This window comes from Rana temporaria, chromosome 3 (genome assembly GCF_905171775.1).
Source record: "Rana temporaria chromosome 3, aRanTem1.1, whole genome shotgun sequence".
NCBI lineage: Eukaryota > Metazoa > Chordata > Amphibia > Anura > Ranidae > Rana > Rana temporaria.
In genome coordinates, this window is record NC_053491.1 from 457,126,538 (window position 1) to 457,191,176 (window position 64,639).

Below are 64,639 nucleotides of genomic sequence, written 5' to 3' on the forward strand. Positions count from 1 at the left end.
CCCACAGCGTACTAAGAATGCTTTCATTATTATTCATATTTGAAATCGTACATACCCTGTTGATAGATAAATTGGGTATATGAACTGGTTTTGTGATAGTCCATTTGGATGCTTCCATTATACATAAAGTTTCACACGCATTTTTTTTTTTTTTAAGAATTTTTACAAACATATTACATATTAAAAAGAAAAGAAGGAGAAGTCCATCAGCTGACAACCGCTTCTCCCCCTCTCCCTCCCTCGGCTGTCAGCTGCTATACAGGGGGAACGATGCTTGTAACTCCCCCCCACCACCGCACTGATTGTCCTCCTCTGGCTTCAGGTGTCCTGCTCCCTCTTTCCTCCCTCTCTCCGTGTCCTCCTCTGGGTCCCCCTCTGTGCTCCGCGGGTCCTCCTTCGGCCACCGTCCTCCTCTGGGTCCCCCTCTGTGCTCTGTGGGTCCTCCTTCGGCCCCCGTCCTCCTCTAGGTCCCCCTCTGTGCTCTGCGGGTCCTCCTCTGGTCCCCGTCCTCCTCTGGGTCCCCCTCTGTGCTCCATGGGTCCTCCTCTGGGTCCCCCTCTATGCTACGTTGGTCATCCTTTGGTCCCGTCCTCCTCTGGGTCCCCCTCTGTGCTCCATGGGTCCTCCTCCTGGTCCCCCTCTGTGCTACGTTGGTCATCCTTTGGTCCCCGTCCTCCTCTGGGTCCCCCTCTGTGCTCCATGGGTCCTCCTCCGGGTCCCCCTCTATGCTACGTTGGTCATCCTTTGGTCCCCGTCCTCCTCTGGGTCCCCCTCTGTGCTCCATGGGTCCTCCTCCTGGTCCCCCTCTGTGCTACGTTGGTCATCCTTTGGTCCCCGTCCTCCTCTGGGTCCCCCTCTGTGCTCCATGGGTCCTCCTCCGGGTCCCCCTCTATGCTACGTTGGTCATCCTTTGGTCCCCGTCCTCCTCTGGGTCCCCCTCTGTGCTCCATGGGTCCTCCTCCTGGTCCCCCTCTGTGCTACGTTGGTCATCCTTTGGTCCCGTCCTCCTCTGGGTCCCCCTCTGTGCTCCATGGGTCCTCCTCCGGGTCCCCCTCTATGCTACGTTGGTCATCCTTTGGTCCCCGTCCTCCTCTGGGTCCCCCTCTGTGCTCCATGGGTCCTCCTCCGGGTCCCCCTCTATGCTACATTGGTCATCCTTTGGTCCCCGTCCTCCTCCAGGTCCCCCTCTATGCTACGTTGGTCCCCGTCCTCCTCCAGGTCCCCCTCTATGCTCAGTCAGTCCTCCTCTGGTCCCTATCCTCCTCTGGGTCCCCTTCTGTGCTCCGCGGATCCTCCTCCAGCCCCCCCCCCCTCTTCCAGGTCTGTTAGGATGGAGAAAGGAGTCGGTAAATATGCTCACCAGAGCACTCCACATGGGATGGTGGGCTTCAACCATTGACAGCTCCCAGGTTGCCGCCCTTAGTAACACTGGACGTGGCAACAGCTGAAAGCAGGCAGAAGCCAAGCATGGTAATAAATCAGTAGGCATGGTCATGGTCAAAATGGGAAAAGGTCAAGGTGGGAGGATAACAAAGATCCTTAGTAAATAGACAGAGGATATTACTGGAAAGCAGCACTGGGATGGAACAGATACTTGAGGTTTGATTTACTAAAGGCAAGTAGACTGTTCATTTTTCAAAGTGCAGTTGCTCCAAAGCTTAGTAAATGAGGTAAACCCAATCACGTGCAAGGAAAAAAAACTGCATGTATGCTTGCACATGATTAGATGAGCTTTTGCTAATTTACTAAGCCTAGGTTCCCATTGCTGCGGGTCAGAAATTTAGTTCAGCTGAACTCGCACAATTTCAACCCAGCAATGCAGTCCAACTTCGGGGCGATTTGACAGACATCTGTTCATGTTCCTGCACAGATGTCTACTGAAATCGCACCTAAAGTCGCTAAAAGTAGTGCAGGAGCTACGTTTGGGAATCAGTGCAGGGCTACAAAGTCGGCATGGCACACCCATTCGGACAGTGCCATTGCCAGCAAAAGCCACCGATTAGGCATGCAATTCGACATGTTAAATTGCATGCCAAATCGTACCAATGTGAACCTAGGCTAAGCTCTGGAGCAACTAAGCAAGTGCACAGTCTAGGTGCAGGTGCAGCACTGCAAAGCCGGCGTGGCACACCAATTCGGACAGTTCCATTGCCAGTAAAAGCCGCTGCCAATTTTGCATGCGATTTGACATGTTAAATTGCATGCCAAATCATAACGAAAATAATTTGTTCCGCTTTGACTTCAATGGCATGCAATACTGCATGCGGCCAGAGGCGGGGGCGCCGGAGAGCCTCATAAACACTCGGAAAGGGCTGAGAATACCTCGGCTGAACTCGGAAAGGCTCGGGAACTGAGTATTTCCGCGATTTTCTGAGCATTTCTGGCACTGTCCAACCGGCGCCAATCGGCTCCGATCGCCGTTCGGCTCTGTTCGACTACGGCACCTCCCCACCTCACCGCTTTGGCTTGAATCCTGCTTGTTTTGCGAGACAACACTCGCAAACCGAGTCAGGTTTTTTTTTTCAAATACAGTGCTCGTATTGCGAAACGCTCGTTAAAGCAGGATTCCACCCGCAATTTTTTTTTTTAAAAAAAGTCAGCAGCTACTAACAGTGTAGCTGCTGACTTTTAATAAGGACACTTACCTGTCCTACTTGCCCACGCTGATGCCCCCCCCCCCCAATGCCGATCCCACGATCGATGCAGGTCCCGCGCCGCCATTCACACTAGGGGAAACAGGCAGTAAAGCCTTATGGCTTCACTGCCCATTTCCTACTGCGCATGCGCCAGTCTTGTGCCGACTTGTGAATGCGCGGCTGCTCTCTGAGAACACACACAGTTCCCAGAAAGCAGCGCGCCCCATTCACTAGGAGAAGAGGAAGAAGAAGACGGACCGCGGCTACGGAAGAGGCAGATTACGAACTTCCGCATAGCAAAAGGTATTTCGGGTGAGTATAATTTATTTATTTTTCCACGTTTTTTTTCAATTTTTTTATGATTTTTGGGCAAATGTTTTTTTCCTGGGTGGAACTCCACTTTAACCGGGTTACTCGCAATCCGAGGTTACACTGTAATCACAATATTCTGATCACATCTTAATCCTCCACATGTGTTACTGATCAGCCCTATGAGAGGTGCCCAGACACCAAAAGATGCGCTGTACCTAAAGCTTTATATGTCCCTTATGGTGCAGTTCCATATTTTGGCCTGTAGATGGCAGCATATGACCAGAATAAAAGATGGGTTCAAGTAATACTGTAGTCTGCTTTATGATTCACCATCACTTAGTAGTAAAGTTTTCCTGTCTGTCATAATCACAATGCCTACTTCTATGAACTAAACTCTAACAATCAACATGAACTATTTGTAATCCTTATGCTGCTAGCATTACTAAATAGGTACAGTACATTCTATTTATATTGTAAAAGATATAATACATTAAATGTAAGCGTTTGGAAATTTTTATTTTACATAATCTATATGCAACGCTGGTTTACATATAGCCTGTGTGTAGAAGCCAAATAAAGTCATTCAAATCAGGAAAATAAAAAAACACGAATGCCTAAAAAAGTGCAATTTTTAGGCATCTGAGTGCAAGAGCCCTAAAGGCGGCATGCTTTACAAATACAATGTAAATCTGGAAATTCTCAACTAAAACATGAGTTTAAAAAAAAAAGGGTTTCATAGCACTTTAACCACCCGGACCAAAATGCAGGTAAAGGACCCGGCCAGTTTTTACGATTCGGCACTGCGTCACTTTAACTGACAATTGCGTGATCGTGCGATGTGGCTCCCAAACAAAATTGATGTCCTTTTTCCCACAAATAAAGCTTTCTTTTGGTGGTATTTGATCACCTCTGCGGTTTTTATTTTTTGCGCTATAAACAAAAATAGAGCAACAATTTTGAAAAAAATTCTATATTTTTTCCTTTTTGCTATAATAAATATCCCCCAAAAATATATAAAAAAAAACGTTTTTTTTTTCCTCAGTTTCGGCCGATACGTATTCTTCTACCTATTTTTGGTAAAAAAAAATCGCAATAAGCGTTTATCGATTGGTTTGCATAAAATTTATAGGCCTGGATTCACAAAGGATTTACGACAGCGTATCTCCAGATTTGCCGTCGTAAGTCCGAATGTGAGGCGTCGTATCTCGGCGCCTGATTCAAAGAATCAGATACGCCAGAATTTGTCTAAGATACGACTGACGTAAGTCTCTTACTCCGTCGTATCTTAGGTGCATATTTACGCTGGCCGCTAGGGGCGCTTCCGTATATTTACGTGTCAAATATGTAAATTAGCTAGATACGCCGATTCACGAACGTACTTGCGCCCGGCGTATTAAAATACGCTGTTTTCGTAAGGCGTTCGACCGGCGTAACTTTACCCCTCATAAAGCAGGGGTAAGTTATGTTAGGTATGGACGTCGGAACAGCGTCGTATTTTACGTCGTTTGCGTAAGTCGTCTGTGAATGGGGATGGGTGTAGGTTACGTTCACGTCGACTAAACATTGAGCCGGCGTAACTTAAGGAGAAAATTTGACGTGATACTGAGCATGCGCGCGCATGCGCCGTTCGTTAGGTGTGTCATTTACGTGGGGTCACGATTCATTACCATACAACACGCCCCTACCAGCCTAGTTTGAATTAGGCGGGCTTACGCCGGCCCATTTACGCTACGCCGCCGTAACTTAGGGCGCAAGTTCTTTGTGAATGCGGTACTCGCCTCTCTAAGTTACGGCGGTGTAGCGTATATGAGATACGCTACGCCCGCATATAGTTACGCCATTCTATATGAATCCAGCCCATAGTGTTTACAAAATAGGAGATAGATTTATTGCATTTTTATAAAAAAAAAATGTTTTTACTACTAATGGCGGTGATCAGCGATTTTTTTTCTTGACCGCGACATTATGGCGGACACATCGGACAATTTTGACACATTTTTGGGACAATTGTTATTTTCACAGCAATTTTTTTTCTATAAAAATGCATTGTTTACTGTGAAAATGACAATTGCAGTTTGGGGGTTAACCACTAGGGGGCGCTGAAGGGGTTAAGTGTGACCTCATATGTGTTTCTAACTGTAGGGGGGCAGGGCTGGACGTGTGACATCATTGATCATGTTTCCCTATATTAGGGAACACACGATCGATGACGGCGCCACAGTGAAGAACGGGGAAGGTGTGTTTACACACAGCTCTCCTCATTCTTCAGCTCCGGGGACCGATCGCGGGACTCCAGCGGCGATCGGGTCCGCGGGTCCCTCGGTCACGGAGCTTCGGACCGGGTCGCGGGCACGCGCCCGCGACCCACGACTAGGCACTTAAAGAGGACGTACAGGTACGTGCTTGTGCCCACCCGTGCCATTCTGCCGACGTATATGTGCAGGAGGCGGTCATTAAGTGGTTAAAGTTGTACAGTGCCTTGAAAAAGTATTCATACCCCTTGAAATTTCCCACATGTCATGTTACAACCAAAAACGTAAATATATTTTATTGGGATTTTATGTGATAGACCAACACAAAGTGGCACATAATTGTGAAATGGATGGAAAATGATAAATGGTTTTAATTTTTCTTTACAAATATGTGAAAAGTGTGTTGTGCATTCGTATGGCGCCCCCCCCCTGAGTCAATAATTTATAGAACCTTCTTTCTCTGCAATTACAGCTGCAATTCTTTTTGGGGATGTCTCTACCAGCTTTGCACATCTAGAGAGAGGGACATTTTTGCCCATTCTTCTTTGCAAAATATCTCAAGCTCTGTCAGTTTGGATGGAGAGCGTCTGTGAACACCAATGTTCAAGTCTTGGAAAGGGATTTCTCTGTATAGACAGAAAAAAACACTGCGCTATCGTGTAAATAAATTAACAGTGAAAAAATTAATTTCAGTGAAAAGCTGCCAGTATTAATTACTAAAATACCATAGTAAACAAAGAAACAAAAAACAAGATAATACGGCGCTATTGTTTAGACCTGTGAAAAATATATGTGCGAAATATATCTCAAAAAGCTGAATACAACACTTATAAAAATAAATGTGAAATAAATAACAAAAAGAATGATCAAAGAATTGGATAAATGAATTGACAATATGGTATTCAATGTGACAAATCCAACCATAAAAATAAGTGAAGTGAAAAAGAAATAGTCCATAAAAAATCAATGCAATTAAGTCCAATTAAGGTGAGCATCTGTGATTAATCAGGAAAGGGATCCTCCACCAAAAAGGTCACCCAATGTGTGGGAAATGAAATCTCCTTACCAGAGAAAAAGACCGGGCTTTCAACGGTCTAATTCAGCATAAGGATGTTTAAAGTCTTCCTTGAAAAGACTATTCCGGACACTGCTATGAATCACCAGTATTGATAACTCCAAAAGATAGAATCCCATTCAAATCCGCTCCAGTTAAACATTGGTGTTCCAGCACTACACAGCCCAGACACGAACCGTGCCCGCGTTCCCCTGACCTTCCTAAAATGTCTACCGTAATCCGACCTCCCCAAGATGACGTGATCACGTCATCTTGGGGAGGTCGGATTACGGTAGACATTTTAGGAAGGTCAGGGGAACGCGGGCACGGTTCGTGTCTGGGCTGTGTAGTGCTGGAACACCAATGTTTAACTGGAGCGGATTTGAATGGGATTCTATCTTTTGGAGTTATCAATACTGGTGATTCATAGCAGTGTCCGGAATAGTCTTTTCAAGGAAGACTTTAAACATCCTTATGCTGAATTAGACCGTTGAAAGCCCGGTCTTTTTCTCTGGTAAGGAGATTTCATTTCCCACACATTGGGTGACCTTTTTGGTGGAGGATCCCTTTCCTGATTAATCACAGATGCTCACCTTAATTGGACTTAATTGCATTGATTTTTTATGGACTATTTCTTTTTCACTTCACTTATTTTTATGGTTGGATTTGTCACATTGAATACCATATTGTCAATTCATTTATCCAATTCTTTGATCATTCTTTTTGTTATTTATTTCACATTTATTTTTATAAGTGTTGTATTCAGCTTTTTGAGATATATTTCGCACATATATTTTTCACAGGTCTAAACAATAGCGCCGTATTATCTTGTTTAATGTTCAAGTCTTGCCACAGATTCTCAACTGGATTTAGGTCTGGACTCTGACTGGGCCATTCTAACTCATGAATATGCTTTGATCTAAACCATTCCATTGTAGCTCTGGCTGTATGTTTAGGGTCGTTGTCCTGCTGGAAGGTGAACCTCTGCCCCAGCTTGGGGTATTTTTTTATAACCTAACCCTTATACCACTTCTCCAGTGCTATACCATCCATCCGTACATATTTTAACACACAGACCAGATTGGGTTCTCCAAGGCTCTGATGAAGAGGAAAACCCTTGAAATGTGTCACTTCATATCATTCTATCAAGTGATAACATTGTTATTTATTTATTTATATTTACGAATACATAATATTTATCTTTGTATATACCAATTTGTTTATAATCTTTCCTATAACGATCCATGCTTTAGGCTAGACGCCTTCCTTTTTATTGAATACATCTTAAAAAGACTCTGCCTGACCCAAGATGGCTGCCAAAGTTACCTGAAGTGCCACCATCAAATCAGAAAAAATGCCTCCCTGTGACCGAAGAAACAATAGAGGAACTAGGTTTCTCTTGACTTCCTCCTCTACCTGCATTGCCATTGCAGATGAGCGCCACCTGCAGTGAAGAAAATAGACTGCACCTGCCTACATGCATTTGACTGCTTCCGTCAACACCGGCCCTAAAAACTTCTCTCTAAGTTGAAGGTACCCATTAATGTTTTTTCTATGGGGCCTTGAGTTTTTCAGTTATAACTATACTCCAAAGCTACGTAACAAAAATTGCCCTAAAGATCCTCCACCACCCACTCATGCCATCGCTGGTGACTTGTGATTGGTCTCTCCAGCATTTAAAATTGCATCTTAGGAGAAGGCAAACAAACTAACTTATAGACATGTGCACACTGAAATATTTTGTTTTGGAATTTCGTTTTCGTCCGAATTTTTTTTTATTTAGTTACTCCCGAAATTCGTTTTTGTTTATTTTGTTTTGTTAAAAAATGCATTCGTCCGAAAATACGAATTAATTAAGGTTGAATCTGTCATTGAAGGCTTATGGTGTCTTTCGAATGTTCTAAGAAGATTCGACGGAGAAGCTAAACTGTACAACGCCACAATCGTACATTTCCAGTCGAATGTTCCACCTACAAGCTATAGTGTCATACAGACACTAGTAATAATTATATTTATAAATTATTATTACTAGTCAACCAACATTCAAATTCTTCTATAGCCTATGGGCGGAGCATTTAACCGGAAATGTACGATTGCGGCGTCGTACAGTTTAGCTGCTCCGTTAAATCTTCTTAGAACTTTCGACAGACACCATAAGCCTTCAATGACAGATTCGACATTTGTATGTTTTTCGCTGCTTCGTCGAATCTTCGTTGATCATGTCGAATGGTCTACCCCAACACTGTCTCTATAATGTTGAATCTTTCCTCTCTATGTCGAATCTTTCCACTCTATGTTGAATCTTTCCGCTCTATGTCGAATCTTTCCTCTCTATGTAGAATAATCTTGGACTAAGCTACGGAGTCTGCCAGCTCAGCGGGAGATCTGTCTGCTGATCTCCACTGAGCCGGCGGATGACAAGCCTCTCTCTGGGGGCTGTCTTCTATGGAGCGATCTGATGAAAACAGACAGCATGTCCATTTTCATCAGATCTTATCCGATATGCCATGGACGGATGGGGACTTTTCGCCATACGTCTGATTTTGGCGGTTTCGGATCGGGTCGGATGTCAGCGGACATCTCTCCGCTGACATCCGACCCTCCATAGGACTGTATGGATCGGCCGTTCAGGTCCGCCGTCAAAACTGACAGGCGGACATGAACGGTTTGATCGTGTGAAAGGGGCCTAATAGAGTTAAGGTTAGGCACATTCGACCACAGGTTCGATAGACACAGATTGCTATTGTCAGCGTCATGTCAAATCTCCTATCTATATCGAACTGTTGTAGCAACGAAAAAAAAAAACCTTTTTTTTATGTCGGATCTTTCGGATTTCGTATTCTGTGCGTTCGTTTTCGTTTGTTAAAAAGATAACGAAAATACCTGAAATTGGAACCAAAATGCAGTCGGAAGAAAATGAATGCACATGTCTACTAACTTACAACCCCTCAGATGGTACATTCACAAGGGTCAGGTAACCACATCTATCCACCTACTGTATGTGATGTCAGAATGTATTTTGTGACCTAAGCGGAAGAAACTGTTTCCTTGAAAACAGAAAAATTCTTATCTTGGGAAAATTTTAATAAAACTTTTAAAGAAAATGTATACGTGTAACAAAGGACTTAATCAGTTGACATCATATGTTATCTTGCATCGCTAGAGGTAATAATTACTGAATTTTATGGTTGCTTTACTGAAGGAAATATTTATGTTGGATTACACATACTCACCAGATAAACAGAGAGACTATCACACAAAATAAGTCTGGAGTCACTAGGTTATTGAACCAAAATAAATGGGACTAGAATAGAACAAAAAGCTCAAAAATGTTCACACAACTTTATATATAAGAAGGGAAGCATATACTTTATTTCTCAAGTCAAACAATTAAATACAAATTTAAAACCCCTTAAAAAAAAAAACTCTTGTCTTCATTTATAAGATAGGTATAATGTCTAAATCTACAAATCCCATGGGGCAGATCCACAGAGATCTGCACCGGCGCAGCGTATGGGAGATAGTAGTAGTAGTCTATCTCTCGCGGCGTAAGGGCGCCTAATTCAAATCGGCGAGTAGGGGGCGTATTTTATCTAAATGAAGCGCGTCCCCGCGCCGAATGAACTGCGCATGCGCCGTCCCTAAATTTCCCGCCGTGCATTGCGCTAAATGACGTCGCAAGGACGTCATATTTTTTAACATAGACGTGAATTACGTCCATCCCGATTCACGGACGACTTACACAAAAAAAATTTAAAATTAAAAATAACCTTGGGAACGACGGCCAAACTTAACATGGCAGGTCTAACTATATGCAACGAAATACCAGCTTTAACTATACGCCGGAAAAAGCCGACTAGAGACGCCGTAAAAAAAAAAAGACGGCCGCTCGTATGTTCGTGGATCGTCGGAAATAGCTAATTTGCATACCCGACGCGGAAAACGATGTGAACGACACCCAGCGGACGCCGAAGAATTGCATTTTAGATCCGAAGGCGTACGAAGACGTACACCTGTCGGATCTAACCCAGATGCCGTCGTATCTTCTTTTGAGGATTCAAAAGAACGATACGACGCGGGTAATTTGAAAGTATGCTGGCGTATCAGTAGATACGCCGGCGTACTCGCTCTGTGAATCTGCCCCCGTGTATGCTTAAAAGACCCACTCACACATCAATAAAGATGGACAAAGAGTACATTTGAGGTGCTCAGTATATGAGCTGGGATTTTTTAGGTGTCAATAACTGGAATCATACTTGTGTACTAAATTGAAATATTTTATTAATATATTTCATGTTAAAAAATATAGAAAAACAAAATACAAATATATTTAAAAACATGGAGATAATTCCTGTTTATTATCCACATAGTGAATTCATTACAGCTTCTTGTAATGGTGTAGCAATCCCGACATGTTTCAATATGTGGTAGGCTTTCTCAGGGGATGTGTGCTCCCACACCTGGACAAATAAATCAAATACATAGGTAGGTACATATAAATTCAATTGTATGATAATGCATAAAAAAACAGTATTTACAGTATGTAATGGCTTTACAATCATGACTCAATTAGATAGTCAAATCAGCAAAGATTAATATTGATGAACAATACGAACAAGCAATTTCCAAATATAAACATAAAGGTTAGTGAAGGGCATCTTAGATTGAGATTGGGCTATGAGTAAGCCTGATCTGCTACTGTCCTGTGATGTTTGTCTTGCACTTTTATTGGAAGATGCATTTCGGTGTGCATGTATCTTTATGACAGGTGAGCCGAAGTATGCACCCGTAAGATGAGTCCTCATCATTGAATTTATTTTCATCTGGATCCCCTCACCTGGAGCAGCGTATCTCCTGCTTTTGTCACCTCAAATGCCCTGTTTGCATATTCTTGGGATGCAGTGCCCTGTTCTATAAAGATGAATGTAGTGCAGGGGTCTCCAAACTTTCAAAACATGGGGCCAGTTTACTGCCCTTAAAACTTTAGGGGGGCGGTCTGTGGCCAAGTAGAAACTGCCCTGTTATCGGTGGGAGTAAACAATGCCATAGGCTTGGTGGTCAGTGGGATAATTAAAATTACACCAAAGGTGTCAGTGTGAGAAATAGTGCCCCATCATTAATGTCAGTGGAAGCATTAGTTCCCCACTTTGGTGTCAATGGAAGGAATAGTACCTTGTATCAATGAAAAGAATAGTTAGGGTTGCCACTTCATCCCTTTTAAACCAAACATATACAGTAGGTGACCGCAATGTTGTGTCAATCTCGCTCCCTTTGTCGGCGAGATTGACCACCTACGAGCCCCATCGCGGGAGCTCGTAGGATCCGACTTGGATTCCTGCCAATTCTCGCTGCAGCGTTTGGTATGAATCCTGAGGGGGAACTCCCACGCTAAATTTCAAATAAAAAACCGGCATGGGTTCCCCCCCCAGGGGCATACCAGGCCCCTAGGTCTGGTATGAATTGTAAGGAGACCCCCCCTACGCCGAAAAACCGGCGTGGGGGTCCCCCCACAATCAATACCAGACCCGTATCCAAAGCACGCTGCCCGGCCGGACAGGAAAGGAGTAGAGACGAGCGAGCGCCCCCCCCTCCTAAGCCGTACCAGGCCGCATGCCCTCAACATGGGGGGTTGGGTGCTCTGGGGCAGGGGGGCGCCCTGCGGCCCCCCCACCCCAGAACACCCTGTCCCCATGTTGATAAGGACAGGGCCTCTTCCCGACAACCCTGGCCATTGGTTGTCGGGGTCTGTGAGCGGGGGGGCTTATCGGAATCTGGAAGCCCCCTTTAAAAGGGGGCCCCCAGATACCAGCCCCCCACCCTAGGTGAATGAATATGGGGTACATTCGAAAATCTGCCGGAACTAGGAACTAGGTTCCCTTTAAAATCCATACCAGACCCAAATGGCCAGGTATGCATGGGGGGACCCCTCGTTGTTGTTTTTTTTTTTTTATTGCCGGCATCCTTTTTTTTACATTCAGCTGTCAGTGGGGAAACTCACCAACAGATGATGACTCATCGGTTGTTAAGGATGGGACAGGCTGATCTTGCCTTTTCCCTGCATGCTGTACCCTGCTGCCTTCTTTCTGTCTGTGTTCCCCATTTTTGTAGATACTGTATATAGTTAGTTCGTAGTTAGGCTTCCTGTTACTTAGGCATTTTAGTTTTATGTAGTTCACTTGTATCTTCATGTTTTCTTGCTTCCCGTTTGCCGGTGTGTAGATATCTTTTCTTTTACTATTAATAGATTTACTTTGTTATATATAGTCTGGTCTCAGTTTCTAATGCCGCGTACACACCATCGTTTTCTGCGATGGAAAAATGCGACGCTTTATGTGCTTTAAAAAAACGTCATTTTTCAAACTTCAATTTGAACAACGACGTAGCATACACACCATCGCTTTTTCACAACGCTCTAGCACAGCGCAGTTCCGTCAATCACGCACGACGTCACTATAAAGGGTCGTTTCCATGCGGAAGACGGCCTCTTTTGCTGATATCGTGTTGCTGCGTGTTAGTAAAAGTTTGGTGAGATACGATTCGTGATTTTCAGTGACTGTGCTTTAAATTTCGTTTTCTTGTCTATAAGCTGAAAAACACCTTAACGAATGTGCTGATTCCATTCTGAACAGTCGTTTTGCATGAATGAGCGCTGCCGTCTCCTAACTTGCTTCTGAGCATGCGCGGGCTTAAATCGACGTTTTTACGTACACACGGTCAATGTTTAGAACACAGAAAACGACGTCGGCCAAAAACGACACATAAAATTGAAGCATGCTTCAATTTTTTTCTGTCGTTTTTTAGAAGACATAAAACGACGTTTTTGCCCACACACGGTCAATTAAATTGACGTTTTTGAAAATGACGTTTTTTTCCATCGCAGAAAACGATGGTGTGTACGCGGCATTAGTGTTGCCAGGCTAATCTGACCATCTCTGCTGCTGATTCCTGACAGGTCCATCAGGTGTGAGATATACCTATTTACATTGTGCCAAGCTGGACCAATTTAAATATGCAATAAAGATAACTCCTGGAGTTCAGCTTTAAGTGTCAGCTGAGAACACAGTGCCTCTGCTGCACTGTAATCCCAAGCAGTGTTGTCAGTCTTGTTCAGTTTATTTCTGTGAGGAGAAGGTACAAAGCATCAATTGATCACGTCAAAAGTCCATATAACCTTTATTCTTGACAATAAAGTCACAACCAGTAGAAAAACAGTAACCAAAGCATTTCAGGGGGTCAAAGAAAAAATGTGTTGGCTACTGTTTTTCTACTAGTTGTGACTTTGTTGTTAATAGATAAGGGAGAGGAAAGGGGACACTAGGTTGTGACCCACAGGTAGGACTTTAGAGGCACAATGAACAGTGAAAATTTTTTACCAAAATCTTACAGTATTTATTTTAAATTTATACATGGTACATATAAAACATTTAGGAGAATTAAAAACACATATGGAGAATATATGATAAAGAGTGAGCCCCTGTGGATCAACACATTTTTTGCCGCTAGGCTTCTTCAGGACACATTCAAGGATTGTTGGAAAGGGAACAGGTCTCACTATCTTATGGGAAAAGATTAATCATATCCATAAAGTTGTGAAAAATCGTATCCAATGGTATAAAAAAAAGTTTGAATCATTCACAGGAGCCAATCGCTCATATATTCCACACAGCAAACACTGTCGCTGAATTTGCTCCAAAAAGGAGAGTATCAGATGAAAGGGGGGAGAAAGGAAAATGTATTTCAGCAAATAACTAATATAAAAGTCATCGTATCCGTTGGATTTAGAGGTCAGAATGATGTATAAGACCACTCGAAAAAACAGAGGCACATCTCATATATATAGGCAAACGATCATGGAGTCTAGGGATGTCCCGATACCGATACTAGTATCGGTACCGATACCGAGCATTTCCCCGAGTACTTGTACTCGGGGGAAATGCTCCGATGCCTCACCCGATACCTGGGCAGGCAGGGGAGTTGCAAGTCTTTCCCCCTGCTCCGTGCCCATCTTTCCCCCATGCTCGTCTTCTCTCCCCCCGCTCCGTAACCGGCTTCATTCCCCCCGCTCCGTGACCGTCTTCTCTCCCCCGCTCCGTGACCGTCTTTTCTCCCCCAGCTCCGTGACCGGCTTCTCCCCCCCTCGCGACCCCGCTCCGTGAGCGGCTTCTCTCCCCCCGCTCCGTGAGTAGCTTCTCTCCCCCTGCTCCGTGACCGGCTTCTCTCCCCCAGCTCCGTGATCGGCTTCTTCTCTCCCCCCGCTCCATGACCGGCTTCTATCCCCCCGCTCCGTGCCGCTCTCCCCCCTCAATCTGTCAGGATGAAGAGCGGAGGTAGGACCCACTAAACCCGGCTCCTACCTTTTCAGAATGAACAGAGTCAGTGATCACGGACTCTGTCCATTCATATAACTGAGCATCGTAACCTGTGTTTACGATGCTTCAGTTTATGAATGGAGGAGAGCTTCCCTCCATTCATTTCAGCTGAGGCTGCAGAGAAAGGGACTGGGGAATCTGTGTCCTTAGTCCCTTTCTCTGTCTTAAAGGGGAGATGTCAGAGGTCTGTTAAGACCCCTGATATCTCTCCAAAGACCCCCAACAGGGCTGATTAAAAAAAAAATTGCAATAAATATTTTTAAAAAAAAATAAAATGTAAAAAAAAACACACACTGACAATCCCCCCCAAAAAAAAGTCACTTTAAAAAAAAAAAAATACTGCCACTGTCACATGACATAAAAAAAAAAAGGATCGGTAATCGGTATCGGCGAGTACTTGAAAAAAAGTATCGGTACTTGTACTCGGTCTCAAAAAAGTGGTATCGGGACAACCCTAATGGAGTCCAAAGCGATCTAACTCCTTAAAGCCATTAACCACTTGCTTACTGGGCACTTAAACCACCTTCGTTCCCGGAGCAATTTTCAGCTTTCAGCACTCTCACACTTTGAATGTTAATTACTCAGTCATACAACATTGTATCCAAATGAATTTTTTGTCCTTTTTTTCATACAAACAGAGCTTTCTTTTGGTGGTATTTGATCACCTCTGGACTTTTTATTTTTTGCGCTATAAATGAAAAAAGGCGGAAAATTTTGAAAAAAAATGAATTTTTCTTAGTTTATGCGATAAAATTTAGCAAAATATAAATTTTTCTTCATAAATTTTGGCCACAATGTATACTGCTACATGTCTTTGGTAAAAATAACCCAAATTAGTGGATATTATTTGCTCTTTGTGAAAGTTAGAGAGTCTACAAGCTATGGTGCAAATCATAAAAAAATTATCACACCTGTTGTACCGGTGCCTATCTCATTTCTTGGGGCCCTGAACACGCCAGGAAAGTACAAATACCCCCATTTTTTCCCACAATTCTTTGCAAAATGAATATTTTTTTAATTTTTTTTTTCCCCCTCACAAAATTGTCATTGTAATAGGTTATTTCTCTCACATGGCATGTGTATACCACAAATGACACCCAAAAATACATTCTGCTACTCCTCCTGAGTATGGCGATACCACATGTGTGGGACTTTTTCACAGCCTGACCACATACAGAGCCCCAATATGCAGGGAGCACCATCAGGTGTTCTAGGAGCATAAATTACACATCTAACATGTTGACTACCTATTACACTTTTGAAGGCCCTGGAGCACCTGGACAATGGAAATGCCCACAAAGTGACCCCATTTTGGAAAGCTAACACCCCAACGTATAATCTATGAGGCATAATGAGTCTTTTGAACGATTCATTTTTTTCCAAACGTTTTTGGAAAATGTGGAAAAAAAATGAAAACGCAATTTTTTTATGCAAAGTTGTCCATTTATAAGATATTGCCAACACATAGCCTGTACATAGCAAAAATTACACCCAAAAATACATTCTGCTACTCCTCCTGAGTATGGCGATACCACATGTGTGGGACTTTTTCACAGCCTGACCACATACAGAGGCCCAACATGCAAGGAACACCAACAGGTGTTCTAGGGACACATAGCATACACATGACAAGAATTACACCCCAAAATACATTATGCTAAGCAAAGGGTAAACAAAAAATGTACCTGTGGTTTTAGTAGCGCAGTTGTCCACGGGACGATAGCACTGGTCCAGGCAGCAGGCAGGGACTTGGTTAGCAAAAGAAAATGCAATTGTCCAGGCAACAGGCATGATGGCATAGGTCCTACAGGCAGCAGGCAGAAGTAGGGCCTCGTTCAGGACAGAATGGGGACAGGGGTAGAGGCTTCTCCCACCCAAATCTCTTTGAAGCCTCCGGGCAACCAGACCCTAATCTAGAATGAGAAAACAAAAACAATAGTTTTCTTCATCCAGAAAAACAATTCTGGAGCCCCTCACTTGTGAGACCCCTGTGCTATGAATCCCACTAGTCCACTGGCAGGGTAAAAGATCAGTCCAAGAGGCAGGCAAAAAGAATGGTCAAACGGTCCAGGGTCAGTTCCAGATCAGGCAGAGGTATAAAACAGAATCAGTAGGCATAAGCGTGGTCAAATAACAGTCCAGGGTCAGTTCCATATCAGGCAGAGGTATAAACAGAATCGGTAGGCATAAGCGTGGTCAAATAACAGTCCAGGGTCAGTTCCATATCAGGCAGAGGTATAAACAAAATCGGTAGGCAGAATCGTGGTCAAATAACAAGCCAGGGTCAAATACAGAGCAAGCAGAGGCATAAGGGGTGTAAAGGTAAATGGCAGGAAGTGACTAATAATTTAGTAAGGAATGATAACGGCGGAAACAGCCAACTACGCAGAGGCCTGGTTGGGAAGGGCATTGGGCACAATAATAACGGGTGTCTCTTCTCACTCCATCTTTGGAGCACACCCGGCATTTTTTTGGGGAATTTCGGCCTGTTGGTCCGGGAGGGATTTTATCTGGGAAGTGGCGCTCGTAGAGTCGGCTTACCACATCGGATCGAATGTTTGCTGGTGGGTTGCTGGGGTATAAAAGGTCAGTGGTGATTTCCTCCTGGTAATAAAGGTAGGATTTGGGTCTTGGAGTGGATTTTCGATATAATACGTAGGTGTTGTATATGGCCAAATTGAATAAGTAAATGGAAACTTTTTTATACCACTGGTATGATCGTCTTGTGGAAAGGTAGGGCTCGATCATTTGATCATTGAAATCGACACCCCCATGAACTTATTGTATTCGTGGATACATTTAGGTTTCTGGATTTGCCCATTCCTCCTTCTGATGGTAACGCATGTATTGTTGTGGATGGTAGAAAGCACGTACACATCCCTTTTGTCCCTCCATTTCACGGCCAGAACTTCCTCATTCCGTAAACTCGCCATCTCCCCTTTTCTTAGCTTCTTGGTGACGAGGCTTTGAGGAAAGCCCTTCCGGTTCGACCGTACGGTGCCGCATGCGGGTGTCTTCTTTCTATACAGGTTTCGGAAAAGGGGCAAACTTGTATAGAAATTGTCCACATACAAGTGGTAGCCTTTCTCCATGAGCGGGTTTAGGAGTTGCCAAACGATTTCCCGCTGGTTCCTACATAGTCTGGGCAATTAGGGGGGTGTAGCTGGCTGTCCTTTCCTTCATATACGTTGAAGGCATACGTATATCCGGTGGCTCGGTCGCACAATTTATAGAGCTTCACTCCATAGCGGGCCCTTTTGGAGGGAATAAATTGCTTTATGCCGAGCCTGCCAGAAAATTTTACAAGGGACTCGTCAACACAGATGTTTTGGTGCGGGGTAAACAACTGGGGGAAAATTTGGGAAAAATAATCTAGTAGTGGCCGAATTTTATAAAGTTTGTCAAAATTTGGGTCATCTCGGGGAGGGCACTGGGTATTGTCACTATAGTGTAGGAATCGCATGATCATTTGATATCTGGACCTGGGCATTTTTGAGGAAAAGACGGGCATGTGGTAGATGGGGCGTTTTGACCAATATGAACGTATTTCGTTTTTGTGGTTTAGTCCCATACAAAATATGAGGCCCAAAAAAATTTTAAACTCTTCCACTGTTAGGGGTCTGCATTGGAAGGGACGGGCATAATAGGATGTGGGGGTGACTGGAAATAAATTGTTGGGCATAGAGATTGGACTGGGAAACAATTGAGGCAAGCATGTCCTCAGTAAAAATTAAATTGAAAAAATCTATTGGGGCAAAATTTTCTGTGTCCACTTGGACTCCTGGCTGGGCAGTGAAAGGAGGAATGTTGGCTTCTCCTGAATTAGGAGGAAGCCACAAGGGGTACTCAAGGAAATAGGGAAGGCTGGCATGGGGCCTACTGGTACGTGACCTTGCTTGACGAGGTGTTGCGGTTCTGGTGGATGGCACAGCGGTTCTGGTGGATGGCACAGCAGTGCTGGTGGATGGCACTGCCTCCTTAGCAATACGCCTTCGTCTGGCGGGCGGACCCTCTTCCTCCTCTTCCTCCTCTTCCTCCTCTTCTTCCTCTTCTTCTTCCTCTTCCTCCTCTTCTTCCTCTTCTTCCTCTTCCTCCTCTTCCTCCTCTTCCTCTTTCTCCTCTTCCTCTTTCTCCTCTTCCTCTTCACTGCTAACTACCGGCTCATAGTCAACATCAGATCCGGCGTCTGACCTTGCAGAGGAATCCGAATCGCAGAGCTCCCCGTTGCTCTCTCAATAATTTCGTACACCTCCTTAAGTGAAAAAGATCTTTTAGCCATCGTTGGCAATGACAAAAGATGGCACGTGGCACTGATGACACTGACAGGTGGCACTGACGGCAAATGGGACTGGCAGATGGCACGGGCAGATGGCACTGATGGCAGGTAGCACTGATGGCAGGTAGCACTGATGGCAGGTAGCACTGATGGCAGGTGGCACTGATGGCAGGTGGCACTGATGGCACTGATGGCACTGATGGCTGATGGCACTGATGGCACGGGCAGATGGCACGGGCAGATGGCACGGGCAGATGGCACGGGCAGGTGGCACTGGCAGGTGGCACTGATGGCAGATTGCACTGGCAGGTGGCACTGATGGCAGATTGCACTTATGGCAGATTGCACTGATGGCAGATGGCACGAGCAGGCGGCACTGGCAGGTGGCACTGATTGCAGGGGCAGGTGGCTCTGATGGCAGGGGCAGGTGGCTCTGATGGCAGGGGCAGGTGGCTCTGATGAGAATGCACTGGCTGGTGGCAATGGCTGATGGCACTGGAAGGTGACACTGGAAGGTGGCACTGGCAGGGACTGTGGGTAGTGTTTGTGTCACTCACTATTTTTTTTTTCCACTGTAACGATCACTGTAATCTTTCTCTCCTCACACGCGGTCTGTGTGTGAGGAGAGAAAGCCGGTGATGAGAGATGATCTCATTTGTTTACATTTGAGATCATCTCTCATTGGACGGCTAGATCGAATGCTGAATGGCCGCTGTGATTGGCCATTCAGCACGATCTGTGATTGGCTGTGTCCGAGGGACACGGCCAACACAGTTTTCTGCAGAAGCGCGCTCGCGGGGACGCGCTTTCAGCAGAGAAACGGCAGGCCGTTTAAACACGGCCACTTGGCACTTCAGGTCCGCGCTGCAGACGTATTTTTACTATAGCGCGGATCTGAAGTAGTTAAGGCTGGTGAACATCAAAGTGTATCCCCCCTTGGAGATGGGACGAGCACTCATCAAAAGCCATATGAGTGCTTTCTTTCAATTTGTTGTCAATAATAAATGTTACGCTGACTTTTGAACTGATCATTGTTCTTTGTTCCTTCTCATCACATAAACTTCTCAAGTTAGGTGTGTAGCACACCTATGGGACTATTCTCCCGCTTTGTGTTTTTTAGAGCGGCCTAGATTGATTTAACAAGAAACACGACCAACCTGTATTTGAAGAAAGCCAAGTACAGTGGAACCTCGATTCACGAGTAACTCAGTTAATGAGCTTTTTGAATGACGAGCAACTTTTTAAAAATAATTCTGATTCGGTTTGCGAGTGTTGTCTCACAAAACCAGAAGAATTCAAGCCAATGGGGCCTGCAGTACTGCATTTGGCCTGAGGTGGTGGGGGGGCGCCGAAGCAGAGCACAGCCGAAGGCCCGAGGCAAAGTCTTTCCGATATTTGCCAAGGTCAGAAGAAGTTTCCTTGGGCCTTTTCGCCCGTTTCCGAGGCTCTCCGGTGCCCCCCGCCTCTGGCTGCATGCGGTATTACATGCCATTGAAGTCAATGCGGAACAAATTATTTTAGTTTCCATTGACTTCAATGGGGAAACTCGCTTTGATATGCAAGTACTTTGGATTACGAGCATTCTCCTGGAACGGATTATGCTCGTAATCAGAGGTTCCACTGTCTAGGATTCTGCTCCTCTAGTTTATTCCATTTTACAATGTATTTATTTTGGTTACATAACACCACCACTTACATTATGGAGGAGAAGAGAGCACTGTCATCCTAGGTAAGTAAGAGTCATGATAACAGGATCATCAAGTGAAAGCAAAGGAAAAATTAGGCAGAAAAAAAGAAAAGAAAAATACAACTGCCTGATCTATGGATAGGAAAACTGCAATATTTACCATGTATAGTTCTTGGATTTAGATACACTTTAACTTAGAAACATGGAAGTGAAACTGACTTTTATTGACTTACATATCTATATTTTTCTAATTATGTACCTTAGATTAGCTTCCTGTTATTGGACATTGTACTACTAATATTTAACTTCATCACAATTAAGGGGGTTTATTTTCTAGAGGCTAATTCTTGTTCGATTTTTTTATTGGGGTTTTTTATTGAAATATACAGAGTAACAGTACAATAATGGTTCTAACCTGAGGACAAACAGAACTCGTCAGAAGGGACCTATTAACAAATCATAGGTGAAGTGCAACAAATGATTACAGTACAACAGTAAGAGATGATCTTCGAAAAGGTTGACAATTGGCCCGGAGCCAGAGTATTAGGGTATACCTGATTCTTAAGATGACTGGAGGGGCCCATGTCCGGCAGACTCCAGGTTTCACGTACAGGTCACCCCAAAGGAATCACACTGTGGCCTTTACAATCTGCCCCGTCCAGTCCCCTGGAACCGAACCCCCCCCCCCCATCTATCTCCATTATCTATTGAAGTTTTGCCCCGGGTGTTGTTGGTGGTGGATGGTATGTTAGGCCCAGTCACGTTTACTAGTGATCCGTGTCTGAATGGATTGACAGAGCTGCGGCTCGGATCGGGGGCCTCCATAGCAAGCAGCTTGCTATGGGGGGGGGGGGGACCTGAGCCGAGCCAAAGCTCTGTATACTGCACTCAACACTGCCCTACTGGCACTGTTCACTGCCCCATACCCCCCCTCACTCCCACCCCCTTTCCCAGAACCACTGTGAAACCAAATATTTAAAAAAACGATAAAAAAATGATAGATATAATTATAATAAAAACAAAAAACTGCTGACATCGTCCACTGCCCTACTGACACTCTCCACCACCCCCGACCCCAATCATTGGCAATTGAAAAAATAATATTAAATAAATTGTAAAATATAATTGAAAGAATACAATTGTAAAAAATAACAGCAATAAAAAAAATCCTGACCCTGTCTGATGCTCTACTGACACAGTCCACTGCCCTACTGACACCATCCGCTGGCCCCCAAAAAGCATTTTGAAAAAATGAAAAAATAAATAATAAAAATAAGGAACTACTAACACCGTCCACTGCCCTACTGACACCATCCTGCACATACCACCCACTACTGTGCACTCCACACTCCGCACCTGCACATTATACCCATCTACATACACTCCACACTCCTCTTCTGCACTTACTACCCACCACCGTACACTCCACACTCCTCTCCTGCACATACTACCCACCACCCTACACTCCACACTCCTCTCCTGCACATACTACCCACCGCCGTACACTCCACACTCCTCTCCTACACATACTACCCACCACCCTACACTCCACACTCCTCTCCTGCACATACTACCCACCACCCTACACTCCACACTCCTCTCCTGCACATACTACCCACCACCGTACACTCCACACTCCTCTCCTGCACATACTACCCACCGCTGTACACTCCGCACTGTAAATTCCCTACTTAATATTATTGCATTCTGCACTATGTAAGTCATCTCAGACTCTATTAAACCACACCCATTTAAGCCATGCCCAATATTTAGTGCAATTCAAGCCATGCCCACATTTTGCCATGATGCGCTACACGCAACACTTTCTTTTTAGCAATCCCTAGGGCCCACTTTTTATCTTGCACACGGGCCCACTCATTTCATGTTACGCCACTGTTTCAAGGGTGCCTCCATGTTGAAAAGGGTCAGAAAGGCTGGTCTAGTCAAAGTGGCATCTCCAGCTTTCATATTTAGGAGACAGGGACAAAAGTAGGGGGGGGCCAACAGAGGCCCCACCCAGGCTGGAAATGGAGAGAAGAAAACCACTGTATGCCATCCACCTGGCTGTGCTTTCCAGCAAGGCTGTGTAAACCTCAGGACTGAATGGAAGAAATACAAATCAGCTGATAGTTAAATCAGGATGTAACAATTTGTAATTCGTATGTGTTTGGGGTTCAGCGTTAGTTTAAGGTGAATTCCTGACCACCAACTTTTTATGGCAGCTTGAACATTTTTACTGACTTCCTCCTAAAAAATCCAGAAGTTTGAACTTTAAGCCTTTCCTTTGTTACCTGAGCAAGAAAACAAATTATTGGTCCTTTGAGCTCATATTTGCATATATTGTATTACATTTATAACCCATGTAAATCATATTTATTACTGACTTTGTGGATTATCTTTGGAGAACACATTCTGGGTGACTGAAAACTACAGAAGATTCCTGCGTGAGCGGAGCAAGTGATGGGAAAATGGTGCTCAACACTGCTATCCTCTATCTACTTATTCTAGCAGCAGGTAAGTGGCCAGTTAGCCAAAATGGGGTCAGTTCATAGAGTTATGACATTGCATTTCTAAATATCATTTTAATCATATGTGTAATATTACATTGGCTAATTCAGGAATGATCCAAATAAGTACCTTTTGTGGCCTCTCAACTAAAAATGCTTTAGCCCAGACAAATGTTGGTAAATGGAGCTAAAGCATTCCTACCACAGATATAGGAAACGCAATATTTGCAGGAAAACTAAAATGAACTTATGTGCATAACTAAGTTAATGCAAAGAGCATTAGTTAATGCTGAGCATTGTGGGGAAACTAGAGTGGTTTGGTATCTGTTTTTTTTTTTTCTTCTTTTTTTTTGTAATAAGATTTTATTAAATATTAACAGAAGAAAGGAGAATAACAAGTGTATTGATTTGTAAACCTTTTTATATGCAGTATATGTATATTTTTTGTATATTATGTAATTTTGTAAGATGATGTCACTCCGAGTAAATAGATACCCAACATTTCATGCTTTAAAATTGGGCACGCTCGTGGATTGGCACCAAACTACAGTACTTAAAATCTCCATAGGCAACGTTTTAAAAATGTCCACAAGTTACCAGTTTAGAGTTACAGAGAAGGTCTAGTGCTAGAGGAAGATTGATCTTGCTCCAACGTTTGTGACAATACCTCACATGTGTGGTGCAAACACTGTTTACATATGTGGGCATGACCTATGTATGCCTTTGCCACTGCGTGCAAACAGGGGGGCTGGGCTCTTTATGTAAACATCTCTTTCGATAACAATACAGCATGAAGGGTCCTCTTTGTGAAGACATTTGGGGTTCATATGACCCCACATTTCTCCTCTACAATGGAAAGCTTTAGATCAAAATTATTGATCTAATGCTTTGCTATAAAAATTATTAATTGTTTACATCGGACTGGAACTGGAAGTGATGTCATGACGTTGCTTGTGTCCTTTTAAACCATAGAGTTTAGCTAAGGCCACCTGTCCTCAGCCAATCTCTGTGGTCAGCCGTTGCAACTGTAGGATCAGTTCCACTACCGATCATCCAGGTAAGCCTGAGAATCACAGGAAAGTGGCGGGAGGGGTGGGGGGGGGGAACCAAAAAAGTGATCAAGCAGCTAATCAGCCACTGGGATCACTTTTAGCCAGCTGAAAAAAAAACAATATCGGGGTTATGGCATATTGGTGCAGCCATAACCCCGGTATTCCACTTCCAACACAGGACGTCATTTTACTATGGCGCTAAATGCTAAATGACCATATTTGACATTACATCCTCATTTCTAATCGTGATTGGTTAGTGTCAGTATTTACTGCATATTGTATAATTAATCATATCTATTTTCTCTTCCAGCATCTGCAGGGGGAGCAGGCACTTCATGTGGTACAATGCAAGTAAATTCCTCTTCACCAGATTGCAAAGCCCAGATGGCATTCCTAACAGCCACAGAAATCACCACTACATCTATTATACCCACACTTTCAACTACAGAACTTTCCACCACCACAAAACTTACAACACCTCCAACTACTAGTACCACTTTCACCACCACTACACCCCCTACCACCACAATGTTCCCAACCACAGCACCATCTACTACCACCACAATGTTCACAAACACTACACCAACTGCCACCATAATGTTCACAACCACTACACCAACTGCCACCACAATGTTCACAACCACTACACCAACTGCCACCACAATGTTTACAACCACAGCACCTCCTACTACTATCACAATGTTCACAACCACTGCACCCACTACCAACGTAATGTTCACACCCACTACCACCTCAATGTTCACAACAACTGCACCCACTACCAACGCAATGTTCACAACCAATGCACCCACTACCACTGCAAAGTTCACAACCACTGCACCCACTACCAACACAATGTTCACAACCACTGCACCCACTACCACTGCAATGTTCACAACCACTGCACCCACTACCACTGCAATGTTCACAACCACTGCACCCATTACTACCACAATGTTCACAACCACTGCACCCACTACTACCCCAATGTTCACAACCACTGCACCCATTACTACCACAATGTTCACAACCACTGCACCCATTACTACCACAATGTTCACAACCACTGCACCCCCTACTACCCCAATGTTCACAACCAGGGCACCCACTACTACCACAATGTTCACAACCACTACACCCACTACTACCGCAATGTTCACAACCACTGCACCCACGATCACCACAATGTTCACAAGCACTACACCCACGACCAACACAATGTTCACAACCACTACACCCAGGACCAACACAATGTTTACAACCACTACACTCAGGACCAACACAATGTTAACAGCCACTACACCAACTACCATTACAATGGTCACAACCACTACACCAACTACCAACACAATGGTCACAACCACTACACCCTCTGCTACCACAATGTTCACAACCACTACACCCACTACTACCCCAATGTTCACAACCACTACACCCTCTGCTACCACAATGTTCACAACCACTGCACCCACTACTACCCCAATGTTCACAACCACTACACCCACTACCACGGCCAGAATAGATACAACTACAGTAATAACTACTTCCACCACCACAAGTACAACTTGGAATCCAGAACCAGGTAAGGGGTTCTTTCACATATGAAGAGTTTTTTCACTCAATTTTTTTTTACATGTTTAGGAACACGATGGAGAGGTATCATCCATATGGCTTCTTGTGTTTCTCAGGCATCCTTTTCTCCCTTCTCTGCCTGAACATTTGTAATAACAATTACAATGGAGTCACACTTTCCTTTTGTATTTTTTATCACGGATAAGTCAACATGAGCAGTGAGATTAGTTAAAGATTGGTGATATTGCTCAAAACTTAGTGGGCAGAAGGAGAGCAAGGAACTAGGGTGGGGAGGGCATCCTAGAGGTACAAGAAGCCAAAAGTGTTTAGGCCCACCAGATTACACCTATACAGAAAAAAACAATTTTTGGAAGCCTGTTCTTTTAAATATGTTTTAAAGCGGAGTTCCGGCCACAATTTCACTTTTTAAATATAAATACCCCTGTAATACACAAGCTTAATGTATTCTAGTAAAGTTAGTCTGTAAACTAAGGTCCGTTTTGTTAGGTTGTTACAGCATTTAGACACTTTATAAAATAGAAATTGACTGGGGCCATCTTAAGTGTGGGCATCATGAAGCCAGACTGTATGACTTCCTGGATTTCAGCCTTGGAGATCTCACACATGCTCAGTGCTGCACAAGCAGTTTAATAGGTTTCAGATCAGGTTTCAGCACCTGTACTGTCCAAGTCTCATGATTCTTCGATAATGGGGAGTGCACAGACTCCTGGAAAGTTACACCCACTACATTCCCAGGAGTCTGTGCGATGTAGGTTAGGAAGCTTAAGCACCTAGGTGCAGGAAGAGGGAAGATTAACTATTCTGCCTAGCAACAACACTTTGAAGGCATCTAAAAAAAAAAAAAAATTCTTAAAGGACTAATGATTTTTTTTTAAAACTACTGATGTAATGTTATATTTATGGGTGGAACTCCACTTTAAGAGAAACTAAAATGTGTTAAAATTTAACAGCCAGTTATGTAATATACCGTATACCGCATATAACACGCACCCCAAGCTTAGAAGGGAAGTTTAAGGAAAAAAATGTTTAGGAGGGAAGTTTAAGGAAAAATACTTACATTTTAAATGCCAATCAACGCAACCTTATCAGTGTCCATCTGCTGTCTTGCCCAGCATTCATCAGCAGCCTTGCAGAGAGTCCATCCAGCCTTATAAGTGTCCATCTGCACCTTGCCCAAAATTGCAGCATTATGTATTTTTAAATTTAGCGCCTCAGCCGAGCTATACAGAGCTGGATTTCCTGTGTATTCGGCTCCTCTCGCAGTCCTGCCCAGTCCCGCCCCTTGGCCCGGCTCGTATGACGGACACCACAGCAGTCCAATGGCGGGACATAAAAGCTAGGAGGCGGGACAGGGCGTGACTGCGAGCGGAGTGTAGCCGAGCCTAGCCGAGTACACAGTACACTTGGCTCAGCTCGGTCTATGTCGGCGGCGCTCAGAGACAGAGGGAATCGGCGTATAACAAGCACCCACAATTTTCCCCTGATTTTAAAGGGAAAAAAGTGCGTGTTATACGCCGATAAATACGGTAAGCTAAAAAATATCCTGGTCAGCTGCAAAGATGGGTATCAAAATTTTTTGCAATTTCGATGATACATGTAACTTTTAGGCTTGACATAATATAATATATTCAAAAGTCTATTTTTAACATATTTTACAAAAACAGATAAGATTATGTGCACTAAAATTAACTTTATTGTATTTTAACTGAAATTATAGGTTTGAAAAACATTTTTCTCATATACAGTATGACAGAAGGATTATAGCCACCATCTTTCTAGCTTACAGGCCCAATGCTTTCAAATATTTATACTGTATACTATTTACAGGGTTTTAAGTAATTTGCAAAAAGGTCTGGCAACAAATAGCTATACTCATGGTTTAGCATTAAAGGCCCGGTTCACAGAGCAAGTACGCCGGCGTATCTACTGATGCGCCGGCGTACTTTCAAATTTCCCGCGTCATATCTTTAGTTTTAATCCTCAAACCAAGATACAACGGCATTTGGGTAAGATCCGACAGGCGTACGGCTTTGTACGCCTTCGGATCTTAGATGCAATACTTCGGCGCCCGCTGGGTGGAGTTTGCGTCGTTTTCCGCGTCGGATATGCAAATTAGCGATTTACGACGATCCACGAACGTACGCGCGGCCGTCGCATTTTCTAACGTCGTCTGTAGTCTGCTTTTTCCTGCGTATAGTTAAAGCTGGTATTTTGCGGCGTATAGATAGACTTGCCATGTTAAGTATGGCCGTCGTTCCCGCATCGAAATTTGATTTTTTTTTTTTTTGCGTAAGTCGTCCGTGAATAGGGATGAATATAACTCACGTCTAAGTTAAAAAAATGACGTTGTTGCGACGTCATTTCGCGCAAAGCATGGCGGGAAATTTCTGGACGACGCATGCGCAGTTCATTCGGCGCGGTGACGCGCTTCATTTAAATGAAACCCGCCCCCTGGTCGCCGATTTGAATTCCGCCGCCAGAAATACACTACGCCGCCGTAACTTACGGCGCAAAATCGTTGAGGATTCGAAATTCCGCCAGGTAGGGTACGGCGGCGTAGCGTATCCAATTCTCTCTGGATCTGGCCCAAAGTTTATAAGTGATGATCTGTATCTGATTATTTCCCATGTTTATTTAATGCTAACCTTCCACATCCTTACCACTCTAATGCCCTGTACACACGATCGGCTCATCCGATGAAAACGGTCTGATGCATTTTTTCATCAGATATCCGATGAAGCTGACTTTCATCAGTCTTGCCTGCACACCATCAGTTAAAAAAACGATCGTGTCAGAACGCGGTGACGTAAAACACTATGACGTGCTGAAAAAAATTAAGTTCAATGCTTCCGAGTGTGCGTCGACTTGATTCTGAGCATGCGTGGATTTTTAACCGATGGACGTGCCCACAGACGATCGTTTTTTTCTATCATTTTTTTAACCATCAGATAATTTTTAAACGAGTTCCTAGTTTTTTCACCGATGGATAAATAACCGATCGTGTGTACGCGGAATTACAGTAAAGAACCCTCTACGCAGTTTAAGGCTAAACCGCTTTTCTTCTAATTTTAGAGAATGGATGCGTGTTTTATTAAATTTCCTTTTGCAAAAAAGCTTTATCCCTATTGTGGGGTCACCAGTAAGATATTTGTACATTAAAATCATGTCCCCTCATAAGCGTCTTTTCTGCAGAGAGAATAAGTTCAGTGCTCGTAACCTTTCTTTATAACTAAGATCCTCAGGTCCCTTTATTAGCTTTGTTGCCCTTCTCTGGATTCTCTCCAGTTCCAGCACATCCTCCCTGAGGACTGGTGCCCAGAATTGGACGGCATACTCCAGGTGCAGCCGTACCAGAGTCTTGTAGAGCGGGAGAATTATCATTTTATCTCTGAAGTTAATCCCCTTTTTAATACATGCCAATATTCTGTTTGCTTTGTTAGGCTCAACAATGCCAATCTGCTGCTATCATCTACTAGGACCTAGGATGACCACGTTTTCCGGATTGCCGGGACAGTTCCGCATTTTGCAGGTCTGTTCCGGGCACCTTCATTCCAGGACAATACAGTGTCCCGGAATGAAACTGACACAGCCACCCCTGGGCCAATCTGATGCCCCCAAAAAAGGCCGCCACATCACGGCTTTACTCACTGACGGTACTTGTCCTGGCCGGGAATGCCTGGAGGAGCACAGTCCCCACCCCCTGCTTGTGATTGGAGACATCATAAATCCCACTTCTTTATCATTTAATCACTGTGCTGTGATTCGTTACAGCACAAGCTGATTTTTGGGAAGGGGGGGGGGTTGGAAATGTGGTCACCCTACTAGGACCCCCAGGTCCTTTTTCATTTTCCACCGGCGCCGAATAGAGCCGAGCCGACCCGAGCTTCTTTCGGGAAGTCGTGACGCGCTGTGTGCGCCGTTGTTTAGCATTTCAATCAATTGGCATGTCACTAGGAACGCCCACTCCCGCGGGATTCCCTACCCGGAAGCCGCTGTGAATTCTATGGCTAAACGATATCTACAGGGGGAAAAAAAAGGTCAGTGTCATTTTTTTTGCAGAACTGGGCTGGATATAGTATAGTGTTAGAAATGTTTTATAGGGTGAACCTCCAGTTTAATGCCCTGCTTAGCTTAGTATTGTCCACAAATACAGAGATTGAACTGTTTATCCCATCCTCCAAGTCGTTTATAAATAAATTAAATAGGATTGGTCCCAGTACAGAACCACGGGGGACCCGACTTCCCACCCCGGACCATTCCGAGTACTCCCCATTTATCACCACCCTCTGAACTCGCCCTTGTAGACAGTTTTCAATTCATGTACTCACCCTATGGTCCATGCCAACGGACCTTATTTTGTACAGTAAACGTTTATGGGGAACTCGGTCAAATGCTTTTGCCAAAACCAGATACACCACGTCTACGGGCCTTTCTTTTTCTACATGGCAACTCATAGAAGGTTAATAGATTGGTTTGGCAAGAACGATTCTTCATTAATCCATGCTGATTTCTGCATACCAAAATACATTGTCCTGTAACGCTTTACCACTGTCACTATCAGGGAGCCAGATCAATGATGTGTAGCTAATGCTGGAGCAAGTGCATGTAGACAGGAAACGTCTGGAAGAGTCTTGAACACATCAGCACAGCAGCACTGAAATGCAAATTGGAGCAAAAATACTAAAGGCAATACTTTATGATTTAAAAATATGTTGTATGTGGCAATTGTTTCTGATACACTAAATATTATCTATTTAGAGCTTAAATCTACTTTAACCATGATACATAAGTCATTTGTGTTTTTTTTTGTTTTGTTTTTTTTACTTAGTACAATGTCAAAATGGTGGCTACTATGATGGGATCAAATGTATCTGCCAGGAAAATTTCTTTGGGATTTTTTGTGAGTTTGTCTCAGATATGATTATAATAGGTAAGTCTTAGTGGTCTTTGTATGCAAAAGAAATGTGTGGGAATTTGTCTGCATTACTACCGTGTTTCCCCGAAAGTAAGCCCGGGTCATATATTAATTTTGGCAACAAAAGACACAGTAGGGCTTATTTTCGGTGTAGGTCTTACCATGTAATGTGCCGTCTTCTCTCCTCCTCTCTCTCCCTGCCTGACAGGAATCCCCAGTGTGAACTGAGTTAAAATGCTTGTAAAATCCTATAATCCACTCTATTACAGTATTATATAATGTACAATGTGTGTGTTTCTGTAATAAACCTGTGCCAAATACCTTTGTTATAGCGTTGCTGTGCACTTCTGTTATCCGCCGGAGCTCTCTTCCCCACAATTATATTACAGAAACACACACATTGTACATTATATACTACTGTAATAGAGTGGATTATAGGATTTTACAAGCATTTTAATCTAGGGCTTATTTTCAGGGTAGGGTTTATATTGCAGCCCTCCTGGAAAATAATGCTAGGTCTTATTTTCAGGGTACGGATACTTGTGCAAATACTCAGTATCGGCACCGATACTGATAGTAGTATCGGTGCAACCCTAGTACACGTTCACATCTATGCATTTTTCAGCCGGTGTGTTTTTGGAAAGGGTTGTGTAATAGACTTCAATGGAGCCGCACCAGAAACGCAAAGCACAAGTGTTGCATTTTTTATGAATTTTCCGGGGGATTGGGGGTTCCCACTTTAATACACTGTGTATATCTGGTAGCTAAGGAGAGGGCCAGGAAGCCGGCTGCCACGTCCTTACCAACTGATGAGCCATCAGGCAAAAAAAAAAACAGCCCCTTAGGTCTAGTATGGATTTGAGGGGAACCCCACACCTAATTTTTTTTATAGGCCCCCAAAATCCATACCAGAACGTTATACAAGCATGCAGCAGGCAGATCAGGAAAGAGAGGGGACGAGTGAACAATACCAGGCTACATGCAGGACTCAGAACATCACGGATCAGGATAAAGGGCCATTGGCAGCGGCCTTTTACCACTTGATCACTGCATCCAATGACGGAGTGATCACTTGTAATCAAAGCAGTGTCATTTCCGGTTCATCTCGCGATGCTGCGGTGCTAGGAGAGGAGAGAGAAACACAGCAGCAGCGTGAGCTGGCACGATCCTGTGTGCCATCAGTGCAACTACAGTGCCCCATCATATAGACAAGGTGCTGTTGCATGTAAATCCTGATTAATTAAAATGTAATTATCACAATATCGATTTGTTTTTGGGGGGGGCAGCATTTTATTCTTGGACCCAGGTAACACAATGTCCTGGGCCAGGCCTGCATAGGAGGACAATAGGCAGCCATAGCTATCCATAGCTCCCAATTGTCCCTGATTTGGAACAAAGGCCCTCTGTCCTTCTTTCCTCCTCATCCGTCCCTCATTTTGGTCTGATCTATATAGTTGTATATAAAATGCACTATTTATCTATCAAAAGTGTTTTTCAGTGCTAAACTTTTCATCCAAATTCTAAATTGCTGCATTTGTAAATTCCAAAAGCCAATATAAAGGAATAGTAGTGGTATAAAAAAGCCCTTGTGGGTTTAACCAATTTTGTTTTTCTGTACAATTCTCCTTTAAGTGGGAGTGGCAAGGGGTGTGTCCTATGCCTGCATATTTTGCTGATAGGTGTCCCTCATTCCCATCTCCAAAAGTTGGGAGGTATGGCTATTTGTATCCTATCACTGGAGGATGTTACATGGCAATAGCTGCTTACATCCTAACCACCCATAGGCTGCATTATTGCTGTATGCTTAAATAATACATGTGCAAAGATCACTTATTACACAGGAACTGTGTAGGAGATGCCAGCAAGATCCAGGGTTTAATTGCCCATACCCCACATGTGTTCCCCGAAAAGGGATTTTTCTTCTCCTTCTGTCTGACCCTTCTCAACCCTTTCACGCCTAAGCCTAATGTTGAAATTTGTTGCTTACAAGTTAAAATCAGTATTTTTTGCTAGAAAATTACTTAGGACCCCCAAACATTATATATATATATATATATATATATATATATATATATACACTTTCATAAATTAAAAAAAACAAACAAACAGTAAAGTTAGCCCAATTTTTTGTATAATGTGAAAGATTATGTTACGCCGACTAATTAAATAACATGTCATACTTTGAAATTGCACAAACTCGCGGAATGGCAACAAACTACGGTACCTAAAAATCTCCATAGGCGACACTTTAAAAAAATGTGACGGTTACCAGGTTAGAGTTACAGAGAAGGTATGGTACTAGAATTATTGCTCTCATGCTGACGATCATGGTGATACCTCACATGTGTGATTTGAACACTGTTTACATTTGCGGGCATGACTTACTTATTCGTTTTTTGTTTTTTTTTGCTGCGCCAGCACGCAGGGACGTGGGCGCTTTAAAAACTTTTTTTTATTATTTATTTTATTTTAATTAATCTGATCACTTTTATTGCTGTCACAAGGAATGTGAACACCTAAAAGACCCCCGGTCCCTTATTTTCACTGAAAAGTGTTCAGATGAGCAAAATTGGCGATTCTGAATACTGTGCTTTTTTTAACATCTGCGCCATTGGCAGCTGAGTAAACAGGAAGTGAGGTTGTGACTTTGCTTCCTGGATTTTACATCAGAGACCCGATCAGAGCCGAATCCGCCTTTTGTTCAGGTCCCAGCCTAGCCAGTGGATGCACCAGCTGGTGGCTCGGGTCTCCCGGTGGGACGGGAGGCCCGGGAAGAGCGGCGGAAGGCGGCGGGAGGGATGTCCCCTTGCGCTCCTTTAGGATAACAGCTGAGCGACTTTTAGCCACATCAGTTTTTATCACTAAAGAGCCACTCACTTCAAAAAATGGTACCAGGGTGATGCCTGCAGCTGCAGGAATCATCCTGATATAACCCCTTCAAGCCATGAACGCAAATTTGCGTACGGTCGGCGTGAAGGGGTTAAGGAAGTAATGGTAAATCTCACATTATCCATAAATACAGACACCACTAAAGTCCTAGAAGGTGAAGGGAGAACAAAAGTTTGACACCAAAGGTCTAGGATTCCAAGTATATTTATTTCATCACAGGAGTCCAAATCTTCTTCAATTAAGCTTTCACAAAAGAAAAATGGAAGCTGATTGGCTTCTTTGCAGAGCTGAATCAGAATTTGGACTCTTCAGTTTTAGTAAATCAGCGCCTATACCTCCATTACCTATCAGCTCCTTTGAAGAAAAGTGCACTCCATTGTATATCAATCAGAACCAAGCCTCCCTTCTATGGGTCCAGCACCATCACACTATAAGTCATTCCGGTTAGGAAAAGAGAAGGCCTCCTCCAACACTACCATCTTGTGACGGGACAAGGACAACACTATATCCTGGACCTCTCTACACTTTAGACCCTTATAGAAGTAAATCAATAACCTTTTCCCTGTGGAAATGAGAGTAACCTTAGATTGCAGTAATCATACGATGTCTTAAAATAATTGTGACCACTATGCTGAGATCAATGGGCTTACCATCAATGCGTTGACCACAACCTATTACCTGTAAATTGGGGAACTCAGTATAATACAAATATATAAGTGGTCTTTGTAGAGTGTCAAAAAGAGGATATTTGATTGTGCATCAAATGTGATTATTTTAAACTTTTACCTACAGGTATGCCTAGATTACGGCTTACCTGTAGGTGCTCGAAATACTCCTAAACCAGGGATATGCAATTAGCGGACCTCCAGCTGTTGTAAAACTACAAGTCCCATCATGCCTCTGCCTTTGGGTGTCATGGTTGTGGCTGTCAGAGTCTTGCTATGCCTCATGGGATTTGTAGTTCTGCAACAGCTGGATGTCCGCTAATTGCATATACCTGTCCTAAACTTTTACAATAATGATGGGCGCCCATGTCTATGGCGCATGCGCTGTAGACAACAACGCAGGCACACTTTAGAAACGGCGATCGTGCCGTCTCTATAGGAGGGCGTGCCGTGACTGGCGGCTTCCATGCGCATGCGTACTTGGTGTCAGTGTTAATCAATTAAAGCCATTTAACATTCTGTTCTCTTAGGAACTAGCATTCCAGCCCAGGTGAATGTAGAAGTTAGGTTCACCAACTTAAATTTCACAGAGAATCTGATGGATACAACAAGTGAGGAATTTAAACATTTTGAATCAGATTTCAAATTGGAGGTAAGTTATCTTTTGCTAAAAAAGGTTTTTTAGTTTTGGATAGAGTGGAGATGAATTAAAACACCCGTCAAAATGTAAGAAATGTCCTATTAATTGACAGCTGTGTGTAAAAAAATTAAAAGATACATTTTCATTTCCTTTCTTCATTTTCTAAAAATCTATGGCTTGACATGAAATATTTAAATGTCTCTGTAAAATACCTTGGGTCATTTTCTTTCTAAAATGTGGTCATTGTGTGGGTGTTTCTACTGTCCTGGTGCTCCAGGGCCTCCAAAAATGTCATAGGTAGTCAGGAAATGAGATGTGTATTTTATGTTCCTAGAAAGCCTGAAGGTTCTCCTTGGATTGTGGGCCTCTCTATGTGTAGAGGCTGTGAAAAAGTCTTATACATATGGCATCCCCATACTAGAAAACCCAAAGGTGCTCCTTGGATTTTGGGCCTCTCTATGTGGCTAGGCTTTCCCCATACTCGGGAGGAGTATGAAAATGTGTTTTGGGGTGTAATTTTAAGTATGTCTATGATGTGTGTAAGAAATAATGTTAAAATGAAAACTCTGTGAACTAAAAAAAAAATTGATTTACTTTCTTTATTTACCAAAATATTTTGACAAAATACAAAAAACAACTTTGAAAAACTTGCCGTGCCTCTTACTAAAAACCTTGGATTGTCTACGTTCCAAAAAGTAATTTGGGGGGTATTTGTACTGTCCTGGCATTTTAGGGCCTCAAAAAATAAGATAGGCCATTAGTACTTTAGAATTGATACATTTTCAAATATATATACCATAGACTGTAGACTCTATAACTTTTGCAGAAAGTAAAAAATATACACAGCTTTGGGTTATGTTGGGTTATGTTTATCAAAGAAATGTAGCAGAATACATTTTGGCTTAAAGTTATGAAGAAAGAAGAAAGATCATTTATTTAAAAATGTTATAGCAAAAACTAAGAAACTTTTTATTTAAATTATTATTATACAGGATTTATATAGCGCAGACAGTTTACGCAGCACTTTACAACATGAGGGTAGACAGTACAAATACAATACACTTTAAAAAAAAAATTGGAATCAGAGAGCCCTGCTCGTTAGAGCTGTCAATGATTTTTTTCTTTGTTGTAAAATAAAAAACTAAAGACCCAATGGTGATTAAACACCAGCAAAAGAAAGCTCTATTTGTCCCAAAATCATTATATTAAATTTATTTGGGTGCAGCATGGCATGGCTGAGTAATTGTCATTCAAAGCGTGACAGCACTGAAAGCTGAAATATGGCCTGGGCAGGGAAGGGGTTTAACATTCCGGTCTTTAATCACTTTAATACCGGGCACTTTTACCCCTTCCTGCCCAGGCCAATTTTCAGCTTTCAGCACTGTCACACTTTGAATCACAATTGCGCAGTCATGCAACGCTGTACCCAAATAAAATTTGCAGAATTTTGTTCACATAACTAGAGCTTTCTTTTGGCGGTATTTAATTGCCACTGTTTTTTTTTTTTTTTTGCTAAATAAATTTAAATATGTATTTTATTTATTAAACTTGTTTTTCTTCGTTTCTTTATTGCAAATAAATACATTTAGCCTACAATTTATTCTGCTACATTTCTTAGGTAAATCTCATTTCTTGAAGCCCTAAACTGTCAGGACAGTACAAATACCCCCAAATGACCCCTTTTTGGAAAGTACAGTCCAAGGTATTTAGTAAGAGGCATGGAGAGTTTTTTGAAGTTGTTATTTTTTGTCATAATGTTTTGGAAAATTAAGAAATTTAAAAAAAGATTGACATTTTTTTTTTTTTTTACATACTGTCACTAGTGCAGTACAGCATCATCATGTAACCGGTGTGGCTGTGATCTGGGACACTGACTGGTGACAGTACGAAAAAGTAATCACTTTGGGGGTTATCCACAAAGCCGCGGCGCAACGTAACTTTTCGGATTTAAGTTACTCCGCCGCAAAATTCCCAAGTTAGGTGCCGATCCACAAAGCACTTACCTGGAATTTTGCGGCGCTGTAACTTAAATCCGTCCGGCGCAAGGTGTTCCTATTCAAATGGGCGAGTCCCATTTAAATTAGGCGCGCTCCCGCGCCGGACGTACTGCGCATGCTCCGTCGGGTAAATTACCCGACGTGCATTGCGCTAACTGACGTCGCTCCGACGTCATTTGCTTAGACGTTAACGTAAATGGCGTCCAGCACCATTCACGGACGTCTTACGCAAACGACGTAGAATTTAAAATTTGACGCGGGAACGACGGCCATACTTAACATGGCTTAAGACAACTAGGGCTTAGCCCTAGTTTTACGCGGCGGAACTCAACGTAAACGACGTAGATTTAGAGCGACGGGCCCGTCGGAGCGTTCGTGGATCGCCGTAACTGCTCATTTGCATATTCTACGCCGGCCGCAATGGCCTCGCCACCTAGCGGCCGGCCTAGAATTGCATCCTTAAGATCCGACAGTGTAATTCAATTACACATGTCGGATCTTCGTCCTAACTATGGGAAACTGAGTCTGTGGATCAGTTCCATAGTTAGGACCAGGGATACGACGGAGTAACAGCAGTTACTCCGCCGTATCTCTTTTGAGGATCTGGCCCTTTTTTTTTATTATTTTTTCTATCTTTTTTTTTTACAATTTTTTTTTTAAACACACTGTGACCAGAGAAATATACTTTTACCATTGTAACATTGCACTACTCTGGGAAAGTGATCAGGATTTTGAACTTAAAGTCACTGTAGATCTGAGTGGGTCATGCAAGGAAAATAAAAAACAGCATTTTAGCTTGCTATGATTGGTCAAAGCTAATTACATGGTACAGATGGGCTGTGATTGGCCCTGTCTGTACCACGTAATCACATTGACCAATCAAAGCTAGCAACACAATTGTACACAATGGATAGCATGATAGGAAGCCATCCAATGTTTACAACTTTCATGTGACCTGCTGATTGGTCACAGCAATCACATGATACCCGCAGCGAGCCTGTACACTGATCAGTCGTTAGCTGTGTCTGCTGGACACAGCCAGTGACAGATCGCACCGCTGTTCAGCGCTTTCTGACAGGACGTCATATGACGTCCAGTCAGGATGATAAAGCCACCGCCCGGCTGACATTTTGTTATAGGCCAGGCGGGTAGGTGTTAAGTGGTTTAGGGAATATTATTGGCTGGGTTTAACCTCTTGGCGCCCAGCACACACAACGGATGGCTAAGGCTTGGCACCGAGCAGCCGCATATTTGCGTACAATAGCGCTGACAGTGCTGTGCCGAGAGCATGCACCTTGCACACTCCCGACACAGTGACCGGCGACTCAAGGAAAGTCTGAAGCTGCTCCTTGGATCATGGGCCTCTTTCCCATCATGTGACCGTCGTGACAGCCAATCACAGCAGTCATATGGCCATGAAGCCCTGCCCCCAGCATAGCAAACCCCTTAAAGAACCAGCAGCAGCCAGCGCTAAGGGGTTAATACAAGCCAGAAAGATCGGCAGTCAAGATTCTCATCACAACTTATTTCATTATGTATGAGTTACTTTAGCTTTTATGTTACAGCAACAAAATGCAGTGACAGATAAGAGCTATTTTTATGGTTTATGGCTGTTATACGATAAGCTCTGCCTAGAAATTCTATTCATACCTATTCGGTGATATGATTAATTTTCTTCTCTCTTCAGATGAGCTCAGTCTATTATACCATTCCTGGCTATAAAGGTGTTGGCATTCAAGGAATCAGGTGTGTTTGCAATAATAAAACATGGATGATTAGCAGAGGCTTGCGGTACACTACAATAAAAGTGAATTGTCAGAACAACTGGGAAATTCCGATCTTCCTAGCAGAAAATTATAATAATCTATTCATAAATAAATTAACACTGGGAATACCTCAGCAAATGATCCCCTTAAAGTGATTTTAAAGCTTTGATTATAAAAAATAACAAACATGTCATACCCTGTTTCCCCAAAAATAAGGCCTACCCTGAAAATAAGACCTAGCGTTATTTTCCAGGAGGGCTGCAATATAAGACCTACCCCCCGAAAATAAGCCCTAGTTAAAAATGTTTGTAAAATCCTATAATCCACTCTATTACAGTAGTATATAATGTACAATGTGTGTGTTTCTGTAATATAATTGCGGTGAAAAGAGCTCCGGCAGGTAACAGAAGCGCAGAGCGGCGCTATAACAAATGTATTTGGCACAATTATATTACAGAAACGTACACATTGTACATTATATACTACTGTATTAGAGTGGATTATAGGATTTTACAAGCATTTTAACTCAGTTCATACTGGGGATTCCTGACAGGCAGGGAGGGAGAGGGGGAGAGAAGACCGCATATTACATGGTAAGACCTACCCCGAAAATAAGCCCTACTGTGTCTTTTGTTGCCAAAATTAATATAAGACCCGGGCTTATTTTCGGGGAAACACGGTACTTACCTCCACTGTGCAGTTAGTATTGCACAGAGTGGCCCCGAACACCGTCTTCTGGGGTCCCTTGGCAGCTCTCGCGGCTCCTCTCTGCATTAGATAACCCCCTAGGAGAAGCGTTGCCCCCCTTGGGGGTTACCTTGCAAGCGGGCTCCCGAGTCCATCATTCGGCAGCCATGAGTGAGTGAATAACTTATATAGCGCTACAAATGCGAACTGAATCGCCTCAAGGCGCTTGGTATCCATTTCCTTTTATTTAGCCTTCAGAAGAGATGGGTTTTGAGTTTTTTCCTAAAGGCCTGGTGATTCACTTCCGTTCGGATATTGGTTGGTAATGCGTTCCACAGTCGAGGTCCTTGGACTGAAAATCTTTGTTCTCCTTTGGTCTTGTAGCGGGCCTTGGGCAAATGTATGACTCGGGCCCGCCCCCCGCTGCCCGCGTCATTGGATTTGATTGACAGCAGCGGGAGCCAATGGCTGCGCTGCTATCAGTCTATCCAATCAAGAGCCGAGAACCCCCGTGCAAAGGAACAGCGCGTCCCCGCTGTGGGAAATTACAGGGCTCAGGTAAGTAAAATGGGGGGGGGGGGGCGGTCACTGCCATTTGTTTTTTCACCTTAATGCATTCTAGTGGTTGTTCTGATCGCCAGCTCCATCTAGTGGTTGTTCTGATCGCCAGCTCCATCTAGTGGTTGTTCTGATTGCCAGCTCCATCTAGTGGTTGTTCTGATCGCCAGCTCCATCCAGTGGTTGTTCTGATCGCCAGCTCCATCCAGTGGTTGTTCTGATCGTCAGCTCCATCCAGTGGTTGTTCTGATCGTCAGCTCCATCTAGTGGTTGTTCTGATCATCAGCTACATCTAGTGGTTGTTCTGATCATCAGCTACATCTAGTGGTTGTTCTGTCCCACTTGTATGTGCTGTTTTGAACTACATCAGGATATTATTGTTAAGAAGTGTGCTGACATCTAGTGGTGGTTTTGGGATTCTACAATTTGTTTATTATGTGGTTTTGGTTTGTCCCTCTACCCTCCCCACCTGTTTAGTGCTAGTTAGTTCAGATCTAGTGTTAGACCCTCCCTGTTTCTTCCATGTTCCCCAGTCAATGTTAGTTATTTGCAGACACAGGGCTTATGGAAGTCATTGTCTGTTTACACTTTAAAAGACTGGAAAAACACATCATGTGCACTGCAATAGCTAATAATGCTACAAAACCCACAACAGTAAAATCAGTCTGTATATGCAGTAAAGCATGCTTGTTATACTCACTGTGGAACCTAAGGGGTTAATCCCCTGCATTGTGTCTAAAAATTGGAGCTCTTATCCAAGCTGCAAAATCCATGTCACGGTTTAAACCAATTTGTCTCAATAGAAGGGGAAACCTCCACAACTGGAAGTAAGTAAAGCCAAAAATCTGGACAAAGAGTTGTATATGGAGAACCAACAATGGTATACCCATGTTGGTTCTCCATATACAACACTTTGTCCAGATTTTTATAGTGAATGCAGGGTCCTGAGTTTAGTAACAATCAAAGTAAAATTTTGTTGGGTTCAACTTCTGTGTCTTATTAAAGAATTAAGCTGCCTGTGGAAGTGTTAAGTCAGCAGGAGGCCGTACTGCCTGGACAGAATGGGTATAAGAATCAAAATGAGTGCATAAATGGCATGTGAAACAGAACAGTGAACATAATGTGGTACTTTTTTGATTGTGGTATTTCAGAAAAATACTGCATTATGGCCACTAGATGGAGCTAACGCATAGGAAATCCATGCTTTGCGGTGGCTGGGGGCATTTTACAGCTAGTTTTTTATAAATAGATCCCAACGTGTTAGCCACACTATTCTACCCACATAGATCTACAGTTACATTTCACTTATACAGTTAGGTCCCTGCACTTCAGCCATGTTTGTTATCTTATAAATGGTTTAGGTCAGGCAAGGCGCATTTTTAAGAACGTACAACCGTAGGAGGTGAGACTCCATTACTTATTTTTGCAAAGGCTTGATTACAGGGCACTAACTCTGTTAGGAAAACTCAGACACTCTGCTAACCAATCTTTCCAATGAATATCACGGTCATGACAAATTACTTTTTCTGTGACAGGGAGGGCAGCGTCATTGTAAGTCATGAAATCTTTGTGGAAATAGAATACAAGCCTGATCTGAACATTACACAGCAGTACAACCGGGTACTTGAAATGGTGATACATCTATTGGAACTCTCTAACTGCACATCTACAGCCAGTAAGTGTTACACCGGCGTGACAATTCATCTCTTTATCAGTAGGTGGCAGTGTTATGCTCATTTTTTTTTTGTTTTTTGTTTCTTCTTTAGGCCTCTTTTACATGATACTCCTGTTTGAGCATCTACTTTTTCAGATGTTTTTTTACTGTGTTTCCCCGAAAATAAGCCCAACGTCTTATATTAATTTTGGCAACAAAAGACACAGTAGGGCTTATTTTCGGGGGTAGGGCTTATATTGCGGCCCTCCTGGAAAATAATGCTAGGTCTTATTTTCAGGGTAAGTCTTATTTTGGGGAAACACCGTATGTATTTTTGCGCATTTTCACGTATATGCGTTTGCGCAAAAAAAAAAAGCATGACGTTTACTACCACTTTAATAAATAGGCTCCTTTGTGTTCTGTTACAGGCTGGGCTTTGTTTTTCCAAGTGACAGGGTCACTATAAGGTCCCTAAAGCTGGCCATACGTGGGTGAGGTTTTTTTTTTGTTCAGCCAGCAAATCGAACAAAAAAAAACTAACCCAATTCCCCTATCCAAACATTCGATGTGGATGAGGGAATCCTCCCTGCTGTGTCATTGTATTTTGACAGCAGGACTCCCCCGCCATCAGAATATACTGATCAGCACTGCAGCATATTGGCTGCATGAACTGATCAAGTGAGAATTTCCCAACAAGCCAAGTCTATTGATCAACTTCTCATTAACAGGTACAGGAACTGCTGGCTGTACATGGATCTCATTTCGATCCATGCATGGCCAGCTTAAGACATATTCAATGATGATGGTTGGACGTAGCCTTTAATTGGTTCCTGTCTACATTGGCACTAGCATGTGTATTTAAACATGTGAGCTAGGGGTCAATTCACTAAGCTGTAAGGCATGCAATAAGGGTATCATGTTACTCATTTGCATAAATTATTGCATGTGGTAAATTAAGTCCAATTCATAAAAATATATATAAAATGATTATGCAGTATTTACCAGAAAAAATGTGCCGGTAAATATCACTTTAAAAACTCTTCATTCCAATTCACAAATGAACCAGAGAGTAAAAGAACATGCAATATTTACCACCAGGGTGTCGGTAGTGGTATCACCTGCGGTATTTGTCAAAAAACAGAGTATGGTCGAGGGGACCCCAACGTTGCTTGTTGACAAATAGCTGGTTGCTAAGGAGCATGCAGGGAAGCCGGCCGCCGTGTCCTTAATAACCGATGACTGATCAGCTGTCAGCGGGTTCCCCACTGACAGCTGAATGTAAAAGAAAAAGTTGACAGTTAAAACTGACGAAAAAAAACAGCGTGTGGTCCCTCCCCTAATGCATACCAGGCCCTTCAGGTCTGGTATGAATTTTAAGGAGAACCCACAGGAAAAAGAAAAAAAATGTGGGGTCCCTTAGGTCTGGTATAGATTTTAAAGGAAATTAATGTTAAAAAAAGCTGACAGTTAAAACTGAGGGGGGAAAAAATGTGGGGTCCCTTCCCTAATGCATACCAGGCCCTTTGGGTCTGGTATGCATTTTAAAGGGAACCCCAAGCCAAAAATGTAAAAAAATGGTGTGGGGTCCCCTCCAAAATCCATACCAGACCCTACCAGGAAAGATGGGAGATGAGGGAGACCATACTAGGCCACATTCCCTCAACATGGGGGGGGGGTGGGTGCTTGGGGCAGTGGGGGGCTCTACTAAAGGCCTATGGCCTCGTACACACGACCGTTTTCCTCGACAAAATCCATCAAGAAAAATGCTGGCAGAGCTTTTTTGCCAAGGAAAACGGTCGTGTGTATGTTTTTCGTCGAGAAAACTGTCGTGGATCTCGACGAGAAAAAAGAGAACAAATTTTTCTCGTCGGGAGTCTCAATTTCCTCGTCGTGTTCCTCGTCCGGCTGGTTTACGAGAAACGCGTTCGTGTGTATGCTTAGAAACCCGCGCATGCTCAGAATAAAGTATGAGACGGGAGCGCACCTTCGGTAAAAGTAGCGTTCGTAATGGAGATAGCACATTCGTCACGCTGTAACAGACTGAAAAGCGCGAATCGTCTCTCACCAAACTTTTACTTCACACGCAGTAACACGAGATTAGCAAAAGCAGCCCCAAGGGTTGCGCCAGTGGAATCAAACTTTCCCTTTATAGTGCCGTCGCACGTGTTGTACGTCACCGCGTTTGAGAACGACGAGATTTTGTCTTGACAGTGTGTACGCAAAGAAAGCTTGACAAGATTCTCGACAAGCCTGACAAGAAACTCGTCGAGAAAAAACAACATTTGATTTACGACGAGATTCTCGGTCGTGTGTACGAGGCCTCACAGCTAAATCGAACAAATATCGAATTTGGCATTTAACTCAAAGTGAATTGAACACATGCACAATTGTTACCACATGCGGCATTTTACCGCATTTTATTAGCTGTTATTTAACTCTTAGTGAATTGACCCCATAGAGACCTTATATTGTAAGCTCCTTGAGGGCAGGGACTGATGTGACAGGGTAACTAAAAGCCTCATAGGGCTTATGGGAAATTGGCATATTTTGGCATAACCAAATCATGTTAGTATTTCAAGTAGGAAAATAACTCCTACTTGTCATGAATTAAAAACACTGTTTCCGAGTTCCCAGGTGGCCTAGGAATGAAGAAGGAAGCAGCCATGACCGGGCCCTACTGACCTCATGGAACCAACATATGTTGTCCCTTCTACAACCCAGCAGCTACACTCCAGGGCCAATGTTAGTCACTATCAACCTTTTCTCTTTTTCACAGATCCCTTCTGTGTGGATGGAAACAGTATCAGGTATACATCCATCCCACCACCAAGTGTGGAAGGTATGTGATTTATCGCTACTATACAGTTCCAGTGTTAATATCAGGCACTAGGGTGTAACACTGCTCTTTTGTGTCTACAGAACTTTGTATGCATCTGGTTCCGGAAGGTAGCAAAGAGTTTTATACACCTATGTTCTCTGCCGGTAGTCTGGCCTGTGTATCTCACTGCCATCCATCCTCACCCGTGTACCATAACTGTAATGATGGCACCTGCCAGATATGGGGCAACTCTGGCCCACAGTGCTTGTGAGTATTTTGATTTCCTGTTATTAGAAGGAAACTATGACATATAGACTGAAAATGACAGGTTCTGTACCATTGCCATTTCAGAGAAATGCATTGGAATCATTGGGCTCAATTTAGGTTTTCTTTTTTTTTTTGCTGCCTTTCATGGAGGCAGTGGGCTTTAAATGGCTCCCAAGGGTCATGGACACTACCTTTACCTATCCTGGACCTGTTCTCCTATTACATTTCTTCATTACATTCAGGGTTAAAACAGGAGTGAAGATTACATAAAACCCCAAAACATTATGGCCTAGATTCATGTACGGCCGCACTACATTGCGCGGGCGTAGCGTATCGTATTTACGCTACGCCGCCGCAACATAGAGAGGCAAGTGCTGTATTGACAAAGCACTTGCGTCCTAAGTTACAGCGGCGTAGCGTAAATGGGCCGGCGTAAGCGCGCGTAATTCAAAGTAGGCTGGTAGGGGGCGTGTTGTATTTAAATGAGGCTTGACCCCATGTAGATGCATGGCCGAACGAACGGTGCATGCGCGCGCATGCCCAGTATCACGTCGTATTTACGCCCAAAGATACGTCGGCTCAATGCCTGTGACGTGAACGTAACTTACGCACAGCCCTATTCGCGTACGACTTACGCAAACGACGTAAAAAGATACGCTTGTTCCGACGTCCATACTTTGCATGTGCTGCACCACCTAGAGACATGCTTTATCTTTACGCCGGCGTATGTCTTACGTAAACAGCGTAACTAATTGCGACGGGCGTACATACGTTCGTGAATCGGCGTATCTTGCTCATTTACATATTCAACGCGGAAATCAAGGAAGCGCTACCTAGCGGCCAGCGTAATTATTGCAACCCAAGATACGACGGCGTAGGAGACTTACGCCGCTCGTATCTTGGCCAAATCTATGCGTAACTGATTCTATGAATCAGGCGCATAGATACGACGGCGGCCATTTGGACTTACGATGGCGTATCTGGAGATACGCTGTCGTAAGTCTTTGTGAATCTGGGCCTATATATTTTCTGAAAGCAGACACGCTAGAGCAGGGTTTCTCAACCAGGGTCCCTCTAGAGCAGGGGTGTCTAACTCAATTTCATCGTAGGCCACATCAGAATTATGATTGCCCTCAAAATGGCCAGTTATATCTGTAAGATTAGATGTCCAGCGCATCCCCTCCCCTTTACATTAGATGTCAAGAGCCACTTCATTATCAGAAGTTGAGTCTCCCACTCTCCCTTACATCACAGTGCACCCCTCTTTCATTATGCTGCTGCTGGAAAGCAGAAAGTAAGGGTCTGGAGGAGGACCAGAGGAGGGCTGGAGCTCTCCTGCAGCTGCAGGAGCGGTGTGAGGGCCACATGAAATGGTCTGGAGGGCCAAATTCGGCCTGCGGGCCTTGTGTTTGACACCTATGCTCTAGAGCAGTGATCATCAACCCTATCCTCAGGGCCCACTAACAGGCCAAGTTTGCAAGATAACTGAAATACATCACAGGTGATATAATTTGCTGCTCAGTGATTGCAGTATTCTAGTCTGCATCTCCCCAAGGTTATACATAAAACCTGGCCTGTTAGTGGGCCCTGAGGACAGGGTTGATGACCACTGCTCTAGAGGTTGCTAGGGGTTCCTTAAGCAATAAGAAATGTCTGCCCACTCACATCATTGAACATTTTAGCTGTCTGTAAGGGGGTAATTCTTCCCAATGACCGTAAGGAGCAATCATCCCACTCAGGGCTGTCTTAATGAGAGGGCACACCTGGGCACTGCCAAAGCAGCTGGTCCTTGTGCCCAACGCTCCTCCAAAATTGGGGGCCCCATGATAGCACTGAGAGTGGTAGATACACAGGGGAGGCAGTCTGCCTCTTACCTACTTGATGTCTGTTTACCTTCCCTGTCATCATTGTGGGGGCCCCAGAGCATTACTTTGCTCAGGGGCCCATGATGCTATTAAGACGGCCCTGATCCCACTGACCATTACACATAGAGTATCGTGAGTTGTAGGTATAGTAATATTTAGCAGGGGTTCCGGAAAGTTGTTTCAAGGGTTCCTCCATGTTGAAAAGGTTGAGAAAGTCTGCGCTAGAGAATAAAATAGTGGTAGTTTCAAAACATAAAAGCTGAGGTTGAACCGAGTAAATAGATGCCCAACATGTCAAACCTTAAAGTGCTTGTAACCTTAAAAATGAAATTCACTACCAGCTGCTCTCTTGTATCCTGCCATAATGCACTGCTTAAGTCTCTAAGTACCTTTTTTCAGAGATCTTTAGAATGCTCACGTGACTCCCGGCCGCTCTCCTACTCCGATCCACAGGCTACAGTGGGAGAGGCTGAGATCTCCCTCTGACGTCAGTCAGGTAGGTCACGTGACCGATGTTCTGGCCGCTCAGCCCCTCCCGTTGTAGACCTTTATCAGAGTAGGAGAGCAGCCAGAAGTCACGTGACCGGCCTGAAGTGGCATATTTTTAATTTTACTTTAGTACTTATATTGGCGGGAGGAGGTGGGGGGGGGCGGAGATGGCTTGCACAGACACAGGAGCTGACAGGCAGGGAGGGAGGGGGAAGAGAGCAGAGCAGACCTTTTTGTATGATTTCCATGCACTTCTCTTCTTAGCTTCTGTAATGAACATTTTTGTTTATATAGCTCAATAACTCAAACTGATTTTTATACACCATGAATGTTTTAGGGTGGTGACCCCTCCCCCCACCTGTTCCTCCCTCCACTGCAGATTTTAATTAGAGGCAGAGTGTTAGGCCCCGTACACACGTCCGAGGAACTCGACGGGCAAAACTCATCGTTTTGCTCATCGAGTTCTGTGTGAAGCCGCCGAGGATCTCGGCGAGCCAACTTTCCTCATTGAACAACGAGGAAATAGAGAACATGTTCTCTATTTGGCTCGACGAGGAACTCGTCGGCTTCCTCGGCTGAAAGTGTACACACGGCTGGGTTTCTCGGCAGAATTCAGCTCCGATCGAGTTTCTGGCTGAATTCTGCCGAGAAACTCGGTCGTGTGTACGGGGCCTTAGAAGCCATTTCTGTTGTGCTCTTTCTTTTAAAAATCCATAATGGGGTATTTAGTAATACTAGAGCTGACAGAATCTGGAGTACCTGTGCATAGCAAACAGTAAGTTTCTAACTTTCAAAGCTTATTTTCAAAGCTTAACTGATAAAGCTGAAGAAGGAAGCTGATTAGTTGCAATGCAAAGCTTCTACACATTTTATTTGCTCCAGTTTTAGTACCCCCCCCCCCCAATAGTGGTTTGGAAATCCTGTATCATGTATTGAATATGATGGCCACTGTCCATCTTGGCACATCACTAAATATCCTTCTGGTCTGCACAAAACAATTTTGCGGGAGACAGAAGAAGCAGCAAATCCAGTTGTGCTCTGAACCGGGGATTTAACAGGAAGTGCTGGTTAATTTGGCAGACAGACCTAATTGGTTCAGTTAACTGGTGACCCTGGTCCAAAGACTACTTACCAGTTCAGTTATGGCATTTTCAAGGGTCAGTGGGCATCCCGAACAGAAAGACCTTCTACTACCTTCTACTACCTACTACCTACTACCTTCTACCTTCTACTGGTGGAAAGCATTCCATGGGATCCCACTTTTGAAACTGCTGAGGGTTATTAGGAAAAAGTTTGAAGCTTATTGTAAAAGGGATTGTAAAAGGGATTGTAAAAGGGATTGGGCAGCTGTAGAGCTTGTTTTAAAAAGCGAGTGGGTAAACAACGGCAAATGGTTAAAGTAAATCTGTTGCTTTGCCCTACAAGAGCAATTCACAAACTTGCTAAAATTCCTACAGCCATCTCTATCAAAATTGGTTTTGTTCCTAATTATGTGATTATCGGTATTATACAAGTGATTGTCTCATCCCATAGATGTTCCAGGACAGACCTCTACATATACACATCTTCAGCATGCACGGGGAGGATCTCCAAGCTTGGCTTATTCATAGGCAGTGGAGTCACCATAGGGATCTTGTTCATCGTTTCCATCATCTTAGGAATCTACATCTACTTAATTAAGAGGCCACCATCAATATCCTCTCCGTTTGATGGTCTGTATGTCACAACAATCATTTAAGGGCACAAAGGATGAAACACATACAAGGCTGCTTAAAGGGCACACTCCAATTGAAATAAATGAAAGTTAAACCACCCTGAGGTATATAAAGGGATCATAGTCTACCATCTGTTGACCAGTTCAGCTTTCATCCACACATTTATGCACTCCATCAGTTTCCTGCACTCCTGTTTGGCTGTAGCCTGGTGATCCTGGAACACATCTGCTGGTGATGATGGAACTCTAAGCTTAAAGTGACCCTTTCACCATTCTAAAGTTCTATAGGCAACATGTACATGTAAAGAAAAAGTATAAATACTTAAATACTTACCTTTCCTGCTTCAAAAACTGTTTCCTCTGAAGTCCCCTAAGAAATGGATCTCCTGGGTTCCTCAGCAGCTCACACTGGTTCCTCCTGCTGACTTTCACATCATTACTGTCTCCTGTATTGAAGGAAGGATATGTAGGAAGTTGATAAAGAAAATTTTCCCCAGTGGGGCTTTGGACAGCAATATGAATGTGATCGAAGAATTGTTTGTCGAAAAATGGTATAAAACATATTTATTGGAGAGTTGTCAAATGTCACAGTTAAGTTACAATGAATAAAACATGTAAAACGGTCTGGCCAGATGAATTCCTGCATATTCCAATATTACCATACATGCAAAATGTAAAACAAGATTGCATAGCATATGTATGTAGGTATGTAATCCCGACGCGTTTCGACCATAGGGTGGTCATCTTCAGGGGGATCGTTGACTCTAAGAGACACATAAAATAACTTCAAATATTCAAAACATATAATTATACATCACAATACAAGTATGGCATGGCGAAATAGTTACCCCTTAAAAATGGAGTAGACAGTTGCATGGCCAGGAATGTCAGGAAACCGTGGAGCAATCCAGGGGATCGTGTCATCGCCCGCCACCCCACACACAAGGGGAAGGAGCCCAACCCTGTGGGCTTACAAGAAACCACACTGGTGACGCCTGCCAGAGGGCAGGAGAGGACAGGAGGAGCAGCACCTACAACAAGTTCCCAAATGAATGACCATATATTGAATAAAGAGATAGGGTAAGTTAGCTCTTGGCTGTGTTACAAGAGTATGTAGATATGTAGGAAGTTACTAAGCACAGGATATAGCAACTTCACCTCTCTTGTCATTCACTGTCCCTCTGTAGAACTACATGTAGGCAGGTTGAAGTTCCCGGCTTCCCGTTTACAATGCCTAGTCAAGAACTTGATGTCTTGACACACGGCTGGGTTTTCGGACGCCAAAACTGCGAGGAGAGCTTTTGCCCGTGAATCTCGGCCGTGTGTATGCTCCCTCGCAGTTTTTCCAATGGGAAAACTGCCAAAATCCACCGGCAAAAAAAAGAGAACCAGCTCTCTTTTTTCCTCTCGGGATTTCCGACTGACTTTTTCCCGTCGGAAATCCCGAGCATGTGTACGAGGCATAAGAGTTAGGTGTGCTCCTGGGTTTTCTGTTAAGCAAGTTTTGCGGGTTCCAATCCACTGTTTCCCTCTGATATAAAAAGAACAGAGGGTCTGCATCCGGGGGGGGGGGGGGGGGGGGAGCCTGAGCCTAAAAAAAGGGAAGAGAATAAGGGAACGTCCGGAGATGGATTGGGCCCAGAGATTTTGGGGGGATGGAATGCTGCCATGTTGTCATCAGAGTCTGGAGGACCAGAGAATTGCTGGAATCAGAGTTTAACCCACTATAGACTTATCTTATCCAATTATGGACTTAATCTAAGCAGGTATGCTGGGGCAGCCACAAGCCTGAAGTTAGGGACTAGGGATGTTGGGGGAATATACCAAACTGTTACTTGTGATTGTCATCACGTTAATTTATTTTTCAATAACCTTTGCCCTTGCCTGGTCTGAAGTTACTAAAGGGGTACAATTTAGGTAACTGGCACATATAGTCTACAGCTGGGGTCACTAAACACATTGAGGTATGAAAACATCAGCACCAGAGTTAATGCAGTGTGAAGATACAAGGGCCTTTTCTGTACTATACTAAGTAAAACTTCCTTGGATCTAACGTCTGTATTTGTGTTGATTTTGCTAAGTAAGCAAGTGGCCATACTGTCTGGACAGACTGAGATCCAAAGAAAAATTGCAATACATAGCACGGCATTTGGACCAGAACAGACTGAATTCTTGCCAATCTGCATCTGTCTACCAGGTGACTCAAAAACCACTGAAAGTTCTAGGACTACATCACAGCCAGGAGACCAGCGTGTTTTATGGGCAAGATCAGCAAAGGCAACCTTTGTATTTTATCACTTCAGCTCATTGAATGTATTGTGTGTAGATTTTGATAAATTTTTATCATTTTGGATTGTTACTTTGTTAATAAAGTGTATATTTACTGATTTTAATATTGACTGATTATGTTTGCTTTGTATTTTTTTGCCATCAAAAAGCACAATAACTGACCCAGCACCTGTCTGACCCACATTTAGCATAAATGGGCCCTTAAATGGCGGAGGGACCTTGTGAAGCCGAACAGTCTGCACAAATGGTTGGACTCAAATAGCCAGATTCAGGTATAGTTACGCCGGCGTATCAGTAGATACGCCGTCGTAACTCTGAATCCACGCCGTCCTACATTTAAGCGTATGCTCAAACTGAGATACGCTTAAATGTCGCTAAGATACGAGCGGCGTAAGTCTTCCTACGCCGTCGTATCTTAGCTGTCTATTTACGCTGGCCGCTAGGGGCGTGTATGCTGATTTAGGCATAGAATATGTAAGTCAGCGAGATACGCCTATTCACGAATGTACGCTCGCCCGTCGCAGTAAAGATACGCCGTTTACGTAAGGTGTTTTCAGGTGTAAAGATAAACCACCAAAAAGATGGTGCAGCCAATGTTAAGTATGGACGTCGGAACCGCCGTCGAATTTCACGTTGTTTGCGTTGTTTGCGTAAGTCGATTCAGAATAGGGCTGGGCGTATGTTACGTTCACGTCGAAAGCATTGACTATTTGCGACGTGATTTGGAGCATGCGCACTGGGATACGACGGCGTATGCTCCGTTCATTCAAAACGTCATTTACGTGGGGTCACGCTTTATTTACATAAAACACGCCCACCTATTCACAATTTGAATTAGGCGCGCTTACGCCGGCACATTTACGCTACACTGTCGTAACTTAGGACGCAAGTGCTTTGTGAATACAGCACTTGCCTCTCTAACTTGCGGTGGCGTAACGTAAATTACATACGCTACGCCCGCACAACTTTGAGCCGCCGTATGTGAATCTGGCCAATTGACTTCTTCTGTCATGGGATCCTACGATTCCCTTCTCGGCTCACGGCTTCAACCATTACATAATGAAAACTAGATGCCCAGCTCAGTTTACTTGTTATCCATGATGTAAAAGCACATAAACCAAAACAGGACAAGCTTTTGGTTGCTTCGGAGTAAGTTGTAAACCACAGGGGGAAATTTTTTTTTTTTTTTTACGAGGGCAGACCTAATTACTGAAAACAACACCCATGGGGGGTTACTCCAGTGTATAAGTATTGACTTCATAAAATGGGACATTGTTTCTTCAATTGTCCATACCAAACAGTGGTGGCTGGTGCTCAACATTTTTTGGGGGGTGCAAACAAACTGAAAAAAAAAAACCATCAATTGCAGCCTCACTGTGCCCATCAAACGCAGCTACTGTGCCCATTAATTAAAGTGACAGTGCTTATGCGCTACTATAGACACTCAATGAATAAACCCTAAACAAAGTGTATCAATAAGTTGCTGCAAAACCTAAAGTGTTTACAATACACAAAAATATAAATGAGAAAGGTGAGGGGTTCCGCGCAACCTAGCACGCGGACATGGTGAAAGTGCTAAGTATAAATAAATAAATAAATAAATATAAATACTGATCAGTGTTAACACAAACACGAGCAAATAACAGCTCAATCCAATCCAGTGAAGGAGTGTAAATATCCAAACATCAAAATAGTAATTCTATATATACCATATACATAAAATATAATATGCAGTGAATATATAAAAAATAATAATAAATATATACATATAAAAAACAATATATGAATGTATATAGTGAAGTCTATAGCCGTGAGAGAGTGTCCATTCATAGGATGAGAAATAAATAAATAAATAAATAAATCTGGTGATCCCGTGCTAGTATTGATTCTTCAAATAAGCATAGGCTGCCAGAAGGGATGTGGCTGATGTGATCACAAGATAATCCAATAAATAGTGTTGGTAGATGGGTGTAATGATCCCTCCCCGAGCTCCCGGGACTCTTACCTCCGCACAGATAATCAAGTGCATCCACTATAGGTATCTCGACCAGACCTCCGTATATGTGTTCCACTAATCCTCCTTAGATCTCCATGACAGGGTCCTCTTATCCATCCAAACAGTCAGTGTGCCCAGGAGAGGAAACAGGGGAAACACAAAAACAAAGGAGGGGACTCCAATCGTGAAGTAGTAAGCACAGGCTGAGTATTTATTAAAGAAGGAAAAAGCTGCGCTTACATGTGTTTTAAGAATATACAGCAAGGAACTTTTAAAAACGAGCGGCGTTTCAAGCGCCTGTATACGTCACTCCAGGTGTACGTCCTCCCGTCCAATCCCTTCCTGTGCCCATTAATTGCCACCACTGTGCCCATCAAACGCAGCCACTATGCCCATCAAACGTAGCCAATGTGCCATCAAACGCAGCCACTGTACGCGTAAATTATCACCACTGTGCCCATTAAACGCTGCCACTGTGCCATCAAGCGCAGCCACTGTGCCCATCAATTGCCACCAGTTTGCCCCATCAAATGATGCCAGTGTGCTCCCCCCCTGCACGGCACTTACCTGTCTCGGGTCAGCGCTGTCCTCCACGCTCCCTCCGAGTCCTCGATGTCTTCTCCAGTCCTCTTCTGCTATGATTGGACGCCTGATAGGCGTCCAATCGCAGCGCCTGTCAGGTGACCGGTAACCAGACACGGGGGACCTGATTGGCTGAGAGGCGGGTCAGTGTTAGGGAAGCGATTTATTGGATTTCCTAACACAACACTGAGTAAACAGCGAACTCACAGCAGTGCACACGCTGTTTACCAACTTGGAAGCCTATTATCAGGATGCCTATCAGGTACTTCCAAAAACACCCCCACTGCTGTAATTCAGATGCCAAGCGCCTGACAAGGGGCCAGACACCTGAATAGGGGGCGGCAGCAGCGACAATAGATATATAGCGCCCCTTTACTTTCAGTAAGGGCACTACGCTAAAGTTAGTGGGAGAATGAGAGAGGTAAGTTGCTCTCATTCTTGATTATGTTAAATTTGGCTGTCGCCAAATCTGGATTGTTCTGTGGGTCAGGCTGCGTTCTAGGGATGCAGTACCATCCCTGGGCGGCAGGTGGCGCCAGATAGGTCCAGGCGGAGCCAATTAGAGGAGTTTTCACTCGCGGGGCATGCTGGAGAGGAGTATTTCTGTGGCGGAAGCCGTTGTTCGGGGTTCTTCGTGGGTTCCTGGTTCCAGGTGCGGCACCCACATTTAGGGTGTGCGCACATAGCGGGCCCCATCACTATGGCCCACCTGGCCTGGGATCGCGCACCACGCGAAGTTCCAGAATCTGGGCCCTCCTGGTCCGGAGCAACTAATGCTACCAAGGGGCCCCAGTGACTTACTGGGTCCCCTTCTACTGAGGAGATCCCAGGCTGTATGCCGCACAGTGGGGGATCGGCTTGAGGAGAACCCGGAGGCAGGTTATCCAAAAGGGCTTGAACGAACCATTGGGGATCTGGTGACCTGAACATTGACAGGTACACTTCAACTGTCAACCAGTGACCCTAGCACAATTTACTGGGAGGATTAGCTCAACTATTTAGCTCATCCAAGTTCTAGGCCTGTGGCAGAGGCCTCCCCCTAGAGCCAGGTCTGTGGCAGAGACCTGTTCCTCCCAGCAACCTTAAAGTGACACTTCGGCTGCCAGGCCTGTGGCAGGGGTCTGTCCGGGGGCACTTCACCCACTCTGGCTGGAGTGGCAACGAACTGTACAACTATCACTGAAAGCAGGATTGCTTTCCTTCTATCCAAGTCTGATACCGCAAAGTTCCTTTACTTCATCAACCTTTTCTGTCTACCTCAAGTTGATGTTGGTCGTGTTGGGCCAAGAAACAATTCAGAAAACCTTATCTACGAACTGGACATTCACTTATTGCTCTACTCACAACCTTCAGCCCTAGACAAATAGAGGTAACTCAATACGCTGATCCTAAAACAATCAGCGGCTCCTGAGGGGATAGCGCTACAGATAGATTCATGCAATGCATGAATCTATCAATTGGTGAGTGACAGGTGCAGGAGAGAGGGTGTGGCGCCGCCACTGATACCAAATGTTGGTAATAGGACTGATGGCTCCTGAGTCCTGGCAGCCATCTCAAGCTGGCGATACTCATGGCACATTTTAGGCAACGCCCACCACTTTTGATCTACCGTGAATAGAACATATAATTGAAAGTGGTTGCCTGAAAAGGAGAAATCTACTACTCCCAACCAGATCAATCAAACTGGACTATAAGTTGACAATATACAGGATTTTGAAAAATGAATCAAACCAGAAAAAAAATACCTACAGCAATTTTGACAAAGGCAATTTTCCTGCCTTGATCGATCAAGGCAATTTCAATCCCACCTTTGACCAAAATCACTAATTTCCATGTTCGATTTTCTTGGGATTGCAATTTTAGCTCGATCAGTGGTTATCATTGCTGGAAAGTTGCCATGTTCTTGGCAGCTATAGTAATAGATTGCATTTTTCATATTCAAATATTTTATTGAACAACACAAAGGCCATCACATGTAAATGAACATAAATGATCGTAAAAATAAAGAGATTGTATTCTATCCTATCATACTCCTCGAATAAGCTGAGCCATATGCTCCAATGGGAGCAGGATTTGCAGGAAACATTCGAGATTGATGAATGGCACAGGCTGTCGGAATCGGCGTCTCGATCGATCATGAATACTCCCATTATAGAAGCTAACTACAAGGTCTTGCTGAGGTGGTATATGGTCCCGGCTAGACTGGCCGCTTTTGTGCCGGGTGCCTCTCGGGAATGCTTTAGAGGATGCGGACAGACGGGATCCACATACCATATGTGGTGGACCTGTCCTAGGGTCCGGAGGTTCTGGATCAGGGTGTACAATTTCATTTACTCCCTGACCCAGATCAATTTAGTTAAAGCTGCTAAACATGCGCTCCTGGGGGGTAAGATACCTGACACTTCGGGATCCCAGAGAAGGCTGGTGGCATTCATATTCACCTCGGCGAAAATAACCATAGTGAGAAACTGGAAGTCCGCAGCCTTGCCATTTGATCAACTCAAATACAAATTGTCCTGGCTTATGTTAAATGAGCGGCTAACGGCAATCACGCAGGACAAGATGAAGCAGTTCCATAAGGTCTGGGATCCATGGATCTGCTACTTGACTGGTGATCCTGGGTCGAGTGGTTCTTAGATTTCTCTTGTGGAGTATTTTTAAGGAGCGCGGAGCCTCAACTCTCCCCCTTCCCCCCTCTTCTTTCTTATCCAACTGTTTCCTTTCTCGTCATTCCCCAACGGGACTGAATCCCCCTTTTTTTCTTCTTTACTACCTCCTTTTTACATATCTGAAGTGTTGTTTACTAACGTCTAATTTGCCAATTGTATGATGTGGTTTTACATATGATTTGGGAGGTCGTGACCCTCATAGGCAATGGCACGTTGTGATGGTAAACAGATTGTCAAATCATTACTTATAGAAAGAAGTTACGCTGATATGTATTTCTTTTTGTTTGTGAAGAAAATTAATAAACACTATTGAAACACAAAAATAAAGATTGACTCCACACAAAGAACTAGAAAAAGAACCTCCTAAAAGAGAATGGAGCTGCCACATCCTTAAACTAATAACAAAGCACACTACCAATACTCCTTGGGGCTTTGAGGCAGAAATCAAACATTAAACATTTTTAAAATAATATCATTTTATTTATATATGGTTAAAAATAATTAACATGGGTCATCCTAAAATATGTGGTTCCAGTATGATATATTCACCATACAGTATACATCAATCCTTATAAAATATTGTTGAGTATGGGTCCAAAATGAATTCTCATCCAATATCCAGGTGAAAGCCCCAACACGTTTCGATCAAAAGAGCCTAGATCTCTTTCAGGGGGCCTAGCCAGATATCATAGTCCATATACAGGCGGTCCCCGGGTTACAAACAAGACAGGGACTGTAGGTTTGTTCTTAAGTAGAATGTGTTTGTATGTTGGAACTGGTACATTTTTAAAGTGTAACTACAGGCAAAAAAACAATTTTAAGCTTTTTGGGAAAACATAGAGAAGGGTTATCGCCCCTGTAACATTTGTTTTGCTGTCTGTGTGCATCTGTTCAGAAGATTGCACCTCACTTTCTGTCCCAATGACAATTGGATTTTAAAAATGTTGGATTGTTGTGGAAAAAGCATCAGTAGAGAGGAGCAGGGCTGCTGATAGGCCAGTACAACTGGCCCAGTTGTACTGGCCTAGTTAAATGTAAAAAAAAAAAAAAAAATACCGATCAGGGTCCCTTAACATCATCCAGCACCAAACAGCCATTTAGCCGCCATATGCCCCCCCCCCCCACCCTGTACATTTTACGTTTTTTTATTTTTTATTTCTTATGTTCATTCTTATATAGCGGCCGCGGCAGGGGAGGGACTATTTCTCATATTTCGGGCGCGGAAGAATACCTCATCCGCGCCTGCTCCTCATGCCATGCTGATGCTGGCTCAAGTCCCGGCCAGTGCTTCCTCTGGAGCCGTCACCTCCTGGTTCCTGGCTGGCGGGGCAGAGTGACTCTGATTCCTCTCGCTCCACGTGAAGAAATAGCAGTGAGGCTACTCAAGAGGAGCAATGGCGGCAGAAGATGTCGGTATCGGCAGAGGCAGAGCAGAGGCATCCCATGATGATCATCTGACTGGAATAGTTTGTGGGAGACCCTCAAGTCCAGGCAGGATCACCAGGAATAAGTGACTCAGCCCAGCCAACAATTACACAGGTCTGGTGTGTGCTTGCTTGGGGGGGGGGGGGTGTGCTTAAAGATCTACAACCACTGTTTTATTTGTATCATGGTACTTCTAGTAACACTGCGTTACTCTATTTGCATTGTTTCTGGTAATGGCACCGCCACCTATACATTGTGGCATAGGTGACTTTGTCTGCCCATAACACGTACTGCCTGCAGAGACAGTGCCACCCATGCCGCCAAAGCGCCTATCCTGTAATGTGCTGCAGACAGTGCCACCCATGAAGCTATGGCATTGGCAGGAGGCATGGAATGGGTGGCACTGTCTGCAGCACAATATGGCATCTGGGGAGGGGCCAGGGGTGGAGCCAGAGTGGGGCTAAAGGAGGGACCAGGGGTGGAGCTGAAGGGGGCCCCGTCAGGTAGGCTGTACGGGGCCCCATGATTTCTATCAGCGCCCCTGGAGAGGAGACACCTTTTTCGCATAATAACCCTTACAGGAGAGAATTTCCCTTCCTAGGGGTAGATTTCCTCTCACTACCTGTTGTCTCCTTCCGTTTGTAAGTAGGAGTCGTTGGTAAGTACGATGTTTGAAACTTTTTTGAGGTATATATATATAATTTTTGAGTAATATTTTTACTATTTTGCTGACCTTCAATACAAATGAGGTTCAAATTCAGCCTTGAGATTACTAATTTAAATATAAGGTTTTGATACCCCCACTACAATGTTTGGCTCTTTTTCTTTGCTCTAGTTTGACGCAGTCCGGGTTTGCTCTCAGGTGACTCCTATGCTGACTCTTCACACCCTTTAACCACTTAAGACCCGGACCAATATGCAGGTTAAGGACCTTGCCCCTTTTTGAGATTCGGCACTGCGTCGCTTTAACTGACAATTGCGCGGTCGTGCGACGTGGCTTCCAAACAAAATTGGCGTCCTTTTTTTCCCACAAATAGAGCTTTCTTTTGGTGGTATTTGATCACCTCTGCGGTTTTTATTTTTGCGCTATAAACAAAAAATAAAGCGACAATTTTGAAAAAAAATTCAATATTTTTTACTTTTTGCTATAATAAATACGCCCAAAAAAGAAATATAAAAAAAAAAAAAAATCCTCAGTTTAGGCCGATACGTATTCTTGTACCTATTTTTGGTAAAAAAAAATCGCAATAAGCATTTATCGATTGGTTTGCGCAAAATTTATAGCGTTTACAAAATAGGGGATAGTTTTATGGCATCAGCGATTTTTTTCATGATTGCGACATTATGGCGGACACATCGGACAATTTTGACACATTTTTTGGGACCATTGTAATTTTCACAGCGTTAAGTACTATGAAAATGCACTGATTACTGTCAAAATGACAATGCCATGAAGGAGTTAACCACTAGGGGGCGCTGTTGGGGTTAAGTGTGACCTCATGTGTGTTTCTAACTGTAGGGGGCGGGGCTGGATGTGTGACGTCAGTGATCGTCGTTCCCTATATCAGGGAACAGACGATTACTGACATTGCCACAGTGAAGAGCCACTGTGATCGATCACGGTACACCGGCGGCGATCGTGTCCATGGGTCCCGCGGGCGTGGTCACAGAGCTTCGGACCGGGTTCGCGTGCACGCACCGGCGGCGCACCGGCGGCGCGCCAGCGACCCACGGCTGGGCTCTTAAAGGGGACGTATATATACGTCCCTGTGCCCAGCCGTGCCATTCTGCCGACGTATATGGGCGTGCGGCGGTCCTTAAGTGGTTAATGTGCTTAGTTTTTTAACCTCTTTGTGGACCTCCGGTCTCCCTCTATGTGACCTTTATGGTCCTGTTTGCTATCCTACTCTGGACTCTGGACTCTACTCTGATGAATGGCTGTTTGTGTAAGTATACAGCCACAAAAAAATTTCCTGCCCTAATCACCATCCATCTTTTGCCAGTTGATGGATTTAATGTTAACTAAATAAATGCCTTTTGCTAAAAATGATGGGCCAGATTCACGTAGCCCGGGCGCAGCGTAACGTAACCGATTTAGGTTACACCGCCGCAAATTTTCTGTCTAAGTGCCCAATCCACAAAGCACTTACCTGGAAATTTGCGGCGGTGTATCCTAAATCCGTCCGGCGCAAGGCGGGCCAATTCAAATGGGGCGGGTACCATTTAAATTAGGACGTACTGCGCATGCTCCCGACGCAAATTTTCCGACGTGCTTTCCGCGAAATTACGACGCGCCAACGTTTTGTGAATCGCGACGTGAAAAAAAGACTTGCGCCGAAAAAAAATAAAATAAAAAAAAATTAAAAAGCGACGCGGGAAAGACGGGTATACTTTTACATGGTGTAGTAAGTTTACACTTTGTAAAAGGTGCCCTATCTTTGCGATGGCAAACTAACACTTGCAGCGACGTAACGACGGGAAAAAGTTTCGTGGATCGCCGTAACTGCTAATTTGCATACCCGACGCTGGTTTATGACGCAAACTCCCCCCAGCGGCGGCCGCGGTACTGCATCCTAAGATCCGACAGTGTAAAACTATTACACCTGTCGGATCTTAGGGATATCTATGCGTAACTGATTCTACGAATCAGTCGCATAGATAGAAACAGGGATACGACGGCGTATCAGCAGATACGCCGTTGTATCCCTTTTGTGAATCTGGCCCTATCTTTCTATTCTAGATTACAACCCATGTCATATATTGGATTTTCCCTGAAGAAGGAGTTTTTCTCCATAACGCGTAGGAGCTAATTATGTATCAGTTTTGAACTGTATGTCTATATCATTAGGGATTGTGGGCCAGATTCAGGTACATTTACGTTGCTCCCCCGCGGCGTAACGTATATGATTTACGTTACACCGCCGCAGGTTTACAGCGTAAGTGCCTGATTCACAAAGCTCTTACCTGTAAACTTGCGGCGGTGTAACGTAAATCCGCTGGGCGCAACCCCGCCTAATTCAAATGGGCGGGCACCATTTAAATTAGGCGCGTTCCCGCGCCGAACGTTCTGCACATGCTCCGTGTTAAAATTTTCCAACGTGCTTTGCGCGAAATTACGGCGCCCCGACGTTTTTTTGAACTGCGACATGCGTTACGCCGTTTCGTATTCCCGGACGTCTTACAAAAAAAGAAAAAAATGTGAAATTCGACGCGGGAACGACGGCCATACTTTAACATGGCTGTTCTAAAGATAAGCCATGTTAAAGCAGGTGTAACTTTGCGACGGGAAAAACCGACTAGCGACGACGTACGAGATTGCGACGAACGCGCAGATCTTCGTGGATCGCCGTCATTTGCATATTCTACGCCGACCGCAATGGAATCGCCACCTAGCGGCCGGCCTAGAATTGCATCCTAAGATCCGACGGTGTAAGTCAATTACACCTGTCGGATCTTAGGGCTATCTATGCGTAACTGATTCTATGAATCAGCCGCATAGTTAGGACGGGCGGATCACAGAGAAACGACGGCGTATCAGGAGATACGCCGTCGTATCTCTTCTGTGAATCTGGCCCTGTATGCTTGGCTATGTCCATGCAATGCATGTACCTTGAATGATTTGTATGACAATCAATTTTCATTTGATGAATTATTGTTTTTTGCTATTATTATTAGTATTATTGTTATTTTTTATTTTTTTTTGGATTCTTCCTTTTTTTTTTTTTTTGTACAATAAACATTTTATCACTTTTACCCTATAGTGGTTGTACAGTCTATGGGCCAGATTCACAGAAGAGATACGATGGAGTATCTCAGATACACCATCGTATCTCTGATTTTTACTGGTCCTATCTATGCACCTGATTCATAGAACCAGTTACGCATAGATAGGGCCGAGATCCGACAGTGTCACACTGTGTTACACTGTCGGATCTTTTTTTTGGATTTAAAAATGGGCGTTCCCGCTGATTTACACTGAATAATATGTAAATCAGCGAGATACGCGAAATTCACAAACGTACGCGGACCCGACGCTGTGTTCTTACGTCGTTTCCGTAGCGCGGTACCCGTCGTACACTTACCCTTTCTAAAAGCAGGGGTAAGTATTGTTAAGTATGGCCGTCGTTCCCCCGCGTCGATTTTGAAATTTCCCTACGTCGTTTGCGTACGCGATTCACGAACACCGCGCGTCGCAAGTCCCCGCTCACGTCGCAACCACTGACGTCCTATTGACGTCAGTGGGAGCAATGCACGCCGGAAATTCCCCGGACGGCGCATGCGTATTTAAATCGTCGCGGGAGCGCGCCTGATTTAAATAGTACACATCTCCCCAGCCGCGGAATTTGAATTCCGCCGGGGAGTTAGGATCCGCCGTCGCAAGTTTGGAGGTAAGGTGTGTTGTGAATTTGACACTTTCCCTCACAAACTTGCGAGGGCGGATCTTAAAACACATAGGTTACACGGATCTAAAGATCCGCTAACCTTTGTGAATCTGGCCCTATGCCTATAAAGTCCTGCCTTTGAGGGGTAACTTTGCATTTTTTGTTAGTTAAGGATGTTGCCTAGGTCACAACAGATTTATTTCATGAACCTCCAAATTTTCTGATGTTTGAAACTCGAGGACCGTCTGTAAATCATTATTAAACAAAAATAGAGCGACAATTTTGAAAAAAATTCAATATTTTTTACTTTTTGCTATAATAATTATCCCCAAAAAAGATATAATTTTTTATTTTTATTTTCCTCAGTTTAGGCCGATACGTATTCTTGTACCTATTTACCAATACTTTTGGTAATATAGTGTATCTTAACCACTTACCCCCCGGACCATATTGCTGCCCAAAGACCAGAGTACTTTTTGCGATTCGGGACTGCGTCGCTTTAACAGACAATTGCGCGGTCGTGCGACGTGGCTCCCAAACAAAATTGGCGTCCTTTTTTTCCCACAAATAGAGCTTTCTTTTGGTGGTATTTGATCACCTCTGCGTTTTTTATTTTTTGCGCTATAAACAAAAATAGAGCGACAATTTTGAAAAAAATTAATATTTTTTACTTTTTGCTGTAATAAATATCCCCCAAAAATATATAAAAAAAACATTTTTTTTCCTCAGTTTAGGCCGATACGTATTCTTCTACATATTTTTCATTAAAAAAAATCGCAATAAGCGTTTATTGATTGGTTTGCGCAAAAGTTATAGCGTTTACAAAATAGGGGGTATTTTTATGTCATTTTTATTAATATATTTTTTTTACTAGTAATGGCGGTGATCATCGATTTTTTTCGGTATTGCGACATTATGGCGGACACTTCGGACACTTTTGACACATTTTTGTGGACCATTGGCATTTTTATAGCGATCAGTGCTCTAAAAATGCATTGGATTACTATAAAAATGCCACTGGCAGTGAAGGGGTTAAGACTAGGGGGCGGGGAAGGGGTTAAGTATGTTCCCTGGGTGTGTTCTTACTGTGGGGGGGGGGGGGGGTGGCCTCACTAGGGGAAACACTGATCTTCTGTTCATACATTGTATGAACAGAAGATCAGCGTTTCCCCCGCTGACAGGACCGGGAGCTGTGTGTTTACACACACAGCTCCCGTTCCCCGCTCTGTACCGAGCGATCGCGTGTGCCCGGCGGCGATCGTGCCCCTAGTGGCGGCTGAGAGAGAGGACGTTATACTACGTGCTCTCGCCCAGCCGAGCCGACCTGCCGACGTAGAACGGCGGTGCGCGGTCGGCTAGTGGTTAAATTTGGCGACTGAGGAAATACACTTGTAAAAAAAGGCCTCTGTGGATTCCACCCTGCCCTGGGCTCAGGAGGTAGACAACCTTGCCGGAAGCAGTTAAAGGAGTTGTAAAGGATTTTTTTTTTTTTGCTGAAATGACTGTTTACAGGGTATAGAGACATAATAGTTTTACGTTTTATGCAAAAGACGTACACGACAGAAAATTCGACGCTGGCCCGACGTCCATACTTAACATTGCGTACGCCTCATAGAGCAGGGGTAACGTTACGCCGAAAAAAGCCTTACGGAAACAACGTAAAAAAAATGCGCCGGGCGGACGTACGTTTGTGGATTGGCGTATCTAGCTAATTTGCATACTCAACGCGGAAATCAACGGAAGCGCCACCTAGCGGCCAGCGTAAATATGCACCTTAGATCTGACGGCGTACTAAGACGTACGCCAGTCAGATCTAGCCCAGCTTCAGGCGTATCTTGTTTTGTGAATACAAAACAAAGATACGCCGGAGCAACCTAGACATTACGCGGCGTATCAATAGATACGCCAGCGTAACTGCTTCGTGGATCTGGCCCTTTGTATTCGTGATTAGTTGTTGGGTGACGGGACTAGAACCACCATCCTAAAAAGATAAAGAGCATTTTCTCTTTCCTTGTTATCAAGAATATAACTTTTTTTATCTTTTCCCCAGAGATTATGAAGAATCATCTCTTAAGAATCTGTAAGAAAATAAATCTTTCTTTTCCTTGTTATTAACAATATATACCTTTACATAAGATTTACATGAGAAGATACTAAAATCAGCTTTAAGTATCACGCTGTGACCAAGCTGGAAACAGACTCAGAATATTCTTGCTGTGTGAAGCTCCAGTCCTTCTAGGGGTCCTTCTCCAGGGTCTATTGCCATGACGACCTAGCCAAGTATTACTCCTTCTGATAGTAACAGCTGGTAAGTGTTTCTATTAGCCTGTCTATGAGTGATGAATACATGCTATACTTTTTTTTTATTTTTTACCACTTAAGCCACTTCAGGATTTGGCTGCCCAATGACCCAGTCCCTTTTTGCGATTCGGCACTGCGTCGCTTTTAACTGACAATTGTGTGGTCGTGCGACGTGACTCCCAAACAAAAATTATGTCCCTTTTTTCTTTCCCACAAATAGAACTTTTGTTTGGTGGTATTTGATCACCTCTGCAGTCTTTATTTTTTGCTTTATAAACAAAAATAGAGCGACAATTTTGAAAAAAAACACATATTTTTTACTTTTTGCTAGGG

At 43.8% G+C, this 64,639-nt stretch overlaps 1 protein-coding gene across 1 annotated transcript; it reads left to right on the forward strand.

The window, feature by feature from the left end:
• The first annotated feature begins 22,983 nt into the window (after positions 1-22,983).
• On the forward strand, positions 22,984-49,991 carry LOC120933475 (mucin-2-like). Its single transcript, XM_040346706.1, has 9 exons — positions 22,984-23,100; positions 24,456-25,727; positions 30,567-30,668; positions 34,738-34,859; positions 38,532-38,590; positions 41,391-41,530; positions 44,286-44,348; positions 44,429-44,594; positions 48,482-49,991. Exons 1-9 carry the CDS (start codon positions 23,055-23,057, stop codon positions 48,684-48,686), a joined length of 2,175 nt encoding a protein of 724 aa, XP_040202640.1. The 5' UTR covers positions 22,984-23,054; the 3' UTR covers positions 48,687-49,991.
• The last annotated feature ends 14,648 nt before the right edge of the window (positions 49,992-64,639 follow it).

Excerpts from the sequence above, each read along its gene's own strand:
- LOC120933475 (XM_040346706.1), top strand. The coding sequence starts at position 23,055 with ATGGTGCTCAACACTGCTATCCTCTATCTACTTATTCTAGCAGCAG. Across the intron at positions 25,728-30,566 it reads AACTTGGAATCCAGAACCAG|TACAATGTCAAAATGGTGGC; the intron begins GTAAGGGGTTCT and ends TTTTTTACTTAG. Across the intron at positions 34,860-38,531 it reads AATCAGATTTCAAATTGGAG|ATGAGCTCAGTCTATTATAC; the intron begins GTAAGTTATCTT and ends TTCTCTCTTCAG.